Here is a 72,089-nt window from a genome sequence, read left to right on the forward strand (position 1 = left end):
ATTAAAACTAATTATATGTACAAAATTTTGATTACTATCTCTTGGTATTTAGTAGATGTCCAGTAAATATTTGTTGAATGAATATATCTAACCTTCAAGACTTTCCCCAGTAAAACCAAATTAGACTTCAAAAAAGCGTAGTTAAGTTTCTTGAAACCACTCCACATTCTAGATACAATAGTGTGGCTCACAATTAAGCCACCACTTGGAATACCCTTGGTCTGAAATTCACAGATCTGAAAATGCCCTGACAGTTCTATGTCAACTTGTAAAATGGCCATGTTTTCCTTAAAGCTATTTCTGATTTCCTTTATGAAATGTTACCTCTCCTGCCTTCCTTTAAACTCAGACAGAGCAATGTCCTGCAACACACTCTTCCTCATAGCGCAGGTGGCTGTGCTCCTGGCTTGAGAACACATTAGGTTTGTGGACTCTTTCAGGGTGGAGAATTATTCTCTATAGCGTTGGCAGTATCTGGTACAGAGCCCTGGACAAAGCCAATTCCCAACCACTGCTCTTCAAATTTAATATCCCAAGGAAATAAAGTCAAATCTCACTCAGTCACAGATCTAAAAACTAACTAATGAAGGTCATGATATAGAAGTCACAGCCTCAAGATTTGATTTATAACAAGCCATTGATTTTGAGTAGACCCGGTATCCCTCGTTTCCATTTCTTTTTCTTTTTCCTCGTGTTCTTTTAGAGTACAAACCACAATGGTGCAATTAAAACAGATACTCTATTTGAAGTGAGGGAAGTCTGAACTGGAATGTTAGTTGTGATCCTTCTCAGCTTTTACTGTGAATTCTCTCCATAGACTGTTCCAAACAGATACCTTAAATTCAATATCTCTTGCATTTGTAAAGCACTCTGAAGTTAACATTGTGCTTTCATTGACATTTGATGGATTCTCCCCTATATCCTATGAGGATGTTTTAAAAAGATAAAATCAGCTTTAGATCAAACACAGTTGCTTATACTTATTAACTTATTTTCTTCCAACTATTTCATTATGCCCCAGGCACCAAAGAAGAAAAATTAGTGTCCCATATCTAGTAAACACACAAGCCCTATAGATTGCTTCCACTTTTATTGCCACCCTACATAATTTTGGCCTTTACTCATTCAAACTTGGATTTATATAGTCTCAACCAAATAGTTATCCATGTTTCCTAGGAGAAAAATCTAGCCAGTCGGTTTAATTTCCTAAAACAGAAACTTCCATGGACCATTCCCAAATGAAAAGTTTTAGTGACTCTCCTCTGAGAAACTTCTAGAATCTGTGCTGTCTAATACAGCAGCCACTAGCCACATGTGGCTATTTAAATTTAAATTAATGAAAATTAAAATAAAAATTTTAGTTTTCAAGGGCTCAAAAGTCACGTTACGAGTATTTACCCTATTGGACAGAACATTTCCATCATAGCAGAATATTCTATTAGACAATAATATCCTTTGCCTGTATTCAAGACCTGCTACAATCTGGCCTGAACTTACTTTTTCAAACACATCACCTACTGTTTGAACACTTGTCTTCCCTATTTGAACAATTATCTCACTGAATCTTCCATTCAAGCTGGTTTCTCTACTCTCTACTCATCCTTATGCTTTCTTCCTATGACAAGAGAGCTCCTTCTCTTCCTACTCTCTACCCAAACCTAGTGCAGAGCCCACACTTAAGTGAACACCTCCTTACACATTGCCTACCTCTTCTACCTATTCAGCCCACGGTGATGATTTCTTACCTCTGAAGAGCTATAACATTTATTCTTGGTGCCTCTTTAAGCACGTGATGACCATGCATGGTCATTGGTCACTTTGGGGATGTCAGGGAGAAAGCATGGCATTCTCATGCAGAAAATAGGCTTTTTCATCCTTCTGTGCAAAAGTGTCTCTATTCCTTCCTTGGGCAAATCACTCTAAATTCCACATCTGTAAAATGAAGTTAGAAATAACACCAGCCTTATTTCCTTCACTGATTTTTTTTCTCTAAAACTTAAGTGCATATATCAGTGAATGCTGGAAATCCCAGTACAAATAGTGGCAGTGATAGAAGTCATACATGTTGCTGTTGTCACAATATGATATTTGTTTCTCATCATTTTTAATAAGACAACTTCAGATATACAGACCAGCTCTGACAGTGCTATGCACAAAGCAAGTTCTTAATATCACAAAAAATTTTTTCTCTTTTAATATTCTTAGATGGAAGGAAGGCATGAAGGAAGGGAGGGAGGGAGGGAGGAAAGAAGGAAGGCATAAATATTTTTTGAAAATGAACAAAGTATTTCTGAAAGAGAAAAATAATAAAAATCTGTATGTATAGATTAAAAACGTCTTTATTTTAATTTCTTCAGCTGAAATTAAGAATGTAAATATTCTAAGGGTAAACTAATGAGAAGCAAATATCTATATTTAGACTAACGGGTTTTTAATAAAATGTCAGATTTTTTCCCTCAGTGATGATTTTAAAAATGTACAAATAATTTATCCAGATAATTCTATCAATCCTTTGCTCCCAGTCCTTACTCCAAAATTTCTAATCTAACCAGATGTGAATAAAAACTGAGTCCAAAATAGTTTTTGTTGGAGTTAGTCAAATAATCAATTCCAGGTGTTTTTTTTTTAAAGATTTATTTATTTATTTTATTTCTCTCCCCTTCCCCCCAACCCCGGTTGTCTGTTCTCTGTGTCTATTTGCTGCGTCTTTGTCCGTTTCTGTTGTTGTCAGCGGCACGGGAATCTGTTTCTTTTTGTTGCATCATCTTGTGTCAGTTCTCCGTGTGTGCGGCACCATTCCTGGACAGGTTGCACTTTCTTTCGCGCTGGGCAGCTCTCCTTACTGGGCACACTCCTTGCACATGGGACTCCCCTACGCGGGGGACACCCCTGCGTGGCAGGGCACTCCTTGTGTGCATCAGCACTGCGCATGGGCCAGCTCCACACGGGTCAAGGAGGCCCGGGGTTTGAACCGCGGACCTCCCATGTGGTAGGCGGACGCCCTAACCACTGGGCCAAGTCTACCACCCCCAGGTGTTTTTAAGTTCATTTAGAACCCCTGTATTCATTAACCTGAAATGATAATGAATATTGAAGTTTTTCCTTCCTTTTCCTGAATTTTGAAAGTGAGATTTTAAATTGATGTTTAAAAGTTCCCTCAGCTTCCATATCCACCTGTTCTTTTTTCAGGTGTAAGGTTTTAGTGAGCCTGTACTAGTAAGAGTGTTAAAATCCTCCCCCAGGGTCATGGTGGAAGTGAACGTTGTGTGCAGTCAAGAGCTGTAGGAAATGTGACTTGATTTAAGGCAACTTAAACCCAAGAACACAAAAATCACAGGTGAATGTTTGCAATTGAGAGTGATATTCAGATTATTTAAGAAATAATTTCCAGTAAAAGATTAAGATTGAAACAAATTCTGAGAGAACTCTCGTGGGATTTGACACAAATTTGTTTCACATGTCCTTTTCTGATATTTTTAGGGTTAGAGGAAGCAAAAGCAGAAAGGTGTGTTTGTGATCTAGAGGGAAAAACAATCTATGCCATTGTTGCCCTGAACGTCAAAGTACTGCACTCTTCTCAGCATCAGCAATCCATTCACTATCCTATTTCTTGGCAGGAAACAACATTTTGAGACTATAAAAGTGAATTCAGATCCTAAGGGTTAATTTTTAGGCTAAAGTAGACATAATGGGCTGTAAGAATATGAAACCTCACCCTTTTTTGCCTTTTGACTTTAATTTCTCTTTGATGACTATTTCTTGATTTCATTATTGACTAAATACTGAACAGAAGAAGAGCTAGTTCATAAGAAGTTACTAGTCTATTGGTGTGCAGGTAGCCATCAGAACTCATTTGGTATATGTTTAATTTGCTAGAAGGTGCTAGGGGCAATATGTCAGAAATGGGTTGGCTTTTATAATGGAAATGTATTAGGTTAAAAGCTTACAGTTCTGAAGATGTGAAAATGCCCAAAGGAAAGCATCATCAAGATGCAGTCTCATCAAAGGAGGGCTGTGGTTGACCAAACACATGGCAATGTCATCTAAAGGTGTTTTCTCTGAGCTCAGCTATGGGCTATCAGGCGAGACATAGTGACAACTCTGCCCAAATCCAGGCATCAAGCAAAGCTCTCTTTCTGAGCTCAACTGTGGAAATCAGGCATGTGGCTGATGTCTCTCCTGTCCTCTAGGTCTCTCTTTCGGCTTCTCAGGAACCTCTTTCCATGTGTCTGTGCTCCAATGATTCCAACCTCTGGCCTCTGGGAACTCTTCCTCAGTCTCTCAGAGTTTCTATCTCTGTTGTTTTTTTCTAGGTGTCTGCTGCTTTCAGTCTCTGTTTGTAAAAGATCAAGACCCACCCTGGGTCATACCTTACTGAAGCAATCCAAAGGCCTTCTCCCCCTGGAAATGAATCCAAGTCGATCAAAGTGTCCCACACCCACAGGAATGGATTAGCTCCAAGAACATGATCTTTTCTGGGGTCTATAGAAAGCTTCAAACTGTCACAACATATAAAGGGTTATCTCTTGTGAAAGTAAATATTATCTGATTTTGTCTGAGATTATAGATATTCCTAAAAGAAGACTTCCTGTAAGAACTGAGATTTAGGGATGACCCTTGAAGGTGGGAGGAAGCAGCTTAAAAACTCTGGAGTTTTACATGAAGAGAGAAAATGTAAGTAAAATTCTTCCTGGAAATGGAGAGAAGAGATGACCTCATATTTCCCTGTTACTGAGGAAATCTATTTTATAATTCCTAAGAATAGGTGACACAAAACTGAAACAGAAGGGATGATTTTAAAAATCTCTCAGGATTGTTTGACATGTAAGTAAATTAATGACTGTGAAGCCAATTACCTGGAGAATGTAAATATGTCTGGTAGATTTTTCATCCATTTAGATCCAGGTAAACAAAACATGCAAAGATGGAGTTTAGAGGGTGATTTCTACAAACAATGGTTTGCAAATGCTTCCCATGTGAAAGGGGAAAACACCAAAAAATTTCCCTGGTAATTGTTCTTTAATTTGATTTCTTTGACCACACACAGAAATACACACACGCACCCACTTGCATAAAGGAACATATATACACATAGTGTGTGTATATAATAAGTACCTTTGTATTTTATATGGTATATATTTGAGTATATGCCTCATTTATAGATACACTATGCTATAAATAATGATTCCAAAGTCAGAGATTTGAATCACAGGTCATGTAAATGATAAAAATGCCCCTATACCTACTGATGATTTCTCAGGCTGGTTGAAAAACACTTAATACATGATGAATCTGAGTTATGACAATAGACTAAAATTTGGCCTCTTACCTGAGAAATGTACAAGCCCTGCACTAGAGAAATAAGTTAGAATATGAATATGAATTTAATTAAATAAGCTATAGATGTTATGTTATGTTTTGCTATGTTTTATGTTATATGGTATGGTAGGGTAGGGTAGGGTAGGGTATATTACCATTATGGCTAATAATGCTTGAGAGTTCATAACCTCAAAATTTCAACTTGGTACATCAGGAAGAGTTCTTCCCATAAAACAAGGAATTCTCCCCCAAATATCCTTTCCATTTACTCCCAGTTGATTTTTTTTTGTTTGTTTGTTTTGTTTTGCCTTCCTGGTTTCTGTTTCTCTAGTGGCAATATTCCCACTCTTAATTCATTTAATTTGAACTGATCATAATCCCAACTCCTGACAAGGTCACATGAGACAGCCTTAAACCAATTAGTATACTCCATGTCATTAACAAAAGTGATGGGTTCAAAGATGGGCACATGATTATATTCGGGAAAATGAGCTTCAAACTCTAGACTTTGGTCAAACTATTGATATCAGAGAATGATTCTTTGTGCCAGTCTTTAGCTATGATAATATAAACCTGGAGTTTCTGGCAGCCTTTGTACCTATTCAAGGCAAGGAACTTCCTATAAATGGCATCAGCATAAAAGAAAGCAGACCTGAGAGCTAGAGAGAGTAAGTGTGCATAGCCTTTAGAGAGTGTAGCTACAGATAGGTTACCAGAAAAGTCACACTCAGAAGTAGAAGCTTACCAAATAAATGCAACATGAATAAAGTGGTCCATCTATTTAAATGTAATTAGCTGCGAGGTGATTTAGAACTGTACTAGTAATCGTGCTGGGGTCAATCCAGTGCTATTAAATATTGGGCATAACAAAATCATGAGGTGATTGATATTTTGAAGGGAATAGGGAACAATTGATAATATTGTTAATTCTCTTTTACCCTTAAACCTTTCTCTTTATCCACAGTCAGGACCACAGTCAATGTCATGTAATGATGCTGTCAAAGAAATGGAAAGGTTCAGAAGGGATATTAAAGTTTCACCATTTTTCTTTCTCTCTAACCTGTAACATCACCTGAGAGCTTAGCCTTCTTTGAGGAGCCAGGGAAGGACTATAGAAGCCTCTTCTTGACCCTGGTCCTTTCCAATTATGGGTAGTATGAAAGGTGCTGTACTATCAGAGCTATCATTTGGAGTTTGGAGAGAGCATTTTGTTCCTGAGACAGACTGAGGGTCAGGGTAAAGTTACCATGGCGCTGGCAGCTTAGAGATAACTTTAGATTCAGGGCTTTAAAGAAAGGAAGTAAAAAGGATAGGAGATTTCCTTTCTGTTTTTTCAGCTCCATTTAGCAGGATATGAAATCACTCCAGGACTTAGGAGATGTATTATTTTTTATGTATATGGTTGCAAGTAATCAAAACATACTTTGGTTAACTTAAGCCACAAATGGTGATGTATTGGAAGCATGCTTTCATTGCCCATGGAACTCAAGCAAATACTGAACTCTCTGAAAGAATATTAACTAGGATAGCTCACAGGGTCTCAGCAATGGAAGTGTATATAAAACTTTCTCTAGAGAGTTGGTAGTAGGTGAATCAGTGTTGCCTTTCGACTCAAGATTCCAAATTCTTTGGAAAGAGAACTTGATTAGCAATGGAAGGGGGTCAGCATTGCCTTGGGCTCACTTTTGTACATCAGGTATTGTGGCATAGGTGAGAAATTGTGAACATGGCAAAAATGATTTAGACTGCAAAGATTTGATCAAGGATAAAGACTGTACATTTGGCCAGAACAATCCTATGTTATACCTGGGAAAGCTGAGTGGAGTGGTAGAAATGCGTATGGGAACAAAGCCAAAAGATAAGGAAGGAGCAACCCAGCCCTTCCCCACTGAAAGTGAAACTTAAAATACCCATGTATTGATCTTCAGGGGGGAAAATGAATGAGGAGATCCTGTGTTGACCCTAAGTCACTCTACAGGCATTCTTGAGAGGAGAAAGTCTACAAAGGATAGGATATTTTTTAAAGAGGAAAGGAAAGAAACTTTTGCCTTTTAGTGTAGTGGAAGTAAGAAACTAAAGGCACAGGATAATATCAGGTGTTTTGTATTAACCTCAGATTTAATAAATAGAAGGCTCATGATTCATTTATTATGCTGATTACAATAGCTGAGGCTATAGAGAAAACCACTGGGTTTTAATAGATCCTGGTTGAATCATCCCTCAAGATCATCTGGATTACTTTGTTCTATTCCTATATTTATCCAAAATCTTTAGATGTCAAATTCTGTCTCTTTTGAGACAATAGTAGAATGGAAACAATATGGACCTCTTCACACATACCAGCTAATTTCTGCTCTGTTCTGTATTAATTGTTTGATGATTTGATGAAATAGCACATGAAAAAAATCTGAGAACATTGTAGGATAGTAAGTTCGCAGCAAATATAATGTTTTCTTTCCTTGAATTTCCCCTTGATACTGTAAAGAGATGCCCAGGAGAGAAGATACTGGTATTCTGGTCTTTGAAAATGTTCATTGGCCATGGTACACAAGCAAAAAATTTGGGCAAGTTTGTAAATAAATCCCTCAAGAATCTTCTTACTGTGGGTCAGTCTTCCATAATAGCTAAGTATCTGAATGAACTAGGAGCATCTAGTTTTCGGATGCTTGGGAAAACGAAGATCCCTTGCCCATAAAGTAAGCAACAAGGGATTATCCTTCTTTAAACATCTTTTTTATCTTTATATATATGTTTTTTATTTATTTTAAAGAAACTTTAGAGTACATAAATGTCACATAAAATTAAATATCTTCTTAATGCAACATTGCCCATTTATTGAGAAGCATGTGTACTCTATCTGGATCATTTAGTCATTGCCATCATTGAGGAAATAATTTGACTTGTACTATCAAATGGTTAGTTGTTAACATTGGAGGGTTTCCTAGGTGCAAGAGACACCCGAACACACATATGTGTGTGCACTACACAGTATGCAACTGGTGTGCACCTAAATTTTTGCTAATAAATTTTAGGGTGGTATAAATCAAATCATTTGAAATGCACTGAAGAAGTGTGTCATTTGAAGCCACCCACAAATAAATTCCTTCATCAAGTGCACTTGTCAATATAGATTTTCACATGTTGGATTTGTTAAAATAGATAATTCATACTTTATGTGAATCTATAAAATCTAATGTCTGAGGGAGAGTGGCTAATGACCATCAGTATGCACACGCAAGCAAATCCCCAAAGACCCAAAATATGCATATATAATTAACTAACACACGGATTGAAAGCTCCAGCTTTGTGTGTTTGTGTGGCCACTGGTGAAAAAGCTTTGTTCTATTTCAAATAAGTATATCTACACTCTTGCCAGGGTTTGTACCAGCCAAACAGTAATAGCACTGTCTCTCAGCTATACACTCTGCCAAGGAAGACACAGTCCTTTGAGGCTTTAGGAGCAAACCAGAAGGAATTCTTCACCAAGCCCCAGAAAGCATCTTTGTTATGACAAATGGCAGTTTGTAGTCATCTATGCACAGTACTGGTGGGAAGGGAAACAAAGAGTTTGCACCACTGAAAATTAGAACTGGAATGTATTCCTAGGTTGTCTTGTTCAGTGGTTTTCGGATTTTGAATGTCATGGAATAGCAACATTCCAAAATATAACTAAAATTAGAAATAAAATAATTAGGGAGGAAGGCAGATGCTGACATCGAACTTTTCCATAATAATAAAAAAGTAAGTCAATTAAAAAATACCACAGCCTGTTTTAAGATGGCAGCTTAGATTTAACTTCCTTCTCTTTTTCCTTAGAAATCATCCACAGCAGCAAAGAGAAGAGGAAACAAAAATAAATACAATTTCAATAAAACCAGGAGATAGTTGGAGCCTCAAATCATAGAATAGGTGGGGAGCTTCCAAAAGCTGGAGGAAAGGAGCAGAAGTATGTCAATGTGCATGCAGCTTCAGATTTCAGAGTACCACATTATATCTTTCTGGAGTCACTTTTTGAAGAAAAAATATAAACTGCCTATTTGCAGCATATAAAATGAATATGTAAAGGAACAGCACAAACTCGCATAATTCCTGCTTTAAGAAGCAGAGGAAAGCTGAATGGCAAACCATAGTCAAAGGAAGTAGTCTGTTTCCCTGCCAACAAAAGAGGAGACATGTTTTTTAACTGTAAAACAAGCCACAGAGGCCTATCTCCACTGGCTGGAGAGGAGTATAGACTAAACAAATATTCACCCAAAATCTTGAATCTTAGGAAAATGTAGGCAAAATCTGATTTCTCTTCTTCATAGATCCCAGCAAATAAACGGTTCAAAGAATACACACTGCAAAAATAAATCCTCAAAAGATAACCTACACATAATTAATACAAACATGTTGCAAGACTCAAAAGAAAATAAGGAAAAGACAAAGATTAAACACACAAAGAAATTGTTTTCATGGAGTTTATTAAAATTGAGACCAGACATGTTGTTATCATTAAGAAAAACAAAAAACGAAGTATTTCTCCTTGTAAAATAAGAATACAAAGAGGATAAGTAATAGCTCAGGGAGGATATGTCAATACACATGGTGATATAGACCGTAAGTTATCAGAGCATAGAGACAAAGTGGAATTAAAAAACTAGAAAGAGAAATGATTAATTTGGAAGATCTGATATATACATTAATGGAAACCTGAAGGAAAAAAAATAACGGGGCAAAGGATGGTCAAAATTATTAGTTATCAGGGAAATATAAATAAAAACCTCAACCAGATACCACTGGACACATAGTAAAATGGCTGAAATTTAAAGACTGCTAACTTCTAATATTGGCAGGATGTGGGGTACCCAAAAGTCTCATACATTGTCGGAGAGAATGAGAAATGATACAACTATGGTGGAAAAGTTTTGGCAGTGTGTCACAAAGGTAAGCATACATGTACCTTAGACCAGAAACTTCACTCCTTTGTGTTTATCCAAGAGAAATGAAAACAAATGTTCACAAAAAGAATTTTTTATGAAAGAATATCTATGACAACTTTATACATAATAACCAAGAACTGGAAACAACACTTTGTTCATTCACAGAAGAAAGCAGAAACAAATTGTGGAATATTTATACTGTGGAATGATACTCAGCCATCAAAAGGAACAAATTATAACACATCCAATACCAAGAGTGAATATCACAGATAATATGCTAAGTGAAAGAATCTGGTTGTAAAAGAGCACATACTGTAACATTCCATTTTATATGAAGTTCAGAACTGGAAAATCTAATTATGTTTAGAAGAAATTGAAATAGTGGTTGCTTCTGGGATGGAAAACTGATTAGGAAAGGAGATGAGATAACTTTCTGGAGTGATAGAAATATTCTATATTCTGAATGGTTGTTGGTTAAAGAAATGTATCCATTTGTCAAAATTATACAGTTAAGATTTGTGAATTTAAGTATATGTATATTTAACTGAAAACAGACAACCAATAAAGGACAATGAAGTAGAAGTTGGGGAGTGAGTACATTTATAGATAAGAGAAAAATGACAGAATTTTGATAATTGATAAAGCTGAGTGATGGTTACATAGGGAGTCATTTAGTCATTCTGTTTTTATATAGATTTGAATTCTTTCAAAATAACACATTTTAAAAATTCTGAAATAAAAGATTTCATTCTACATAGAGAAATGACACAATGTTCCAAGAAAAACTGCTTTTGGGGCTTGAATTCTATCTTGTCTGCTATTAAGATCCTGACTCATGTTTTCTTTGTATTTGCATTTGCCTGTTATTTCTTTGCCAATCCTTTTCATTTTAACTAACCAAATTTCTTATTTTAAATGTTTCTCTTTGTAAAGAACTGAATTGATTTTGCTTTGTTGGTCAAACTGCAAGTATTTGCCTTTTACTATGTGTAATATGTACATTTACACTGTTGATACGACTAGTAGAATTAGTTTTAGTTCTACAATATCATTTCATTTTCATTTTTGTGATTTTATTTTTCTGTGGTTTTTCTATTTTTTTTATATTTGGAAGGAGTATATTTTTGTTTTAGTGGTTCCCTTTATATTATTAAATTTATACAACATTCTTAATTATCTATCTCTATTTAAACAGTTTTTACTATGAGCAATAGTGAAACTAGACAATATCTGCTTCTTTCCCTACTCTTCTTTTATCATTCCTCTGTCCCATTCTCCAGTGATATAACTATTTATTTATTTGTTTGTTATTAAAGAAGTTGTTTGTTTACAGAATGATCAAACAGAAAATAGAGTTGTTATACACCCCCCTCACGCACTCCGTTTTCCTTATATTAAAATTTTTAGTGAGTGTAATAACTTTGTTACAACTGATGAAGCAATGTTATTATAATTATACTCTTAACTATAGACTACAGTTTACTTTAGAGTTTGCTGTCTGGGTTGTATGGGCTGATTTTTTAATTTTTATTCTAGTAGCATATATACATTTAAAAAATAAACCATTTAACCTAATCTAAATAATAATTCAATGATTTTTTAGAATCACAATGTTATGGTAACATCACCACCATCCATTGCCAAAACTTTTCTATTACCTCAAACAGAAACTCTGTACCCATTTATGCATAAACTCCCCATTTCCTACCTCCACCCCAGCCTGTTGAAACCTGTATTTTAGTTTCCTACTTTATGAATTTGCTTTTTATAATTATCCCATGTCAATGAACTCGTACAATATTTGACCTCTTGTATCTGATTTATTTTATTTAACATGAAGTCTTCAACATTCAATCATGTTGTCAAGTGTATCTGAACTTCATTCCTTTGTATAGCTAAATAATATTCCATTGCACATATATACTAAATTTTGATTTGTTTATGGATACTTGGGTAGCTTCCATGTTTTGGCAATTGTGAATAATGCTGCTGTGAACATCAGTGTGCAAAATTTTGTTTCTATCACTGCTTTAAATTCATTTGGGTATATACCAAGAAGTATAATTGACAGGTCATATGGTAATTCTAGACTTAACTTTCTGAGGAAATGTTATACTGTTTTCCGTAGTGACTATGCCATTTTACATTCCCACCAACAAAGAATGAGTGTTCCTATTTCTCCACATCCTCTCCAACAGTTATTTTCCTTTTTTTTTTTTTTGAATAGTGGCCGTTCTAGTGGGTGCTAAATGTTATCTCCTTGTGATTTTGATTTGCATTGCTTTAACAGCTAATTATGTTAAGCAATTTTTCAGGTACTTCTTGGCCATTTGTATTTCTACTTTGGAGAGACATCTATTCAAGCCTTTTGCCTATTTTTAAATTTTGTCATTTTGTTTTTCAGTTGTAGAGTTTCTTTATATATTCTGGATATTACACTCATATTAGATATGTGGTTTCCAAATATTTTCTCCCAATCTGAAGGTTTGTCTTTTTACTTTCATGATAAAATCATCTGATGGAGAAAGTTTTTAATTTTGAGGGAACTCCATGCATCTACTTTTTCATTTATTGCACATGCTTTTGTATAAAGTCCAAGAAACTATTGTCTAACACAATATGCTGAAGACGCCTCCCTATGCTTTCTTTTGGAAGTTTTATAGTTTTGGTTTTTATATGTCTTTGATCCATTATGAATTAGTTTCTTGAATATGTGTAAGGTAGGGGTCTACCGCCCTTCAATCGCATGTGGATATCCAGTTTCCCAGCACTACTTGTGGCAAAGACTGTTCTATTCACATTGAGTGAACTTGGGAACCTTGATAAAAATCAATTGGCCATCGATGTGAGAATTTATTTCAGAATTCCCAATTGCATCCCATTGGTCTATAAATCTGTCCTTGTGCTAGTACCACACTACTTTGGTTCCTGTAGTTTTGTAAAAAGTTTTTAAATCAGAAAGTATGTCATCCAATGGCATTCTTTCTCAAGATGATTTTGACTTTAGTGACCCCTTATCCCTCTATATAAATTTGATGATTGGGTTCTCTATTTCTGAAAAGAAAGCTGTTAGAATTTTGATTGGAATTGCATTGAATCTGTACATTGCTGTGGGTAGACTTGACATCTTAATAATATTTAGTCTTTCAAAATATGAATACAGAATGTCATTGCATTTATTTAGGTTTTCTTTAATTTCTCTCAGCAATGTTTTATAGTTTTGTGTGTAAGTCCTTTATATCCTTGGTTAAATCTATTCCTGGATATTTGATTAATTTAGTTGCTATCGTCCACAGATTTTTTTTCTTGAATCCTCTTCAGATTGTTCATTAATAGTGTATAGAAACACTACTGATTTTTGCATGTTGATCTTGTACCTCATGATTTTGCTGAACTCATTCATTAGCTCTAATAGCTTTCTTGTGGATATTTCAGGAATTTCTATATATATAGGGTTGTTTCATATGTTATCAGGGTAAGGTCATTTTTTCCTTTGCAAGTTGACAGTGGTGACTGTGGGCATCCTGGTCTTATTCCTTATCTTACATAGAAAACTTTCAGACTTTCACTATTGAATATGATGTTAGCTATGGGTTTAGCATATATGCCCTTTATCATGTTGAGGAAGTTTTCTTCTGTCCTTAGTTTTGCGTTCCTATCAAGAAGGGGTGCTGAATTTTGTCAAATGCCTTGTCTGCTTCAGTTGAGATAATCTTGTGGATTTTTCCTTTGTTCTATTAATGTAGTACATTACATTAATTGATATTCTTATGTTGAACCACTCTTGCATACCTGGGAAATATTCCACTTGATCATGGTGTATAATTCTTCTAATGTGCTGTTGGATTTGCTGTAGTATTTTGTTGAGAATTTTTGCATTTTTCCTCTGTTGTTGATTTCTAGCTTCATTCCATTATGTTCAGAGAATATATATTGTATAATTTCAATATTTTTAAATGTATTGTGACTATTTTTGTGACCTAAGATATGGTCTAACCTGTAGAATGATCCAAGTGCACTTGAAAAGAATGTGCAGTCTGTTGTAGGATGACATGTTCTATATGTATCCATCAAGACTAGTTGGTTTAGAGTATCATTCAAGTTTTGTATTTCTTTTAAGTATCTTAAATAGGATGAATGAACTAAAGGAAATGTGCATAAATAAAGGAAAACAGGTAAACTTACAAACAAAATGAGAATTTAATGAGATAAAAATTACAAAGTGTAACCAAATGGAAGTTCTAAGATTTAAAAATTAATAACTAAAATGAAAAATCAGAGTTCAACAGCAGAGTAGGGCATGCAGAGAAAAGAACCACAAAACTGAAGATAAGACAATTGAATGGTTCAGTCTGAGGAGCAGAAATTTTAAAAAGAATGAAAAAAAAAATGATCTGAGCTTGAGGAAAACTGTGGGATACCATCAAGCTTAGCAATATAAGTATCATAAGAGAGAGAGGAGGGCAGAAAAACTATCTGAAGAAATAAAAGCTGAAAACTTCCAAAATGTGATGAAAGATATGACTATACCAATCCAAAAGCATCAAGGGACACCACACAAGATAAAATTCAAATGCATAAAATCAACGATAAACCTTTGTTTTGGGGGACATGATATTTAAAGGCACAAATTGTGACAACAGCGTAAAGGGAGGGATGCCAGATTATAGAAACAGAACTTCTTGTGTCATTGAAGTAAGTTGGTATCAACACAAACTACATTGTAATACATTTAAGGAGTTAAATGTAATCCTCATGGTAACCACAAAGGAAATATTTTAAAAATAATCTATAGAAGGGAAATGGAAGTGATTCAAAATGGTACTTTATAAAAAAAAATCATTAAAACAAAAAAGACAGTAATGGAGGAAAAGAAGCATGAGAAGCTGTAAGACACATAGAAACAATCAGCAAAATAAAAGAAGTAGTCCTGCATTATCATTAATTACCTTATATATAAATGAGTTAAACTCTCCTGATTGGCAGAATGAATAAAGAAGAATGATAATTATATAAAGTTTATAACAGACTCGTCTTACCTCTAAAGTCACAAATAGGTTGTAAGTCAAAGCATGGAAAAAATATATGAAAATAATAAACAAAAGATAGCTGGCATGACTATACTAGTATCAGACAAAATGGACTCTAAGGAAAAAAGTGTCAGAAGACACAAAAAACATTACATATTGATAAAAGGGTCAATTCAATAAGGAGATACAGCAATTATACATCTAAATACATATAATTACAGAGGTCCAAACTATACAAAGCAAACATTGACAGTACTGAAGGCAGAAATAGATATTTTTAAAATAATAATAGTTGAACATTTCAAAATACCACATTTAATATTGGATAGAACATCTAGACAGAAACTCAACAAGGAAATAAAGGACTTGAACAGCACTGTGAACCAACTAGATTTAACAGACATATATAGAGTACTTTGCCCAACTACAACAGAATATATAGTCTTATCAAGTCCACATGGATCATTCTCCAGGATAGACCATATGTTAGAGCACAAGACAAGTGTCAATAAATTTAAAAATATTGATATCATACAAGATATCTTTTCTAACCACAATGGAATGAAGCTGTAAATCAATAACAGAAGGAAAATTGGAAAATTTACAAATATGAGAAAATTAAATGACACATTCTTAAAGAACTAATGGATTACAAAAAACAGCGAGTATCTACAACTGCAAGCAAGGCAAGTCCATCCATTTGCCCTATGGAATCTAAGCCCCCCCTCAATCAGAAACAGAGTAGGCATCACCATCCCCAAATCCTCAAGATTGGGGAATGAATAGTGTACTAAACTAAACTTATTATTATTATTATTACATTATTTGAAAAAATATCAAGCCTTTATACATTTGGTCAAAACCTATAAAATTTTGCAGTGCAAAGTATAAACCATAATGTAAACAATAGACCATGGATAATAGCAGTGCTTCAAATTGCATTTATTAATTGTAACAAATGTACCAAACTAATGAAAGATGTTGCCAATGGGGGAAAGTGTGGAGTGTATGTGTGGGGGGCATATGGAAGTCCCCTATATTTCTGATGTAACATTTATGCAATCTAAAGCTTCTTTAAAAATAAAAATAAAAGCAAAACACTGATGAATTAAAGAAGAAACACAAGGGAAATAGGAAAATTCTTGGAAAATGAAAACACAACCTACCAAAATTTGCAGGAGGGGAACAGATGTAGCTCAAGTAGATGAGCACCTACTTCCATGTAGGAGATCCTGGGTTCAAACCCTGTACCTCCCAAAAACAAACAAGCAAACAAACAAACAAAAAATGCTTATGGGATGCGGCAAAGGCAGTGCTCACAGAGAAATAGATATTTATAGCTATTAATGCCTATAATAGAAAATAAGAACAATCTTAAATCAATAACCTAACTTCAAATCTTGAGGAACTAGAGAACAAAGAGAAAAGTAAACCCAAACTTGGTAAAGGAAGGAACTAATTAAAGTGGAGATAGAGGAAATAGAACAGAAAAACAATAGAGAGAATCAACAAAGCTAAAACGTGATTATTTGAAAAAGAAATAAAATTGTCAAAATTTTAGTTAGAGAACTTGTTTCGAGGTTCTAGCAGGTGAGCACAGCTACTTGTATACCCTGGACTGAAGAACAGTCCTCCTCTAGCAGGGAAGGTCGCCCTCTTCACCCAAGTACACAGCTTTGAGAGGGACGTACATGGAGCTGTGAGGGAGGAAGGGGACACTCAACTAGCTATCCAGATCAGTTGAATCTGGTCTATTTTATTTGTTATTTATTATTATTACTATTTTTATTTGTGTATTTTTTGGCTTTGTTTTTGGGGAGGCTTTGGATTGCAGTAGGGTCACAATTGTGGCATGGGATTACTGGTGCAGGATATCAGTGATGGTGGGGATGTGTGGGGAGGGGTGAACCTGGGGCATGCCTCCATGGCATATGCATATGTTCAAGTGGTCATGGGGTATTGTCTCAATGGGTGGAGACCCACACAATAACCAAAAGAATAGTAAATTCCCATCCTGAGAAGTCCTGCTACATTTTCTAATAGAGTGGCAAGACTCCCCCAAGTTCATGGGCAATGCCTAGCAAAGGAGGACAGACCACTATGCCTGGCCCTCGAATTGATGGCTGTACTCATGAACCTTGTTCTTGTGAAATTCAAACTTAGCCTAGTATTATATATTGCCTAAGAGTTACCTCCTGAAAGCTTCCTTATTGGTCAAATGTGGCCTCTCTCCAAGCCAAACTCAGCATATAAATATCCTACCATCTCCCCAGCATGGGACATGACTCCCGGGGATGAGCCTCCCTGATACCAAGGGATTATTACCAAGCTCCAGCTAATGATGAATTTGGAAAAAGACCTTGACCAAAAGGAGAAAATATTAAATACAAATGAGTCTTTATGGCTATGAGATTTCAAAGTAAGTGGGAGGTCATTCCAGAGGTTATGTTTATGCACATCTCAGCAAGATCTCATTGACTACCACAGTAAACACTGCTTCAAACAGTGGGGTTCCTGAGAGCTCTAGAGTTATCTAGACACTACAGGCAGGGCAGAAAATTTCGGGAATTTGACACCCTGTCAGTGGAAATTACTTTGGAATATTTGCTCCCCAATGTAACAGAGTTAAACTCATTTATAATTTCCCTACACATGGCTTTTCTGACCCTTTTATTTGAACATATAATTAGCACTATGCCCATTAAATATATGTTCCAGAGACTTAAATCTGCAGTCTGTTCTTTTGCCGGTTGAGGCCTGAATCTCAGGAGAGTTGTATCGAACACCTCCTCTCCAGTTCATCAGATTTGCTCAGGACAAGTAACAAAAGAATGATGATGGACAACACTCATCCCCCCAAAATAAACAGAGAGTATCTCCAACTGCGAGCAGGACAGTTCCACCTATTTTCCCCATGGGCTCTAAGCCCCCTTTCAATCAGAAACAGAGTGGTCATCTCCATCCACAAATTCTCAAGATTGAGGAAGGAGCAAACATAAGGAGGGAGTGCAACTATGGACTAAAGTAGACGTATTCCATTCTAGCAATGGAAGCACTTATATCATTGATATAAAGAAAGTGGCCACCAGAGGTTCTGAGGGGAGGGAAAGGGAGGAATAATTGTAACATGAGGCATTTTGGGGACATTGGAATTGTCATGCATGACATTGCAATGACAGATACAGGCCATTATACACTTTGTCAAAACCTATAAAATTATGTGGTACAATAATTGCAAACATAATGTAAACAATAGACCATGGTTAGTAGCAATGATTCAATATGTGCTCATCAAATGTAACAAATTTACCACACTAATGAAAGGTGTTGTTAATGGGGGAAAGTGTGTGTGTAGGGGGGTGGGGTATATGGGAATAACCTATATTTTTTATGTAACATTTATGTAATCTAAAACTTCTTTAAAAATAAAAAAATAAAATTTTAATCAGAATGATGAAAAAGAGAAAAAATGAAAATAACTAAAATCAGAAATGAAAATGGTGACATCACTACTGACTTTAAAGAATTAAAAAGCATTCTAAGAGAACACTATAAACAATTGTATGCCAACGAATTAGATAATCTAGACAAAATGGAAAAATTCTTAAAATTACAAATGAAAAATTGAAATAAAATTTAAAAAATAGAGTAGAGGTTCTTATGGGAAGGAGGGAATGGTTATAGAGTGTTTAGCTTAGTGGTTATATAGCATTTGTAGATAAAAATTAATAAAAAAAGAAATGAAGATACAGAAGAATAAGAACTTAGAATAAAGAATATTATTTTAAATAAAATATTTATCTTCATATAAAATTAAATGTGTTGCCCTAATAGTTCCCATTTTGTATGTGTAGTGACATTGGTCCCCAAACTAGAATTTAAGAAATGCTGATGGAGTCAAGTTTGCAGCCAGCAACCAAAATGTCCTGTGTAACTCCTTTTACAGGGAAATAACACTCTCTTTGATAAACTTTAGTAACAGTGAACTTTCCCATGAAATAACTCCCTCACAAAGCAGTCCACTCCATGCATAAAGGCAAGTTTTTGTGCCAGAATATCCAGGCTTACCTTGGGCTGAAATATGCTCCCCTTCCAGAGCTTGCCCTGTGGAGCCACATTGATAAGTGTAGTTGGTTTCTCTTTCATATGACAGCTCTTCAAGCATTCAAAATATTTCTGTTTCCATGTTAAACCTTCCATGATTCTCTATTTCTCTTTCAACAGGATTTCAAATCATTTGTCCATACAAGTGGGTAAGTCTTCTCTGGAACCACTTCAGTTTGTCATTGTTTATGATAGAATATTTTACCAGGGAAGACTGACCAGAAGAAAGTAGACAGGGATTATCACCTGCAGGTGTTAAATATCATCCTATTAACACTGACGAAAATAGATTACCTTTATGACAGGAAAATCATCCTGTTACCTTGTATTAATAGACAGGCATATACAACAATTAATTGTTTTTCATATTTGCAATCATAGATTTACCAACAACCATTACCAGAGAAAGAATGACAGAGAGAGAGAGAGAATGTTCCTTAAAGTGCAAGACTTTAATATTACACACAGAGTTAGCTTGTTGGAAAAAGAAGAGATTAAAGACTAGGAATCAATAAAGAGAATGTAGAGAGGAGTTAAAAAGGGAGAACAATTTTTTTAAAAATTAAAGATACACCATATGATTTGGGAAAGTGTTTTTCATTGAATGAAGTATCTATTGAGGTTCCAAGAATTTTTACTAAATATTTGAAATGTTTTGCTAGCATCTAAATATAATAAAATTATATCAGTAAGTTAGATAAATGACTAACATTTACTAAAGTGTACTATGTACCAGGAATTATTATAAGGGCTTTCAATGAAATAAACCATTTTATTTCACAGTAACCCTACGATATAAATTCTCTCCACTTTTAAAGATGAAGAAATTGAGGAGGTCTAAAAGTATTAACTAATTTGCCCAAGGTCCTGCAAATATTCAGTGAAACTGGTGTTTAAAGCCAAGAAGTTCAGTTGCAGAACAAATGACATATTGAGAAGTCTCTATATAATTATCCCATAGAGGACCATGCTTGAGTTTTTTTGTTTTTTGTAAGATTTATTTTGTTTATTACTGCCCACCCCCCACCCCTTTTTGTTTGCACTTGCTGTCTCTTTGAGGCACAGGAATAGAACCTGGGACCTCTCATGTGGGAGAGAGGCACTTAATCACTTGAGCCACCTTCACTTCCTGCTTTGTTGCCCCTCTGTCTTTCCTCTTTGTGTCTGTCTGTTGCATCATCTTGTGTCAGCTCACCAGGCTGGCCTTTCCTGTCAGCTCATCTTTTCCAGGAGGCCCCAGGAACCAAACCCAGGACCTCTTATGTAGTAGGTGGGGGCTCAATCACTTGAACCACATCCACTTCCCTCAAGTGTCTTCTTAAAACAAGTAAAAATATTGATATTCAGAAATATGCAAAATCAATAATGGCTATCAACCAGAGAAGAGTTTGGATAGCAATCGGTAGAAAGTCAATCATGGAAAGCATTTGCTTTCAGATCACTTGGATGGAGTCTGAATTTGAGTTCTGCCATTTATAAATACTGAGAATATGGGCAAGTGAGCTGACCTAGGTAAGCCCCTGTTTCCTCACTCAGAAAATGAGGTAATGATAGTTCTTTCAAAAGACTTTTACGAAGAAAAAACATGATAATGTATGCAAATCACTGCAGAGTCCTGGACACATAGTATGCACTTAATAAATTATGCCTATTATTTAATTATAGTCAAGTTTGAGTCATGACACTGGAGGGAGCTTATGCCTGGTAAATTCAATTTTCTCACTCTATGAAGTTGCTCATGCCCCTAACCTCCACTAGTGCCTAATTCAGGAATGTGTGCTCAATAATTAATCATAGATTATATTTTATTTCATGAGCTAATGCTGTTTTCCATTTTTAGGTGTTTCATACTTTCATGGGGGAATTTGTCATTTTTTCATTAACTGAAAGAAAATGTAAAATAAGAAATCTGAAGGATACTCTTTCTTCAATTTTGAAATTAAATGGTACTTTTCTTTCCATGGTAAAATATTTATCTTTTATTATAAAGTTTATCAAAATATCTCTAATAATGCCATTTCTGTGGCTAGGTACCAAGCAGAGTTTAGTATAAAAACTCAAATAAGTATGTAGCCAAGATCCTGAATCAGGCACAGGATTTTTGTCAATGCAGAATCATTATGTGTGGAAAAGAAATAATAATTTTAGCTAATAGTACTAACCTAACTTTTCACAATATTTGCGTCATTGTGTATGAAAACATTTTTAGGCACAATCCTCAGGATCTTTTCAAGTTTCTAAGGATTTTGATGCTCCCAAGTACTCTCTTCTATACTAATGACTAATGACTCTGGAAATAATCAATTTAACTTCTCTTTAACTTCTCTTTAAGATAGAAGATTGTTAAGATAATACTCAATATTTGGAAAATTTTCATATAACACAATGCAATTTTACCAGTAAAGATTATGTTAGCGGATAACATAGTTGAAACTGAAACCAGATTCTGTGACTTTGCTGCACTAAACAGGCTTTAAATTCTCACCAAATTTAGATTACAATCCACATTTCTTACCAAACTCTTTAAGGTGCATTGTGGGTCCATCCTCGCCTGTCTCTCTAACCAGTCTCTTAAGCATCCTCCCCTTGTGCAACCTACTCTAGCCATACCAGCCTTCCTTCAGTGTTCACAACATCCCTGCCTTTCTGTCTTTGCCAGAGCACTGCCTGCAAATCCCCTCTCCCCCAGATCATCACTTGAAGGGTCTTCTTGTCTTTCTAATCTCACTCCAAAGTTCTTCTCAGAGATCCCAACTTCGATCGTCCAGTCTAAACTGGATCACCCACCCCAGTCATGCCCTAGAAGTAGCTTTCCTTTATTTTATTCATGGAGATGAATATCTGAAATGGCCTTATTTAAATGGCCACACTAGTATGATTGTCCACTTCTTTTACATTCCGAAAACCCTGTTATTTTAAATGTTTTATCAGTAGATAAAGTAGAATTGTTAAGATTCTCCTGTCTAATGTATATGCTTCTCCCTATCATCAATTCATATTTGCTTCATTCTAGGGTTAGCAAATGCAGCTTATTAACCTATTTCTCTTTGCACCTGTCATATTCTAGAGCCACTCATGCATTTCATGGGTGTATCTTTTATTTTCCTACACAAACAATTCTTGTTGCTTCATTCATACCCCAAATATGTGAGTTTCTCTATACAACGATTTTGTGCTAGGAACTGGAGATATAATTCTAAGCTAGCTAGAAGGGTGGGCAAATATTAAACACATAAAAATTATAGAATTACAATTTGAGATAAGTTTTATGAAAGAAGTATATAGGCTGCTATGAAAATATATCATAGCAGAACCCAATTTAGATTTAGAGAGGAGATGCAGTCAGAGAAAGCATCCTGGAAGAAATAAAATGTGAATGGAAATTAAAGGCTAGGTTCAGGTTAGCCAGGCAGAAAGTTGAAGGCACCTAGGGACAGAAAACAAAGTTTGCAAGTCTCTGAGATGATAAGGAGATTGAAGAATGTAAAGGGAAAAGGAAAGCTTGGTAATTAGTGGGAAGAAGAGGGTTAGAGATAAAAGTTGTAAAGGTGGTTTTAGCAAGATCTTGTGCACCTTGCAGGCAACATGATAGATTGAATATTGTATCTCTCATGCAATGGTAAGCTATGTATATGTTATGTAGATGAGTGTCTAAACCATATTTGCATGTTTAACGGCTCACTTTGGCTGCAATGCAGAGAGGGATTGGAAGGGAAGCAGAAAAGGTTATCTCATTTATACAGAGTGGAAAATGGTGGCTTAAACCCAGGGAGAGATGGTAACAGAGATGGGTGAGCAGACTCGAACATTATTTGACATTTTGTCAGTCTTCAAGTATTAGAAGTTAGCATGAAGTCCCTTGAGTGCTGAAGCCATTTAATTAAGTATGATACTGAAAAAGCATCTAGGTAAATTCTTAAACCAGTCAATTCCCAGATATTTACTAAATGTTAGGTATGAAAAAGACAAAGGTAGCCTTGACTGTGTCCGGTAAAACAGCTGTAGAAAGTAGTCACATTAAGTAACTGATTTCTTTGAAAAAAAAGTTGTAACTTAAACTGAAACAATGTATTTTGACTGGTGAGTTTTCTTAGATATAAAATAAGGTTGTGTCTGAAATCTTTTTTTTTCCAATTTATAAATAAATAAATTGCCACCACTGTTATGTAAATTGAATGTGAATACTCCAGCTCTAAGAAACAGGATGACATTTCATTTCAACAAACATATACTCAACACTGACTATATGTCAGCTGCTGTAATACTCAGTGGCAATACAAAAATTAAATGTCTTTTCTCTACTAAGGAATACAGCAGACAGATCTTCATCCTGGCTCTGTAATGGTATATTATTTTAAACCAGAACTGCTTTTAGAAACAGCTAACTCTGCTAGCTGACTATTATCAGAGAGTCATTTTTATAGTGATTGTGCTAAAAATAAAATTGTATTTGCTGGATATTCTCCAACATTTATATGAACAAAACCAAGAATAAGCAGGTACTTAGATCAAATGTCATGGATTCCTTGAGGCTAAGTTTTGTGTCCGTTTTGTTTAATATTGTGGCCTCAAAATTTAACTCATTGTCTAGCACATGGAAAATATCCTTTAAATTAATGACTGACAGAATAAATTTATGCTCTTTTTCTGCAATCTTATTCTTAAAATCTATCAGCTTCTGGAAGGGTCCATCAGGATTCCTTGATATTTAAAATCAAATCTTTCACAGAGACTTATGAGTTGAGTTGTCCTTCATAGTTTTCCAGATAAAGCTGCTGTTTCTTCCTTTTCAGCCCAATGCTCTAGGGTCTTGCCTGAAAGTTATTGAAATGATTGACAAATATAGAACTTTTTTTGAAGGAAATGACCTGCTCAATGATTTTGCTAAGGTCAGCTTCTCTGTAGAAATTAACTCACTTTCTGTCTGGGAAAGAATTAAAAGAGTACTTAAACTTTCACAAAATTTCAGCTTCCCTAATTCTGGTATTCAATTCAATTCATTTGCAAAATTATCTATTTATATCTACTCTGTGCTGTATACTTGTTAGGTGTTGGGAAATAAAAAATGAATAAAACAAGGCCCGTACTCAAATATTTCAAAATTTCATTGGGGAGAAAGAGAAGTCCACAAACAATGATAATGCAGTATAAGAAATGCTAAAATACCCTGGCAACGAGGGACCACTATCAACTACCAACTGATGATGCAACTGGAAAATGACCTTATACGGAAGGTTCAATGCGGATCAGCAGAATATCCATGTCTACATAAAATACCGTGACTTTAAAATGCTGTTTGACCTAAAGTAAGGGGGAAATGGAAAGGAGAAATGAGTTTATATGGCTACGAGTTTCTAAAAAAGAGTCTGGAGGCTGGCAGAAGGATTGCCCTCATGCACAACTGAGCAGAGTCAGAGAGACAGATAAAGCAGATACAACCCCCAGATATTGGTTCCTTTGAGGGCTAAAGAGACCCATGGGAGTTATGGTCATGGCCGATGGGGTTAACTACCAGGGCAGATGGCCCCTCTTTGGAAATGGTGTTTATGTGTGATGAATCTGGACTTAGATGGGATCTCCCTTCATAAGACTTTCATGCTAATGTGCTGGAGGTGCAGTTAATGTTGGGGTTTAAGATATATTTAGGGGATTTGAATCTCTGGACTGACAATGTGATAGCCAGGTCCTGAGCCTCAACAGACTCCAGCACCTACAATCTGTTTTATTGGACTTACCACACTCAGCTAAGATGGAGTTGAAGAAGGACAACCACCACACCATGGAGCCTAGAGTGATTACAACTGAAAATGGGAGGATTGCATCCAGCATCCATGTGGAATCTGAGCCTCCTCTTGACATAGAGGTGCAATGGACACAACCAATCCAATGTCCACATAGAAGAGGTGGTATTGGACTGGGAAAAGTGGACATGGTGGACGATGGGTATGGGGAAAGGCAGGAAGAGATGAGAGGTGGAGGTGTCTTTGGGACATGGAGCTGCCCTGGATGGTGCTTCAGAGGTAATCACCGGACATTGTAAATCCTCACAGGGCCCACTGGATGGAATGGAGGAGAGTATGGGCCATGATGTGAACCATTGTCTATGAGGTGCAGAGGTGCCCAAAGATGTACTTACCAAATCCAATGGATGTGTCATGATGATGGGAACGAGTGTTGTAGGGGGGGGGGAGAGGGGGGGTGGGGGGGTGGGGTTGAATGGGACCTCACATATATATTTTTAATGTAATATTATTACAAAGTCAATAAAAAAAAAAAAAAAAAGAAATGCTAAAATAGAGTAGAATGGGGAGGAATCAGAGCCCAGGAGAGGCATCTAAGTCTGTGGGAAGGCAGAGAGGTTTCACGGAGAAACAGCAACTGGGTAGTAGTCAGGGAAATGGTCAAGACCTTCCAAGCAGTGTGAGTATGTATGAGGAAAGAAATTGCTGAGCATTGGTACCCTTTAAAATATAAAGCAGAAAGTAAGGAAAGTGTTGGGGTCTGGAGTTCTAAACATGGGAGACATCAGCACATTAGACTAAATGAGATCACCCAAGTAGTGAGTACAGAGAGAGAAGAGATCCAGTGATTAAGCTCTAGGGCAGCACTTCATCCCTTAGAGCTTGTTGAGATGAAGAGGCGCCCCTAAAAGATTCTTAGGAGCAGTGACCAGCGAAGTGAGGGGAGGAAATCCAGTCAAGTGTGTATCTCTCATGCCAAGTGAAGCCTGAGATTCAAGGAGGGAGTAATCAAGATTGTTAAATACTACTGAGAGGTCTCATAAGATTGGACTGAAATTAGCATTGTGGAGGTTGTTAGTAATTTGGACTAAAGCAGTTCACCTGTGGTGGTGGTATAAAGACCTGGTTGAAGTGGGCTCAAGAAAGAAAGGGATGAGCATTGGAGAGAGGAGATAAAGATAAAGCGCAAGGAGTTTGCTGTAAAGGGAAACAGGGGGGTAGATTATATAGGGCAGGCCCCGATGGAAATAGAGTCCTGCAAGAACCCCCAAAGGAGGGACCCACTCTAAAAACCACGCCCTGGTTTGCAAGTATATGTTTATATTTATGCGTAACACCACCTGGAGGAGGTTTGACTATAATAAAAACAAAAAAGATAAACTGAAAACAATTGAACAAACCCACATTTCGAAATGAGTTGCATAGAGTTTTCTAAACAACATTCTATAAAGCTTTATTAAGTTTCATCTGATAGAAAATTCCATATTTTTAGTGTTGGTTTTGATCTCCAATTTCTCCTCTAGAAAAACAATCAGTAAACTCCTTAGCTATATGAAGCTAGAGGAAGTATATTTGCTCTGAATCCATTAAAATCTACTTCTTTCATATTTGGAATCCATCATGTTCTCTTCATTTGTCTTTATCATTTATAACCCTTACCTTCTGATCTAGAATGGTCACTTTTTAAAGAAGTTACCTTTTTTTTTCCTTTTAATATTCACTCTGGAAAATTCTGATCACTCTGAGTAGCTGTGCAAAAGTTTAACTAAATACATCTTCACTTCTTTTCCATCTGTGTCATCTCTGCCAAATCAACAGTTTGCCAGGGATGGATTCCTTTGAACTATACATAATTTTTGCATCTTTATGAATTTCAGTTTTCTTCCCAAGGGTGGCAGGCCCATTGCATGGTGACCCCAATGATCCATACCCTTGTAGGACACCCTCGCCTTGAGTGTGAGCATGACCTAAGACTTGTTTTTATTTTATAGTCCATAGTTAAGTGATGGGAAGTCACTCCTGTGATTATTTTACTTTACAGGACAAAGGTGATAGAATGTTACATCTCTGATTACGTTACATCATAAAAGCCTCCCTCTTCACAGCCTGGAGAGAGAGAGTGCCTCCTGCTAGCCTTGAATAGGCAAACCACCATGCTGTGAACCGACGATGGAGTACCCGTGTGTCAGGGAAATGTGGTGGCTTGAGGAGGGCCTCCAGACAATGGTCAGTAAGAACCCAGTGCCCTCTGTCACACAGCTGCAAGGAAATGGATTCTGCCAACAACCTGAATGAGCTTGAAAGTCCCTTCTTCCCTAGTCAAGCTTTCAGGTGTGAGCACAATCATGACTGCAGCTTTGGAAGACTCTGATCAGAGGGCCCAAGAAAGCCAGGCATGGAGTCCTGACCCCAGAAACTGTGAGGTAATATGTGTCTGCTGTTTTAAGCCATGAAGTGTGTGATAAATATTTAATACTTATGAAGCAATAGAATACTAATACACTGTGTATTTTCTTAGGCATATGTCCTTTCTATACACACATCCCTGGATATCTATAAATCCCAATCTGGTAGTCTGTCATTAAAGAATAATTTCAACAAATTTAGATATATCTATAATTAAATTAAATAATTTATATTATCATACTTACTGTTCATTTATGATACTCTTTTATTTTTCTGCTAATTTCTGGTCTTTGATTGGATAGTTTGAGTTTCCTTCTGCTTGATTAAAAATTACACATTCTGGGACTAGGCCCAGTGGTTAGGGCGTCCGTCTACCACATGGGAGGTCCGCGGTTCAAACCCCGGGCCTCCCTGACCCGTGTGGAGCTGGCCCATGCGCAGTGCTGATGCACGCAAGGAGTGCCCTGCCATGCAGGGGTGTCCCAGCATAGGGGAGCCCCATGTGCAAGGAGTGCACCCCATAAGGAGTGTGCCCTGTAAGGAGAGCCGCCCAGCACAAAAGAAAGTGCAGCCTGCCCAGGAATGGTGCCACACACATGGAGAGCTGACGCAACAAGAAGATGCAACAAAAAGAAACACAGATTCCCATGCCGCTGACAACAACAGAAGCAGACAAAGAAGAACATGCAGCAAATAGACACAGAGAACAGACAAGGGGGGAGGGGAAGGGGAGAGAAATAAATAAATAAATAAATGAAAAAATAAATCAATAAAAATTACACATTCTAGTTTTGTTCTTTCAATGACTGCTGTTACTAACCATTCTTATAAATATTTAACCCTAATTTTCTCTTAAACATATTGATATCTATATTTGCTTCCTAACACAAGTCTTCTAGTATTCTACTATGTTGATTTGGTTTTTTCTCTGCAATTATATGGATATTAATTAGAATTTTAGTTAGGAATAAACTTTACCACCTCAACATCACATGCTTCTCTACAATGTCCTAAACTGTTTTCTTACCAAGAATTTCCTTTGAAAATGACTTCCTTTTGGGTGTTTGGAAAAGCCTCTGAGGCCTTATATGCCTGAGAATATTTTTATTGTGCCTTCACTTTGGAATGACAATTTTGTTGGATATAAATTTGTTAACAGTTTCTTTTCCTTCACATCTTAAAAATGTATTCTGGTATTCTTAAAATTGTCATTCTTATGTACCTATGTGTGCACTGTTCCCCTTGTCCTTCTACTTGGCACTCCCAGAACTTTCCTAATCTAAGGTCTTTAATCTCATACATTTTGGAAATTTATCTTCAGTGTTTCTTTAAATATTCACTGCTCTTTATTTTTATCTCCTTCCTAAAGTCCTATTATTCCAAGGCTAACACTTCAACTTCTACCCTCCATGTCTCTTTACTTTGTTTCTTCCCGTTATCTTCTGCTTCAGTCCTCTTATTGTCCAACTCACCTTTTCCTTCTGTAGTTAGATCCACTCTCTTTTGTTTTTAAACTTACCTACTGCTGTTTCCATTTCAGTTACTGTATTATTCATACCTAACCTATTATTTTCACTGGGTTCTTTTTTATGAATGTACTTATTTCAGGTTGTTAATATTATCTCTTATATACATTAATATAGTTGTCATGACTGGCTTTGAATTTTGGACCATCTGTTCCAATAGCTCTGCTTCAGATGGTATTATGCTAATTTTACTTTAGATAGTATATCTAGTTCAATTTGTTATCTATTTTTACTCTTTACATGTCAAATTATTTTGTCTCCTGGGCTCTTTTCAGATACCTTGTCTTAGGAAGAGACCTAAAACCAGGCCCTAATCTGTGACAACAGCAGTGTGTTTAGGGTGATGGGAAAGGGTGAAGCACAATGCAAAGAGTTCTAGCACCAAAGACCTACTCCCCAAGGAAATCTTCTAACTTTATCTTTAAACACTTTGAGAGAAGCAGCGAGGAAGATAACATTTCCCTCATTATAATCATTTGTCCTGAAGAGGAGGGAATGGAAGAATGAATACTCAGAGAAGTTGTTTATTCTGTACATGTTTTTACCAACTTTTTGCCCTCAGTAGGTTTTTTCACTGCCTTTTTACTATACCAAAGACATTGGCAACAACAGCCTGGTCCATGCGAATAGGGTTATAGGGCAATCAATGACTGTGTCAGACACCAATTGGGAAAAAGAACAGACCCTAAAAATCTTTCCTCCAATCAAAGTGTCCCTGGAACTTGCAAAAGTCCTCTCTTCCTCCACTCCACCATTGCTCTGACCCCTCCATACATCTTCAACAAGCATCGACTCAAGCAGCTTTCAGAGCTGGATTTTAGGGACAACCAGCAGCTCATGATAACTCATTACCTTCATTGCATTGTTCATCTCAATAAAGTGTCAGGTCAGTCCCTATGTCATCTCTGATCTTCAGCAGAGGAATGACTTTGGCAAGAGGGAAAAATCTCCTAGGGTAAATAAAACTGAGAAGTTCCACCACCTTCACTAAGCCCCAAGAACTCTGATATTTCTGGTATTATAGCATAAAAACCTTTTTTGGAGATGTAGCCACCTGGGAGGTTGTTGTTTAATCAGTGAATTCATTCCCATTTACTGCCAACAACATGTAAGAACCAGGAAATCCTAGAAAATGGTGGTGTGACTCATTCATTCAGTCAAAAACACTCATCAAGGGAAGTGGATGTGGCTCAACTGACAGAGCATCCGCCTACCATATAGGAGGTCCAGGGTTCAAACCCAGGACCTCCTAGCCTGTGTAGTGAGCTGGCCCACACGCAGTGGTGATGCACGCAAGGAGTGCCATGCCATGCAGGGGTGTCCCCTGTATAAGGGAGCCCCACATGCAAGGAGTGCACCCTTCAAGGAGAGCCACTCCGCCTAGGAGTGGCACCCCACACATGGAGAGCTGACACAGCAAGATGACGCAACAAAAAGCGACACAGATTCCTGGTGCCACTAAAAATACAAGTGGACACAGAAGAACATACAGTGAATGGATACAAGAGAGAAGATGAGGTGGGGGGAGAGAAATAAATAAAATAAATGTTAAAAAATAACATTCATTAAGCAAGTTGTACTTATCTTCAAGGGGATCTTCACTAAAAGAATTATAAGTGAGATAAACAGAGTCTTAAATTATTACAATAAATGAATTCATAAAGTTTATATATAGTTCAAAGGAGCATAGAGAGGGAAGCTCTTAATTTACCAAGGAAGGGTACAGAGATTTTTCAGAGACAAGTCACCTAAGAAGAAGGAAGGTAAAACAATATCAAGGCCACAGTATTGTTGACTCTCAGCAAACTCCCTGTTAACAAGGCCCATCCTCAACTAGTCCAATATCTTTACACAAAGACTCTGCCTGCCATCTCAGAAAAACAAAATCAAAACAAACTGGCCAGACTACTGTCACTGGGGCCCATAAACTGCTTGCCTAAATCAATTTGGTATATACTGGTTCTGGACTCTTGGGAGTGTGGTTGTAGGTTAAGCCAACACCTAACTATCCAGATGTGGGCTTGCATGTTTACCAAGGAGAGAGCACCTGTGCCTTTGAAACTATGACATCTGGTCATACGTATGTTCTGCATGAAGATGTGAAACCATGAGGAGCTTGTTCTCTGTTTTGTTACCATTTTGTTACCACTTACTTTGTATTATACTCTGTAGGACCACTGAGTAAATCAGCTCTGTGAGCAGAATTAGAAGTTAGATACCCCCTGAACCTCCACTATGTACTGTAATATCAAATCTATGTGAGTGCTGTAATGATGTAAAAAGGTATAGTCACTTATGTGTCATTTCTTACTAAGTCTACATGAAAAGATTTTGCAAATTAAATGAATTCAGTTATTTAATAAATATGCATTTGGTGCTACTGTTTTCCAGGTAATGGGGGTAAGTACTAGAAAAAAGAAATAACCAACAGTTACCTTCCCTACTTTCATGGAATTTAGTCTTATGAGGGAGACAGGCACTGACCACATGCAAGGAATGCTATAAAAGGGAAATGCAGGGCACTGTAGATGCATAGAAGTGGTACTTTAAAAAGTGACTTCCAAAAAATGACTATGGGAAATTAATATTTCATATTAAAATCAACAGAGCTGGAATTGTATGCTTCACCTTTTTAAAGGTCATATTGTGACGGGTGGCATTGCTTACAAGAAGCTACCCAAAGGAACAGCATAATGCATATTTCTGGGGCTTCAGTTTCACTTGAAGACTTGGGAAAACAAACATACTTTCATATTAAAACAAACCTGGATATATTATGGAGTAGAATGTATGCATTTTAAAGATAAAAGATGAAACTTCAAAGAAATTTCACACTTGCTGTGATTTCCTTTGAACTACAGCCCCAGACCCCCTAGGGCTGTATATTGTCTCTCCTCTGCTTTTAGGGTACTTTCATCAGGAAAGAAATAATGTTTAGTGAGCAGTAGAAAGAGCACGGACTCGGATTTGGATCTGGGGCCCAATACCACTCTAAATTGATGGGTAGCATTTGCTAAGCCAGGTAACCTCTCTGAGACTCAGTTTCCTTTGGTATAGCTTAGAGACAATGCCTATCTCTTGAAAATGCTGTTCAGATTAAATCATATAGCAAGTAGAAATTTTCCCAGCATGCAATTTGCTATGAAACAGGCACTCGGTAAATATGAGTTGCCTCTTCCCAATATCTGGGAGAAATAAATAGTTGTCTAGCAATCTTTTTTGTTTAAACTTAGACAGCTAGAACTACAGAAGGAACAACCAAAGGAAGCAGGTTTTGGAAAGCCCCGTGTTATGTTCCCATCTGTTTATTCATTAGTATAATAGCTACTGTAATAACAGCTAACAAATGTGAATATGTGTGTGGTGAATCTGAAAAGCTTGTAAACTGTAATTTAAGGAAACAAAACAAACAAACCTACCAATTTTCCATATGTTGATATATTTTTATTCTGTGTTGCTACTTTTAACCATTCCATATTGATTATGACAGAAAAAACAACCAGGACTGCATCCACTACTCTTATAAATGGAGGATAGAATTAAAGAGTGAAAAAGGTCTTGGGAAACTCTAAAGCAGTATACAGTTTGCAGAGTGTGATTATGACTATGATCATAAGGATATGCTAATAAAGAGCTCCATGATTCTCAATAGTAGGTACTCCCATATCTAGACAGCTTGTATATTCCTTTTTTTAAGCTTAGTTTTTACTAACTTCTTGTCTCCAATGTCCTAAGTCCCTATGTCCAATGTCCCTAAGCAAACTGAAAAGCTGAGCAGAATTAGATACGGATAGGAGAGGGAAAATATGATTAATTCTTTTCTTTATTTTTAAAGAAGATTTAAAGTGCGTAAATGTTATATTGAAAATATAGGGGATTCCAATATACCTCACCTCTCTCGCCCTCCTACACTTTCCCCCATTAACAACATCTTCTGTTGGAGTGGTACATTTGTTACAATTGATGAATACATTTTGAAGTATTGCTATTACCTATAGTCTATGGTTTACATTATGGTTTATACTTTGTACAGTACAATTTTATAGGGTTTGACAAAATGTATAATGGCCTGACATTTTTTTCAAATAAGAAGGTATATGTACAGATAGATAGATATATGATTCACTTTTGCCAAATGTTTACCTAAAATAAAATCAAGTGTTTTAATATTGTAAGTAATTAATTAAGGAGTTTCTATTTGTTTAACCTACTGAGACAAAGAAAAAAGAAAAATATAGCATGGTTGCTTTTTTTTTTAAAAAGATTTATTTATTTATTTATTTCTCTCCCCTACCCCCATCTCAGTTGCTTGTTCTCTGTGTCTATTTGCTGTGTGCTCTTTTGTCCACTTCTGTTGTTGTCAGCAGCATGGGAATCTGTGTCTCTTTTTGTTACATAATCTTGTTGCGTCAGCTCTCCATGTGTGTGGCGCCATTCCTGGGCAGGCTGCACTTTCTTTGGCGCTGGGTGGCTCTCCTTATGGGGCACACTCCTTATGGGGTGCACTCCTTGCACGTGGGGCTCCCCTACGCAGGAAAACCCCTGCATGGCAGGGCACTCCTTGCGCGCATCAGCACTGCACATGGGCCAGCTACACATGGGTCAAGGAAGCCCAGGGTTTGAACCGGACGAATGCCCTATCCACTGGGCCAAGTCTGCTTTCCAGCATGGTTGATTTTATTCTCAAATAGTTGTTACTTAAAATAAATTATTTTATATTAAAATACCATGATATGAAGTTGAGTTGCTGATTGAAAAATCACTTATGAGTGTCTGCAGTGAAGAAAATAGGCAAAGGTTCAGCAGAAACATGATGGTATACCAGACTCAGTTCACCAGGTATGTATCAGGCAGGTTCATGGCCTCAGTCAGAGAGGTGATTCCCAGGGAAGAAGAATGTGCATGGGCTCCTTGACTGCCTGGCAAGTTCTAAGTGGTACTGACAAAGGGCACTTCAGGTCTTAACAAGCCTCAAGATTGGACTGACAGTATAGAAAGAGTCAGGCATTCTAGTTGTCTTAAAGCAAGATAATAAGTAGCTGTCTTTGAACTACTATAAATGAGTGTTCGAAATTTTCTTTAGGGCTCTAATAGTGGCTGTCCCACATTCTTGCTTACATGTAGGACTGAAATACCCTTACCAACAATCAGGAGTGAAACAGAAATCATTATCTCCTTATCACATGCACGAATATATCAAATACATTAACTTATGAACCTGATTTAGCCAGTGCAAACAGGAGTTACTGTCAGAATCTCCCTCATTCCAATGTTTTATGGCCAGCCTCCTCTAATACTGCATTTCTTCTTTCCAGTCTTATGGAAAGTCGGCAACTCACCACATGCCCCACCAATTTTCCTGTTCTCAGAGGATTGTGCTGATCCCTGAAAAGCTCCTTACTCTGCTCTCAGGCCCCTAAGGAGAGGAAGAATTTCCTTTGATGAAAGTGAGAAGAAAGAAACTCTACACCTCAAGCTTCCAGGGCTGTTTTTTCTATCAATTGTTTTTCAAGGATACGGGAAGAACCAAGTTCTTTCACAGGACTTTTTGGGTTTCTAGTGGGCCTGAATTCACTTGACAGCTTCAAGAGTCTGAAATTATGGCTGGACAGCTTTCCATCTCTAAGACTGATCCCTTTATCTGTTACACAATGGGTATTAATATGTGCCTTTAGTAATGATGAGGTACTTGGTGGATGTGCCTTTCTTCTTTGAGAATAAAATTACCAAAAGACCTTAATCTTATCCTGTACCTCTGTGTATTTCTTATAGTATAATTGGTCTCCGTGGATAAGTATGTTCTAATTCTAAAGCGTAAATACTAAATCTACATTTTTCAGGAAGCCTTGGTATAAGACTAGTCATAGGGAAGCAGATTTGCTCAATGGATAGAGCGTCTGCCTACCATATGGGAGGTCCAGAGTTCAAACCCAGGGCCTCGTGACCCATGTGATGAGCTGGCCCAGTGCAGTGCTGATGCGCGCAAGGAGTGCCGTGCCATGCAGGGGTGCCCCCCGTGTAGGGGAGCCCCACACACCAGGAGTGGCCCTGCAAGAAGAGCTGCCCTGTGCAAAAAAAGCACAACCTGCCCGGGAGTGGCGCTACCTACACACGGAAAGCTGACGCAGCAAGATGATGCAACAAAAAGAGACCCAGATTCCCATGCTGCTGACAAGAATACAAGCGGACACAGAAGAACATGCAGCAAATGGACACAGAGAGCCGACAACTGGGGTGGGGGGCAGGGGAAGGGGAGAGAAATGAAAAAATAAATAATAAAAAAAAGAATAGTCATTGTTCTTTGATTGTAAACAGAAATTGACTGAAGCTAGCTTAAGTTGAAATGAACATTAGGGAGCTAACAAAATCAAAGAAAATAATAAACAACAAACCTTAGATATAAGGAGACAGGTAACTCATTGGGATCACCTGGATATATCAGTCTACCAATGGAATTTCCCTGAAGGAAATCAGCATGCTATTAGTATTAGGAAGCAAGAATGGATGTTAGGTTTGGTATATAAATATTTTGTTTTTCTCTGGATATTACAGTATCCTAGACAGATTGTATATGCCTGTCAAATTTATTTGCATCCTCAATGGTTCCACAAAATTGATACTGAATAAAGAGTTGCTGATGTTAATAGGGATCAGGATTTCTTAATTATTAACTCTTAACTGCTGTCTTTCACCAGAATTGGGACCTTTGGTGTCTATATTGTGTCCTATTGTTCTTGCTTTTGTGAAGTTCCTTCTTTCTTTACCAGAATAATATTTCCAATAAAAATTATTACAAAGAACACCAAGAGCCTTTTTTTTCTTACAACCACTGAATAGATCTAGGTTTTCATTTAAAGTCCCACTTTCTTTTATGGGAGTTCGTTTGATCAGTTTTTGATTCACCAATCAGGTAGCACCTAAACTGTATGTGAAAAGGAGCTCCACTGAGGGGATAGAGAGGAGAAGCTTTTATAGGATAAATGTAGAAACAAACAAGGGAATGTTTGATATAAGCCAAGGAAATCGGCTGATGTCACGTTTCCGTTTTATGTAGGAAAGTGTTACAAAGTTGGGAGCAGATAAACATTGATTAGTATGGTATGCCTGTCCATTCTGAAACTTATTTCTCCTGGACGGAAACTGGCTTCTCACAGGCACTTCTCATCTGGAATTCTGTAGGAGGTTTTCCATTGTTCCATTGTCTCAGAAAGCTCCTGAAGAGCAACTGCTTCTGTCTTCCGGAAAATTCTTTCTCAGAAATGCCTGAACGCAGCAACGCCCAAAGCACACAGTGGTTTTATTTTGTTTTAAAGTCCCCTCATTTGGTCATTTTCCCAATGATCTCATTGGAAACTTGACCAAAGCACTCGGGTCATCACCATTGATTTCACTGGGTGACTGTTCAGTTCCATTTAAGACCCGTGGGGTTACTCACTCGGTTGAACAGATTACAGGCAATGCCTGATCTGAGTCAGGGTGTCTATTATTTTTATTTATATATTTTAGTCTCAGTCCACTATAGAAAGTACAATTTTTATCTCATTTTCCATTTGATAAGCTATGTTAAGAGTAACCATCTAACTTGAGGGTGATAGGGAATTTGAACAGAATCTTGAAACTCAGTCTGTACAACCAGAAATAAAATAATTTAGATTGACAATCACAATTAAAAGCATACATCCAGAGTTGATTAGCTGCCCCCATATTCCGTTAAACTAAAATCCTAGGTCAGGAAATAGGTCTCGTTCATGGATATGTTTGAGCCTGACTGATATTATGAAACACCTTAACTTGGTCCTTTAAAATATTCAGGTTATTCATCACTGTGCCAGACTTACCTACATAAAAGCAACATTTTTCATGGACAGCCAGAGTATCTAGAGCTGTTTATTTTGCAAGAACACTGATGTTAAGTTGTCAGCTTCAGCCTGGAGGGTCTGAAGAACATTTTAAAGCTCTGTTTCATAACCTTAGATATATTTACAGCTGCTTATCCCCCATTTGTTCATTTGTTCCTAGGGAAGTTTTGATGGTGTGCATGAGAGAGCGGAACCCTGTATTATAGTAAGTCAAGATATTGGGGGTATTAGCACTCTTTGGTTGATTGAGACCCTTTGCCCTAAAGATCCTAAGTTAGTAAAGCCCAAGATTTTGATCACACAGAATGGCGAATTATATAAATGCCTACATGTGATGTTAATACATGAACTTAATATAAAGTTTCACAAAAGGCTTTTGAGGTGAATCACCTGCCACATGTGTAAATTCAATAGCTGCAGCAGCATCCTTCCTCTGTGTGGAATAGTTCTCTCTTCTTACACTGACTCATTTCTTGAATGCCTCTAGTCTCCAAGCTCTGACATTCTCCCAAAGTGATTGGCACATGCCTCAGTTTTCGATTACATTTGCTGTATGTCCCAGATGAAGGTTGTTCCTTTTCGCTTACATTTTCTCTTCATTTATTTTCTCATTCTGGGAAGGACCCTGGAGAAAAGCCCAACTGAAATTACGTCCAGTTAATTTACAGTTCTTGGGTTGTTCTCATTTTGCATTGGCAGTTTTAAATCAAGTCTTTTGTCCTGACATAGGGTTGTATCTTTAAGGCATGTGGAAAGTTAACTTCTTGTTAAGAGGGGTTGATAATGTACTGAGCCATATAGTTCAGTGTGAACATCAATTCAATGGCTTCTACTTACAGTGGAGAAATTATTGAGACGAAGAGTCATTGATTGGAATGAATCTACAAATTGTGTCAAGAGTCCTGGGTTTAATCATGTATGATTATAGAAAAATAATTTTACAGCTCTGAAATTCCAGTGATGATGCCATTCATCTTTCAAACTAGTTGTGTAAATTGTATTACACAATCTAGCTCATTCATTCAGCAAATTTTATTTGCACTCCTTCTATGTAGCAGCCACTGAGCTAGGCATTGGGGACACAGAAGAAAACAGACAAGGACTCTGCTTCATTAAGCTTCAATTCTGTTGGGGGAAGAAAGATATTTAAACATATATATATACATCCTATATATAGGATAATCTCAGAAATTAATGGTTAATTTGAAGAAAATAAAAGTGTAATGGAATGAGGGGATGATGGTAGCCAATTTAATTAGGATTGTGCTCTAGGACTGTTGTAACAAAATACCACAGACTATAATAGTACTATTTCAATATTCTTTAATCAGTTGAAACAAAGGTATCATATTAATGCAAAGTGTCAACAATAGGGGGTATATGGGAACACTGTATTTTTACATGAATTTTCTGTAAAGTTGTGACTTCTTTAGTTAAAAAATAATAATTTTAAAACATTATGCTAAGTGAAAGAAACCAGACACAAAGTATTATTATTGTATGATTCTATTTATATAAAATGTAAATTTAAATAAATCTATAGAGACAAAAATAGATTAATGGTTACATAGGGCTGTGGGAGGATAGAGATATTGAGAGATGACTGCTAAGGGGTATGGGGTTTTTCTTTTTGGAGTAATGAAAATGTTCTGAAATTGATTATGGTAATGAATGCACAACTCTGTGATTACACTAAAAGCCATTGATTGTACACTTTGGATGGATTGAATGGTATGTGATTATAGCTCAATAAAACTGCTTTTAAAAAGAATAGCACAGACTAGTTGACTTAAACGATGGAAATTGATTGTCTCTACAGTACTAGAAGCTAGAAGTCCAAAATCAAGGTGTCAGCAAGGCCACATTTCCTCTTAAAAGAAACAATCCATTCCATACTGTTCTCATAGTTTCTGGTGGGCAACCACCAATCCATGGTTTTCCTTGGCTATCAGCAACATAACTCAATCTCTATCTCTGTCATGCAGCCGTCTGGATTAGGACTCACACTAATCCAGTTTGGCCTCGACTTAACTAATAACACCTTCAATGATCCTATTTACAAATGAATTCACATCTATAGTACTGGAGGTTAGGACTTGAGCATATCTTTTTGGAAAATACAATTCAATAATAGATGGCTAAATGAAAACCTCTCTGATAAGAGAGGTGAGTAATGAAAAGAAACTGACAATGAAAAAGGCCAACAGAACTGCTTTCTGAGTAGAAAACAGCTAGTGTAAAAGTACAGGAGAATGACTTTGGCATAGTAAGGCAATGAGCAGTAAGAGAGAACCCAGGAAAGGCAAGCGGGGACTAGATATTAGAAAACCCTTTAAATCATAATAAGAAACTTGGATTTCATTCTAATTGCAGCAGGAAACCACTGCTGAGTTTCAATCAGAAGAATAATAAGATTTTATATATTAATATTTTATTTTCTATTGTCTTAGAATTAGATGTAAAAGGGGAGAGTAGAAACTGAGAAACCAATTAAGATGTTGAATATAGGAGATAAATTGTCCAGGGACTTGAAAAAAATGGTCAAAAAAAAGAATGAGAAGTGATGAAATTCAGGATATATTTCGGAATTTTAGCCAACAGTGTTCATTTATATATTGGATGTAAAGAGGTGGTGCTGGGCAACAGAACAGAGGAATCCTGGATGACACCTCATTGTTTACACAGGTGAACAGTAGTGGTAATGGCAATAAAGGACATGTGAAGTACAGGGGAAGAAGTAGCTTTTGAGAGTAGTGGGAGTGGAAGGATACAATGAGTAGGGTGAGAAATTAGCTTTTTGGTCATGCTAAGTTTATGATGTCTGTTAACTATCCAAGTGGAAATCATTACTAGACAATTGAGTATATGAACCTGGAGCTCAGGGGAAGAAGTGAGAATTGAAGATATAATAAATATCATCCTTATATATATGATGAGTGCTTAATCCATTCATTCATCTAAGCATCCATCCATTCTCCCATCAGTCTGTAATATTTTTCTAAGTATTGTTTACTTACTACATATCTATTTAGTTATTATCATAGTTGTTCAATAAATGAGAGTGGGATCTGAATCATAAAATTTTATGAAACACAAATTTCACCATGTCTCTTACATGTAATCCTGCTTTGTGAAATCTGCAATGGACAAATAAGGTACAATTTCATATTCATGAATACTTAATTTGGTGAAAGACGTCATCTAGTGTTACATAAGCTTTTTAAAAAAATCTAATGGTTCTACCTGACCTCAAAAGATTTAATTAATATTTCCAAGAGAATATTTATATAAACAACAGCAGAAAAATTGTCATAAGCAAGGAAGTCATTAACTGGACTTCACTTTTTAAAAAACAAAACCATTTATTTCCTCTGTAGAATATGCAAGTTTGGTGGATTTTATCCTTAGTTTAATTTTTTTTCCTACAAAGCTTTCTTTAAGTTTTGGAATTATTTTGAAAATAATAAGAAATTGGAAACTAGCTTAGGCAAGGAGAGAAAATTTTATAATAGCCACATTTGCAAGAAGAAAAGACTATGCTTGAAAAACTTAAAGACTTGCCAGAAGGTACACATTATAGATATACTGAAGAATAAGAAAATTGATGGCATGATACAATAAGCAGTTTACAATCAGTTTTTTTTTTTTTTTTTAAAGATTTATTTATTTACTTAATTCCCCCCCTCCCCTGGTTGTCTGTTCTTGGTGTCTATTTGCTGCGTCTTGTTTCTTTGTCCGCTTCTGTTGTCGTCCGCGGCACGGGAAGTGTGGGCGGCGCCATTCCTGGGCAGGCTGCTCTTTCTTTTCACGCTGGGCGGGTTTCCTCACGGGCGCACTCCTTGCGCGTGGGGCTCCCCCACACCGGGGACACCCTTGCATGGCACGGCACTCCTTGCGCGCATCAGCGCTGCGCATGGCCAGCTCCACACGGGTCAAGGAGGCCCGGGGTTTGAACCGCGGACCTCCCATATGGTAGACGGACGCCCTAACCACTGGGCCAAAGTCCGTTTCCCTACAATCAGTTTTGAAATAACTTTTATTTCTGACATAGAGAACTGGAACCTGAGAAAATAACAAGTGTGAAACTGAGAAGTCAGCAGAAGCCTATAACTATAAAAGAATAATGCAATTCTATACTGATAAGCTTGGTAGATTTTTGTTAACACAATATATAGTACTGGTGGGATTGTATGCACCTGAAAAATTTCAGGCTTCTTGAATTCAAAGACTCTAGTACGTGCTAATCATTTGAACCATAAAATAATTTAAAAAAGGGCTGTATGATTTCACCGGAAAAGAAAATGTTTTAAAATTTTCCATTAGAAATTGACTGCTTATATTTAAAACTATCTGACACATTCTAAATTTTGAATATAGAATCAACACTGGGCAAAGGATGTCGGGCCATTTGCTACAATGTTTTTCTTTTGGAATTGGATTGTTGAATGTTAGGAATCTAGATTTTTGTTGTAATTCCCTTCCTTCACGCTAGGGCAGGAGTCTAAATCATTGGAAGTAATGGAATCAGAAATAATCTTTCACACTTTGTTCGCAGCTTGAGACCCACAGGCAGTGATTATTTCTCTGCTGCTTGCACAGTATTTCCCAGGCTGACTATCAGACTGTGAAAAGCCTTTACAGAGGAGAGAACATGAGTGGAGGGCATCATGGGATGAGAGCACATAGGACAGGGCACTGCAAGGACGAAAGAAGATATGAACGTTTAGCCAAATGAACAAAGAATGGATGGTTAGAAGGAGCCAGAGTCATTACACTCAGGCAGTGATTCTGAGAAACAAAGCCATGCTGATAGGCAGTGAATAGCAAAGGATAAAAGCTCAAGCTCTGCAACTTGGCAATTTGGCTGCCCCATCACCCCTCCACTCCTGTTCCCCCATGGGTGTGATAAAGACAATAGCACCAACTTCAAAAGGTACGGTGAGAATTACATGAATTAGTATATTTAATACCTTGAGAGCAGTAAAGGCAAGTAGTAAGTCCTTGGTAAAGATATAGCTTTTATTTCCAAACCTTAGACAAGCTTCAGAGTGACTTCAAACTTTATGTGAGCTGAAGTTTGGATGACTATTTATAATTAATATTCCATCCTTAGCAAAGAATATTTTTAGTAGGAAAATGCTCACCTGTGCACACACACAAACATATACAGTCCAGCCAATCATGGCACAGAGGTGAGACTGGTAAGGGATAAATTTAGGAAGTATCTTAGTGTGCTTCAACCTAAAAATAATAACCAGAGATTAAAGAACTCTCGGAAGGCTACAAACGGGGGGAAAAAGTAGAAAATTCTTCAGGTCATGTTATTGGCATTTTATGAGAATTTGATAAGGTGGTGCTAAATTTGTGCAGGGTAAGAAGGACTTCAGAAGGTAATAAGAATCTTGGCCCATGTGCACATAAGGTGCTGTAAGAGGCTTAGTAATTACCTGAATGAAAGGACATTGCCATTTCCATAATCACAATTCAGATCCAGGGGTCGCTTATGGTTGCTACTGTTATAGCTGCCTTTCATCTTCTGTAGCACAAGAAGCTTTTAGTGTGATGCAGTTCCCTGTATTTTGCTCATCTCACCAGAATTTCCATGAGATATTCAGCCTGTTTTACAAAACATTTTAAATACTACAGCCTTCTTACGAAAAAGCTTTATGGTCTGAATATAATAGCAAAAATATGAATAAGAGCAACACATAAAGTCTAATGGACTTAAGGTAGTGATATTTTTACTTTCACCTTCCAGGAATGATCACATGCAAGATTAATGATACCTAATCACACCTCCATCTTCGTCAGGTAAGTCTGGCAAATTTAAGGTATATAGAGGGGGGATGTGTTTATGTCAGAAATTGTCCTAAATAATCTCCACCAAAATTACATGACAAGGTCATTCTGTTCATAAATTATTGTATTGATAATCCATGCCCTTTGAAACTAACAAAGGTGTTAGCAAGGTAAGAGTCCCCAATAATCTACTGTGTTGGGCATCCCAAATGCCACTCCCAAATTTGATAATTCACTAGGAGCACTCATAGGGCTCAGCATTTGGTCATACTCAGGGCAAAGATTTATTTCAGCAAAAGGATACAAAGCAAAGTCAGCAGAAGGAAAGGGTGCATGGGATGAAGTCCAGAAGAAACCAGGTACAACTTTCCAAGATTCCTCTCTCTGTGAAGTTCCACAGGGAACATGCTTAATTCCTCCAGCCAATGATTTGTAACAACACATGCAAATGTTATCTATTAGAGAAGTGTGTTAAAGCCTCAGCACCCTAGGTTTTTACTAGGGACTTGTCAAATACATACCTTCTACTCAACATGAACCAAAATTCCAAGCTTTCAAAAGGAAAACAGGTGTTCAGTATAAACTATATTGTCTGTACAAATGACTGGGGACCAGTGAATCACTCTTATCATTTAGGGAAAGTTCTGTAACAGTATTGGGAACTATTTATCAGTGTAGCTTCCAGAGGCTTGCCAAGGGCTAGTCTTGCAAGCAGGCCTTTCCAAGGAACAGCAGTATCAGGCCTGCTTTGTTAATTCTTTTTTGCATGTACCAAGATGGATGTGGGACCAGTTTCTAAGACTGAGGATAAGGGAGCTTAAACTTTCAGACAACCCTGACGCTGACTTACCTGATGAAATGGTCAGAAATGGTAGCATGGGTCTATGAAATGGGTCACTGCCAAGTGACAAGTGAATAGGCTCTGTTAATGTATTTTTATCTCTGCCATCCAATCATTGCTCTTCCAATTTTTTTCTCTAAGGAGCCATCAGCTCCTATTTTAAAGAAAAGAACCTAATGTAGCACTTAGATAAGAATCTCATCTACTAAAATTATGATTGACTAATTCTCCTAAAGGACATCATCACACATATCAAAAAATAGAGGCAAATTCCTGTGTCAGATATTCAAGAATCTTGAAGAAGTATAGTTAACATTTGTTTTTCTTTAAAATTACAAGTTCCAAAAAAAGGACATGCAGAACCCAGGAGTCATTTTTGACCCCTCCCTCTTTCTCATCTTTTATATGTAGTCAATTATTATACTGTGTCAAAGTTAGTTCCTAAAATATTTCTCAAATCTATCTACCTTCTCTCCATGTCCAAGCTACCATTATTGCTTTATGATATACTAGAATAGACTCCTAACTGGACTGCTTGCACTCCATTTGATCCTACCTATCCATTCTCTATCTTGTAGTCAAAGTGCTCTTAAAAAAACACTGATCACATAAGGTTACCCTTCAATGTCTTTCTGCATGTTGCTGACAAAAAAAAAACAACCAAATTATTAACAGGTCTTACGGACCCTTCCCATTTGGCTCATGGCAAACTTGGTAGCCTCAGAGCATCCCCCTATACCTCTTGCTTTCTGAGCTCCCACTATAGATGGCTTATTCAACCTCCGGGTCTGTCCACCAGCTGTTTCTCACCGCTCCGTCTTTTCTCATCCTCATAGGCTAATTTCTACTCACCTTATCAGTCTTGATTTGAAATGTCATCATTTTGGAGAAGGCCTTCCTAACTGACCCTTTCTCCCCAAGTTATGCATGCACACACACACACACACAAACACACATACTCTTGGTCACAGTCCCCTGTTGAGTGTTCGCCTAGCATCTTGCAGTTCTCCTTTGAAGATACATCAGAGCTATAATTCGTTATCTTCATAGTAAGTTGTATGTTGCATTACCTCTATTATCTCTTGAATATAAGTTACCCGAGGGCAGGAACTTCTTTTGTCTTGTTCACTGCTCTATCTTGAGTATCTAAAATAGTGACTTGCATATCCTGAGAATAAGTATAAATTAAATGAATGAACCAATCAGTATCTTTTAATTTCCTGTGTTCACAGCCCTTAGCATGGTACCAAGCACCATCAAAACAAATCCTTTCCAAAATATATGTGGATTGGTTGCTACATAAATGGTTGCAGTCTCATGACATTTCAAAATTTTTCCTAAGAATGAAGTATTTCATTAATATATTTGTTGTTATTGTGGGTTTTTTTTTTTTGCATTTTAGTATTGATAAAGATAGAGTTCTCAGAAATAGTTAAAAGAAGTAATAAAATATAATGATTAGAGGTAAAAAATAAAGCAAAGGCCATTTTCATCACTCAAGTCCTCCCATATGTGAAGCCTAAAAGATGTCTAAAGATGCATTTTCACACATTTTCTACCAGATAGTTAGATATGTTTCATCTATCTTCTTTAGTGAGTCATTTCTGCCACCTGAATCATGTACTTTCTATTATGCACCTATGGATCTTTCTCGGTGCCCAACTAAAAAGACTTAAAAGAAACAACTCTTGCCTTTGATTATCAATCACAATTTCATTTCATTTAGGACTTACTCATAGGCGTTGAACTTACAATACTGTCCTTATTTTCCTGTCTGATTCATCTTCCTGCTTATTCTTTCTTAAGACCATGGCTTTCAGAAATTCTATCCCTGTTGGACTGGGTAGTGCTGCATTAAAAGTTTAGTTTATGGTGAGCAGATGTGGCTCAATCAATTTGGGCACACACCTCATACATGGAAGGTCCTGGGTTTGGTTCCTGGTACTTCCTAAAGAGGATGAGCTGACATATGAGGAAGCCATCTGGGGGGAGGGGGACAGGGGGATAAAAAATAATTTTAGCTTTTGTACATATGTAATTCAAAAATTGAAACATTACTAAATATAAACCAAAATTTCTTCATAGGTGTTGAAATTAAAATAGCTTCTTCCTTGACTTTTTAGTTGCAAAAGTATAGATAAAATTTCCCTTCCTCCCTCTTAAGTATGAGCTATCACTTCATTAGTTTGAGTAATTTAGTACAGGATATAGCCCTGAAAATCTGCCACACCTGTTTCCCTAACTACACTTTCCAGAAGTCCTTGCTTGCATCCAACCATAGTACCACATTGACACAGCATTTTGAAAGGTTTTCCTCAGGGTTTTAGTTTTCATTTCATGTGTACAACAATTAATAAAGACCTTTACCACTTGCCCTTCATGCCTGGAAAACTTTTGATGAATTAAGTGATATAACTGACCTCTGTACCAACTGTAAGAACACTTGACTGATAGAAAATACTGGCAACACCAAAGCAATATCTCTAGATTGTTTTGTGCTTTGCTGCCATGGTTAAGCCTGGAGAATTTACTTAAATCATTAAATACACATTGTTTTTTTGGCATTATTATAAAGCGGTATCTTTGCCTTGGAAATTCCCCTATATATCTAAAATAAAAACAGAAAAAGCAACAACCTATGTAGCTAGTATAAATATGGATATGGAAAGCACATATTAAGAACCAATGAATGAAAACTTTCTTGGTAAGACAAATTAGGAAATGTAACAGCCACAGGATGCCACACAAAGAAATCCGTATCATGTAGCTTGTTCTATTGTATACTTTTATGCATTATCAATTAGTCAGACATGTCATGGTAGAGATTTCTACATGTCATTTTTTTCTATTTGTATCATAATAGTTCTTGGACAAAATCCATTAATTATTTATATCTAGTAGTACTTTCACCCCAACTTTTGTTATATTCATCCCTATATTCAATCTCTTAACACATGTTCCTGCCTTCACAGGATACATAGAGCTCTTTATTATTTCATGACTTTGCATGCTTTTCCTTCTTCCTGGAATAATTGTCTTCTCCACTTTTGGTCATGTTAATACCTACTCATCTTTAAGATTTAAATTAAGTTACATTTAAATTATATTATATGTTCTAGCTTGTTCTTTTACTTCATTAGATTCATTATAATTTCTAAGGATGTTCTTATTTGTTTATATAATTTGTGTATGCATATGTGATATATTATAAATATAGTATATGTATATTTGTTTATATATATACACACTTGACTAAGTTCTCGTCTGTTTTATTCTCCATCATATTTTAACTGTGATCTCTGCAAATTGCATTTATAGATATAAGATATTTGCTCTTATACCTAATGGACTGGGAAGCTATGCATTTGTTTCTCCCCAGAAGTGACATAATGAATGGAACAGCCAGAAACTGTTTGCAGAGAAGGAAGAAGAGAAGAATTTGGTGACCTATACATTCTCTGGAGCAAGAAGACTAGAAAACCAGCAGTAAGTAGAACTTGACTGAGACAGAAAAAGTATGTCAAAGGAGATTCAGGGCAAGAGATTTGTGAGCAAGCAGCAAACGGCTCAATGTGAGGCAACTGCTTGGGTAGATTAGACAAGGCTCTTTCCCTAGGTCTGAGGCTACAGAGAAGAATCCAACTGCTTTGGACACAAATTTAGCTAACACTATAGATCACATTTCTGAGTTTTGCCAGAACAAACTAAAATCTTTTACATAATATATGTTCTTTCCTTTACCACTTACTAAAGTTTGTGTCCCAAGATTAATCATACAAAAGCCCTTTAAAAAAAAAAACAACTAATTTGTATCTTCTTTCAATTTCTTGATGGTCTCAAACCCATTACCAACCAAGAAATAGCACATGCTCTTCCTTATGTCTGGTTAATTTTTTTTTTTAAGATTTATTTTATTTATTTCTCCCCCCACCCCACTCATTGTTTATGCTTGCTGTCTACTATCTGCTCTCTGTCCATTCATTGTGTGCTCTCTGTATATGCTTATGTTCTTTTTAGGAGGCACTGGGACCTGAACCTGGGACCTCCCATGTGGGAGAGGTGAGCTCAATCGCTTGAGCTGTCTCCACTCCCTGCTTTGTTGTGTCTCTCATTGTGTTTCCTTCTTGTGTCTCCTTGTTGAGTCATCTTTGCTGCGTCAGCTCGCTGCACCAGCCTGTCATACCAGCCTGTCACACCAGTCTGTCACACCAGCCCATTTGGGTCAGCTTGATCTCTTGCTCGTCTTCCCTAGGAGGCACTGGGAACTGAACCCAGGACCTCCCATGTGGTAGGCAGGTGCCCAAATGCTCACAGCCACTTCCCTGGTTAATTCTTATTTATCCTTTCTACCCCACATCCAATGTACCTTTTTAAAACGGCTGTCTCCATCCTACCTAATTTAGGCAGTAACTACTGACCATAGTATGTTAAGTCCCAATTACACATACATAAATTATTCATATGTAAATTCATGACAATTTATATATATCTTTGTGTTTTTTTTAGTTATTAGGAAAGATGTAGTTTAAAGAACAATCATGCATAAAATATAGGGTCCCCATATACCACCCTATTATTATCACCTTGCATAGGTGTGGTACATTTGCTACAATTGATGGAAGCACATTTTTGTAATTGTACAATTAACTGCAGTCCATGGTTTAACATAGGATTCACTGTGTTGTGCAGTTCCATGAACTTTTTAAAAAAATGTATTCTAGTACATTTACTTACATAAAACCTAAAATTTCCCCCTTTAACAACATTCAAATATATAATTCAGTGTTGTTAATCACAATGTTGTGCTACCATCATTATCATCCATTACCAAAACTTTTTCATTGTCCCAAGTAGACACTATGTACATTCTTGTTTTTCTTTATTTATTTTTTGGAACCACCGTCTCTTCCCAACTAGACACTTAAGTTTAGAGTTTATAGTATAGAGTTCCTATGTCTGTTTTGCCAATACTGTATTTCTTATTCTTTGCACATTGCCTGGTAAGGGGACTAATAATCAATAATTGAATGAATTAGTGAATTAACAAAAGCTGTGAGCCCAAGGTCTCAAACCCACATGGAAAATCTGAAGTGATAAGGCAGGTAGTTAAGCATACTACCCTCCTGTTGTGGGTCACTTTTTACTATAACTTACCCATGGTTTGTTTTCTTTGAGACATAATCATATTTTTCAGGGCTGCAGGCTGTGGCTTCATGTTAATTGGGCTGGTAATATATTATGTCATTTTTAAAGTGCGCCATTCAAGAGAGTCTGGTGGAAATGAAGTAAAATTAATTAATCCCAATAAACAAAATCAGATGATACAGAAAAAGCCATATTTTGAAGGAAGTTTCATTTATAATGAATAAATAGATAGCCATACAAACATCCACTTTTAGAAATAATTAGAAGAAAAGAACATATGTGTGATACTAAGTTAGGTTATTTCTGTGATTCGATTTTAATCATTTTTTCCAAAAAAAATGGGCCAAATTTGTGAAATAACCTTGATCCTTTCATTCACTTTTTCCTCGAATAACCATATGCCAATTATCTGACTTTGGTACCCTACTGCCATAAGGGCCCCATTAAGTCCTCTCAACATTGGTAAACAGCCCATAGTGGGTGGGACTAATGGTGTCCTACCTTCAGTAATTAGTGATGCCATCTAGATTTAATTGTTACTGCTTTAGATTAGTTCTTAACCGAAATCACTTATATATGACTGCTACTGTTAATGAGAAAAGATATTAAATATGGATTACATCTCTCATAGTCTAGCTAGCTGGGCATCTTGGACTTAATTCCCCCCCATCTGTGACCCTTTACAAAACATTAAGCACACCTTTTCAGCAGCAGTCCTATTACAGTTAATCATGCTAAGGAAAAGACTGCACTGAACCTATTATCAAGACACTGACATTAACCAAATGCTAGTCAGATGCGTCAGGGAACAAAGAGCTAAATCTAGCCTCTGTGTTTTCAATGGACTTTGAGCTTTTATGTCAATGTTATCTGAGTCTTTCCATCCATCAGTATGAGTATGGGGACTGCTGGCCTCTTTGATTACACTGACAAGTGGCCACATGTATTGTTACTAAAATTATAATAGTCAGCTCAACTACTTGTTTAGGAATTTTAGGTGCAAATTTTCTATTTATTTCTCTGTAATATGCATTCTTTCAGTAGAAACTAAATTGCAGTAAATACATGGGGTTCCATGAGAGAACACCAGGTTTTTAAATTCTGCAGGAGAGAAAAAATCATGTCAGATAGTAAATACAAAAATAATCTTATCAACATAAGAAATTCACTATAATGGCATTTTTCATTATGGAAATACCAACTATTGCCTAATGCAAAAATTATAGAGATAGCATAGCCTTATAGTATGAAAAAAATTTCAGTGTTAACAGGAGATAACAAACCTCCGGGGGAATATGCTTCTGAGAGCCTTGAAACAGAGGGAGAAGAGACTAAGTAACTGCACAGGAACCATGAAACCCAGCCATGCATGAATCAGAGATGCTTGTTGAGCTGAATTGTTCTTGCTCAGCCTTGCAAGGGAAAAGATGAAAGGTCTGAAGGACAGAGATGACGGGCAGGACTGCCTTCCATCAGGGTGAGCCAGAAGTTCAAGAATGAGCTTTTAACAAAGAGGAAATATTCCTGTTTTCCATATGAAGCATAGGACAGAGTGAACAGGGAAGTTGAAAAGGAAATTACAGATCTGGTGCTATATAGAAATAAGATAGCACCGAAAAGACACTAAACTAATCACACATAGTTTAGGGATTACCTATATGTTACTAGTAATCTATACATAATCTACTCTATAGAGTAGCTTTAGTTCTTTTCTGGGACTCCTTTACTATATTTTTAGTATATTGAATTTTAAAAATACATTCCAATTTTGCTTCAGGTATTGAAAGTCTTAGTATTTACATAAACTTTGACTCAGTAATTCCACAATGGGGAATTATTATTTTTTAAATCATGAATTATTACTTAACAAATAAAGGATATTTACCATGAGTTAGGTATGGTCTACACACGTAGTACACATCTAAAAACTCATTAATTCACACAGAAACGGTATGAGATAGATGCAATTACATTCCATAGGCAACAAAACTGAGACACAGGGAGTTTAAGTACCTTACCTAATATAACACGGCAATTGGGGCACAAGACTATGGACCCAAAAGTTTTGGTCCCTAGGAATTGTGCTCTTAGCCACTGCAGAATACTGCTGCTCATGAGAATGAGAATATCAGCCACTTGGCTGCAATTTTAACTAATTAAAACTGTGAAACCATCTTAAATGCAATAACTGGGGATTTGTTAAGGATGTTACAGTGTATCTACATAAAAGAGACCATCAAATATCTTTTTATGATACAAGAAAATGATCATATTGTATTGATTAATCAGAAAAGTGGCTTTGGTCATGGAGTATGGACACTGTGGAGCAGAAGACCCGGCAGACAAGCAAGGGACATACAGCAAGAATAAGAAACCTGTGTCATTTTGAGTTATTGAGATTGTGAGTTATATGTTACTGCAGCATAACATAGCCCATCCTAATTTATACAATTAATACATTGCTCTAAATACAAAGAATCTGTAGAAACAATCTAACCATATATTGGTAAAGATTAATTCTGTTACATCAGAATAAAGGAGAATATAAAAGCTCTTCAATTCAGTTATCATGACTTTTGGAGTTAGATGCATCTATTTTCTTTTTCTTTTTTTAATTTTTAATTTATTTTTAAATGTATTTATATGTATTTTTAATTAATTAATTAATTTTAATATTACATTAAAAAAATGTGAGGTCCCCATATACCCCCACTCCCCTCACCCCACTCCTCCCATAACCACAACCTCCTCCATCATCATGGGACATTCACTGCACTTGGTGAATACAACTCTCAGCACTGCTGCACCACATGGTCAATGGTCCACATTACAGTTTACACTCTCCCCCAGTCCACCCAGTGGGCCATGGGAGGACATACAATGTCCAGTAACTGTCCCTGCAGTACCACCCAGGACACTTCAAGTCCTGAAAATGCCCCCACATCACATCTCTTCTTCCCATTCCCACCCTCAGCAGTTACCATGTCCACTTTCTCCATCTCAGTGCTACATTTACTTCCACTACTAATCACATTAGTTCCAGAATAGAGTATCAGTAAGTCCACTCTAATCTATACTCTATTCCTCCATTCTGTGGACCTTGGGATAGTTATGTCCACTCTACCCCTCTTTCGAGAGGGTGCCTCGACTCCACCTGGACGATGGATGCAATTCTCCTGTTTGCAGTTGTAGGCACTCTTGGCTCCCTGGTGTGATGGTTGACCTTCACCTCCCTGTTAGCTGGCTGGGTAAGTCCAATAAACCAGAGGGTAGGAGTTGCAAGTCTGTTGAGGCTCAGGGCCTGGTTATCACATGGACAGTCCAGAGATTCAGGTCCCCCAAGTATACACTAAACCCCAGCGCCAACCACAGGTCTGGTAAAAGTGACAGGAGAGGTTTGTGAAGAAAGATCACATCTGAGTCCAACTCCATCACACTCAGGAACATAAACTCCAAAGTAGGGCCAACTGACATGGCACTGAAGTCCATCTGCCATGACCATAGAAGCTGTGGGTCTCTGTAGCCCTCAGAAGAACCAATACCTGGGGTTGTATCTACTTAAGCTATTTCTGGATCTCTGCTCAGGTGTGCATAAGGGCAACCCCTCTGATGACCTCCCAGCTCTTTTTTGGAGACTCATAGCCATATAAACTCATTTGTCCTTTCCATTTCCCCTTTTGTTCAGGGTTAAAAAGCATTTTTAACTCCTGATATTACACATAGGCTGAGATATTCTGCTGGTCTGAGTTGACCCTTTTATTCAAGGTCGTTCTCCAGCCACGTCATCAGCTGGTACTTGGTAGTAATCCCTCTATTTTTCAATCCCATCTTTTACCTGTTACCGATACTTAAGCCTATGTCTCCTTATTTGAAAATGTGAATAATTTTCTGTGATAATGCAATAAAACAACAAATGTAAGGCAGCAAAAAGTCTAGCACATAATAATAATTCAAACCATAGTAACTCTAATTAATTTTATAGTACCCGTGTTAGCAAAAGGATAGGGCATTAGAGCTAGAGTGTCTTTGAATGGAAAGCAAATATCTACTGTCACAGATTCACCTGCCTTACCTTTTAGGCATATTTATATGCTGGCCAGGATGGTGAGAGATGGGAGTGGAACAGGAGTAGCAGGTGGAAGGCGGCACGACCCCACATCACCACAGACCATATGTTACTTATGGTAAAATGACTGTAGCCTTTCACATAATCCACAGTTCACAAAGAAACTAAAGCTGCTTAAACAAAGGTAAAGGACAGTAACCCAGGACTTCTAATTCTGTTAAACATTCACACTGTGAGCCATTTTTATTTGGCACCTGATCTCTTCAACCCAGAGGAATAGAAAGGATGACAACATGCTTGAGAGGAGGGTGCCTGTAAGACCTCCCTTAAAAATCATGGCACAATGAACATTCTCCAGGGAGGGGCCTCAGTAGTTTTGACAATCGAGAGAGCTGATGTTGAAGAATAACTTATCCTTTTTCATTGGACACTCCCATAATATGTGTGCAATGTAAAATGAGATTATGTTTAGTCTGAACAACGATGGATTCTTGAATTCTTGTCAACGTCAATATTCATAACTAAACAAGAAACAAATAAACAAACAAACAAAAAAACACCCTAAGTTAACTTTCAAATAACTGGGCAACCCAAGAATGCATAAATGTATATAATGAATGCAGTGACAAATAGATGGGAACCAATTTTAATAACAAGCGCAAATGAGTACCATAATATTACAATACAATCTCTACTAATAAATTTAATAATTCTTAACTTACTTGACCTCTGAATAACTAGATGAAAATGTCTTTGAAAGGTGTATGGCAAGGAACAAAATCTTGTCAAAGTCTGCTTTTTCCAAGGTTTGTATTACCATCCTTTCTCATGAAAAACATTTTATCTTAAGTGTTCATTTCCTACTGAATATTAATAGGATGGGCACATCTTTTGTCGTACAATTTTTCAGATAGATTTTCCCTCGAAGTATTTAGACAAATTACTTATATATATTTGGGAGAAGTAATGGATTGATATAACACGTTCCCATCTATTAAAAAATGTGTGTTCTTCTCTTATAACTGTTGTTTTTAAGCTTAGTAGTTTGAGTCCTGTAAAACAGAAGTACTTGAGATTTGAAGAGACTATTACTCTTACCTTGTTTGTTAATAAAATAGATTTCAGATATTCCTAATGTCTTTTTTAAAAGTTTATTTGCAAACAAATAAATTTGTTATAAAAATAAATAAAATTAAAATTCTTGTGAAAGTTGACAAATGTAAGATGCCTTCCTTGTGTTTATTTATACTGAAATTGAATTACTTTTATTTAGAATTTCTGTATTATTATAGAACAATTTCTTATTTATTAAAGAAATTATAGCAGAAATCTCATGAGCAATATATTTAGATTTTATTGGCATATTTGAAAACACAGATTTCTCTCTGATTACCCAGAATTTTTAATAATCTGATATTTTCCTATATCTGCAAATTCCATACTATGTTCCCTGAAGTCCTTGAGTTTCAAGGAAATTTCCTGAAAAGGGGATGTATTATACATTGTATCACCCAGTTGTCATTGTTTTTTATCTCCTTTATGTTATTTCCTTAGTTTCTCAGGCTGCTCCAAGAAAATACCATGAAATGTGTTAGTTAAACAGTGGGAATTTATTAGCTTACAGTTACAGTTTTGAGACTGTGAGAATGTACAGACTATGGCATCATCCCAAAGACAGGCTGCCAACGATATCTGGCTCCTCTTTCACATAGCAAGGCACATGGTGGTGTCTGCTGGTCTCTTCATTCTCTTTCAGGTTTCATTGATTTCATTTTCTTCCTTTTGTGGCTTTTTCTATATATATATATATTCATTCTGTTTATAAAAGACTCCCATAATAGGATTGAGACCCATCCTGATTAAAGTGAGCCACTCATTAACTTAAGTAGCATCATCAAAAGATCTTACTTGATATCCATATCCAAAAGAATGAGAGAGAAACACCATCTCCCACCTTATACAAAAATTAACTCAAGATGGATCAAAGAGCTAAATATAAGAGCCAAGACCATAAAGACCTTGGAAGATAATGTAGGGAAGTATCTACAGGATCCTGTAGAGGAACTTGAACCCAAAGCATGAGCAGTGAAAGAAAAAATAGATAGATGGGACCTTCTCAAAATTCAAACATATGCACCTCAAAAGAGTTTGTCAAGAAGTGAAAAGGCAGCCTACTCAATGGGAGAAACTATTTGGTAACCACATATCTGATAGGGACATAATAGCCTGCATATAAAAAGAAATCCTGCACCTTGAAAATAAAAAGACAACTCATTTTAAAAATGGATAAGTGATTTGAACAGACACTTCTCCAAAGAAGAAATACAAATGGCCAAAAGGCACATGAAAAATGCTCAATGTCACTAGCTATTAGGGAAATGCAAATCAAAATTACAATGAGATATCATCTTATATCCATTGGACTGGGAGCTATTAAAAAAACAGAGAACTACAAGGGTTGGCAAGGATGTGGAGGAATGGGAACTCTCATCTACTGCTGATGGGAAGGTAGGCTGGTGCAGCCATTGTGGAGGACAGTTTGGCAGTTCCTCAGAAAACTAACCATAGAACTGCCATATGACCCAGCAATTCCACTGCTGGTACATACCCAGAAGAATTGAAAACAGGGACACAAACAGATATATGCACACCCATGTTCACAGCAGCATATTTATTATTGTCAAAAGTTGGAATCAACCCAAATGCCCTTCAACAGATGAATTGATAAACAAATTGTGATATCTACAAACAATGGAATATTATCAGCTGTAAGAAGAAATACAGTATTAACACACGGGATAACATGGATGAATCTTGAGGGCCTTATGTTGAGTGAAGCAATCCAGGCACTGAAGGGCAAATATTATATAACCTCATTGTTATGAATTAAGCAAATTGAGCAGACTCACAGAGCTAGAGTCTGGAAGATAGGGTTTACAGGAGACAGAAAGGAAGAAGAAGGCTGTGAGCCAACATTCCAATGGGCCAAATTTATGATAAGGTGGAAGTGTGGTGGTTTGGACAGGGCTGGTCTATCAGGGGATAAGTTGGGAAGGGTGGGTTGGACTGTCCATGGAACTGGGGGTAGAGTTGGGGGAGGGAGCAGGTGAACACCAGGGATTGGCCAGCATATGGTTGAAACTACAATGTTGAGAATGCTCTGTTGGCAATATGGCAAGTGAGGGTTGCTGGTTTGGGGTGTTGGATGTGGGGGCATTTGGAACAAGGTGCACCTGGGGCAGGTTTCTAGAGAGTGTGTGAGTGTTCATCTTGCCATAGTGTGCTATCTCAGTGGGTGGAGACCCACATAATGAGCAACAAGGTGGTGGAGTCTTATCGGGGGAGGCCTTCTCTATTCTCAAATAGAGGAGTGAGAGTCTCTCAAGAGCATGGGCAGTGCCTAAAAGGGGAGGACAGACCAGTATGTCAAGTCCTCAGTGTTGTTGCAAGTAACTATGAATCTTGTCCTTCAAGGAGTGAAGACTGGTAGTTGCCGAGGGGTCCTGAGAATAGATGGAACAGAGGACATTTTGGGGGCAATGGAAGTGTTCTACATGACCTGGCTATGATGGATACAGGCCATGTTAAATTACATCAACATTTATAAAAGTGTATGGTCCAAAATGTAAACCATAATGTAAACTATTGACCATGGTTAGTAGCAATGTTTCAATATTTGTACATCAGTTAGAACAAATGTACCATCCACATATAAAATGTTATTAATAGGGAAGGGGGAAAAGGGGGAGGATGTTGGGTATGTGGGAGTCCCCTGTACTTGGTGTGTAACTTTTCTGTAATCTAAAACTTCTTTGAAGACAAAATGAAAAAAGTAAGACATTGAGGGAATAATTGGAAGAAAATGTTATTATACATATAGGACAATAGATCTCACAGTGATGAAAGACAAAATATCAAAAAATTTTTAATATTTTTTCATTAGTTTCTATTACCTATTTTTTTATTTTTTCTTAATTTTTTTATATTTTATCTATTATTTTTAAAACTATTATTATTTCATTTCCATATTAATTGAATTTGTCTATTTTATTGGCTTCATTTTTTAAGAAGTTTTGGATCACGGAAGAGTTACAACTGTAGCAAGGGAGGATCATTGGGGTGTCAGTGATGGAGATACATGGGAGGAAGCTCAACTGGCTATACATACAAGGCATATAAATGTGTTCACATGTTCATGGGGCATTGTCACAGTGGATGGAGAGTCACATAATAACCAAAGGAATATCAAATTTCCATCTTGGGGAGCTCTGCCACATTCTCTAATAGAATACTAAGAATCCCCCAAGTACATGGGCAATGACTAGAGAAGGAGGATGGTCCATTGACAGGCCCTTACTATTGATAAGTGTGCATATGAATCTTTACTCTTGAAATGGAAACTTAGCTTAGTATTATAGGGTACCTGAGAGTTGCCTCCAGGGAGCCTCTTTTTTGCTCAAATATGGCCTCTCTCTAAGCCAAACTCAGCATATAAATACATTATTTTCCCCCCACCCAGTGTGGGACATGACCCCTGCAGATAAGCCTCCTTGGCACTGAGGGATTACTACCAAGCTCCAACAGCAATGAAACCGAAAAAAGACTTTGACCAAAAGGCAGAAAAGGTAAAGACAAATGAGTTTATATGGCTAAGAGACTTCAAAATGAGTTGGGAGGTCATTCCAGAGGTTATGCTTATGCATGTCTCAGCAGGATCTCATTGATTGCCAAAGTAGATATTATCCCAAATAGCTGGGCTCCTGAGGACTCTGGAGATATCCAGACACTGTAGTCTGGGCAGATAGCTCAGGAGTTTGGTGCTTAGCCAATCGATCTTACTTTGGAATTTATGCTCCCTAGGGTGAGAGTTGGACTCAGTTGTATTTTCCCTACACATAGCTCTTCTGTTCTTCTATTTGAACCTACGATTAGTATTAGAATTGGTAGGTGTACATCCAAGAGACTTAGATATTCAGGTTGTCCATGTGCCAGCTGGGCCCCAAATCTCAATGGAGTTGTGACACCTATGCTCCAGTTTATTTGCCTCACCCAGGACAACTAACAAGGAGGTGATGACAGACAGCTACCATAGCAAGGAACCTAGGGAGTCTACAACTGTAAGCAAGAAAGTCCCATCCATTGGCCCTATTGGATCTCAGAACCCCTCTCAATTAGAGGTAGAGTGGACATTACCATCCCAGAATCCTCAGGATTGGGGAATGAACTATGGAATAAAGTAGGTCTACTGGTATTCTACTATAGACTAATTATGATTCTAGCAATGGAAGAAATTATATAATGATATGGAGGCAGTGGCCACAGGAGATTCTGAGGGCAGGGAGAGGGAAACATAGGTGCAATACAGAGGCATTTTCAGGACTTGGAAATTGTCCTGAATGACACTGCAATGACAGATTCAGGCCATTATATATCTGGCCATAACCTACAGAACTGGGTGGGACAGAGTGTTAACTACAGTGTAAACTTTAATCCATGCCTAGTGGCAATGCTCCAAAATGTGTTCATCAATTGCAATGAATATACCACACTAATGAAGGATGTTGTTAATGTGGGAAAATATGGGAGGTGTAGGGAGAAAGGCATATGGGAATCCCCTACATTTTTTTTGTAATATTTATGTAATCTAAGTATCTTTAAAAAAACAACAACATGCAAATAAAAAAAAAAGAGGTCCTACTTGAAATGGGTTCTCACCCACAGGAATGAATGATAAAGAACATGATTTTCTGCAGTATATACAATTCCAAATTACCAGAGCTATAGAGGTAATTTTTTTCCTATGGGATTTGAAAAGATTTCCTGAGGAAAAAGAAAATTAAACCATTTTTTAAAACTAATGATCCTTAATTTGAACAACCTATTATTTAGGGGAATATATTTATAGATATTTATATTTTTATAATATATATATATGCCCGTATATGCACACACATATGTATAAAATACAACTGTGGTTATTCTATTGAAAACAGTATTTTTAGGAAGTAGGAGAAAAATCAAGAAATCGGCCCAAAATAGTGCTTATTTTTGCATCCCATTATTTTCTAGTCTTTGAGAATGCTTCATATTTAAGGATCTAATTCTATCAGATCTATACATATTTGCAATATCACCAAGCTTGCTTTCAATTTCTACCTAAGATATGATGTAATGTAGATTTTTTTTAATTCTATGAGATTAGCTAAAAATATATTGTTTAGAAGGAAGCAATAAAAGTCCAGCTTTTATTTTACTCATACATCATTTCAAAAAGATTATGAATCAATTATTTAATAGAACTTGCAAAACTTAGGAGTTCACAGATTATATTGTAAACCACTTATTTTAATAAAATGGTTCATATTTTCTCAGATAGAAAATTTCTTCTGGCACTGTGGAAATGATAATGATTGGTATGCAGTCTTAAAAGTTTATTTGCGACAGAAAACACAAATGTACATGAATGCACACCACATAAAAACATAAGAGTTCCGTGAAGTAAATGTTTCCAAATCAGCAATTATCCTGTGTTGTTTTTTATCACATGCCTTATTATGTAGAAATAAGAAAAGTAAAGAAAACACAAAATGGAAGTACATTCACATAGCTAATATATATATAATTATAGTCTGAAAAATTTTCTTCAATTAGGTAGCAATATGTTGGATGCTAAATAGAAGAAGAGTAAAACTACTTCCAAGATGGCCTCCTTCCAAGGGATTTGTTGAGAATTTTAAGTTTGCATTCCCTTGGTCTGGAACAATTTTTAAAGTAGCTACATCTGTGTCACTGTATTCTCCTTTCTCTGTTCCAATAGGGTGATGTGTACATTCCTCTTTTTGACTCTTATGCAGTTTTGCTCTTACTTATTCATATATCCCTGTCTTATAGTATTGCAAACTCCTTAAGCTCCAAAATACAATTTAATTGAATTTTTACTCAGTGACATACCTAGTATATTCAATACTGGAGCAGATCACTTTTTAGAACCCTCCTCCTCTATTTGAAAAAATTACTTCCAGTAATAATCATAAAAAATGAAACAAAAATACTTGATCTGTGAACTGATATTTCAGCTGGCCAGCCAAAAATATTGCACCTAACAGCTTGCATTCTATTTCACTGTTTAAATTTTAAGGACAAATAAAAATTACAAGTGGTGACATAAAATAATAAGACTGTGGTAACTCAAGTTATGTTTTTTTCATCTTTACAATGCATAATCTTCATTTATTTTAGAAACAGGCATTTAAATGTAGGGCTATATAGCACCACAGGTGTTGGAGACACCAATGGGTGGCTGCCTGTATAACTTGGAATTTTCCAAATTAACTTCCATTTGGATTAGTGTGTTGATTAAAGGATAATTAATACAATTTTGCTAATTTGAATCATACATATATATACATATATATTAAGAAATATTCAGAGGAGTGGAATATATAATCACTGACTTTGATTATAATTACCAGTATTTGGTGACAACAAAAAGAAGACCAACTATTAATTGGATTAATAATTGTTTTTAAACTCTCTATGGATAATATAGTCTCTAATTGCCTGCATCTGAGGCAGGCCACACTTATATCCTGCCCTTGGCGCACTACTGGTTTTTTATTTTCAGCACCTAGACAGTGTATTTTATCATATATTGTAGATAATTTTTGATGACTGAGCTATTACATTGAAGTAAGTTAAACTTAATGTTATGTTTTTGCAGTGTTTTTGACAATACCATCAGGCTCAGAAATAAACTGGTTCTGGTTTACTTGTTTCCTGTTATAACTAAAAGCTACTAAGTTCTTATAGTACATGAGAATCTACAGTCATCTGACACCATAGGTGGACCACTATTATTGTAGCTTATGCAGCAGTTTTCTGTATCCCAAATAATATTTTCAAAATGAGAATAAGTGAGAAAATACTATTATACATTTGGCAGAGTGTCTGAAATACAGCACAACGGAATGTGTGCCAATTCCTTCCTCCTTTTTTTTTCCTGCTGGATTTATGAATGCTAAGAATTTGGAAGGTGGGGAAGAAGAGTGAGAGTTTAAAGGAGGTGAGAAATCACCAAAATTACTATTGCTAAGTTTACAGTATAGAATAAATTAGTTCTTATTCATGTCATTGGATTAGTAGGCACATAAAAAATTATTTTCCTTATCTGTATTCTCATTTTAACTGCTGAAAAATATTAGGAAAACACAACTATTTACTGTCAAGTTGTTAACATAATATTTTTCAACTGTGAATTTCTTCATGTCTGTTTTACAATATAAAAGCAAACTGCTGGTTTGAGCCTCCCCAAACTAGTTTGAAAATTTTATATCCCTTCTATTTTTAAGTTATAATCAAGAAAAAGAGATAGAGTCCTAAATTCTTTAGTATCTGTAAAAAATATTGACAAGTATGCTTTGCTTTTTTTCCTTTCCAAGAATACCCTCCTTCAATTTGATTTACATATTATGGAGTATAGAAGGGAAAAAAAGAGATTACTGACAAAAGGCAATGCTATAGAATTTTTAAAAATAAATATTAAGATGGCCATAATTATTCACTATTTTTAACAAATACCTTTTTTTCACTTTGCTAAGGAATGCTAAGGTACTGATTAACTTTAATAAGCACACCATGTACACATGTATATTTCTGGCAGTTTGTTGTGTAAAATAGCTATGATCATTTCCTTTCCTTCATCTAACACCTTGGGTGTGTAGCCTTTTCCCACATGGACATTGGGCTTGACCATGTGACTAGCTTTGGTCAATGAGATAACAGACTATGTAACACAAGACACAAGCACATTAAAAATAAAACTGATTTCTTTTTGCATTGGTGATTACCTTCTCTATTTGTTTTGTTGAGAGTGCAATCACCACTATGTCAAGAAGCCCAGGCAAGCCTGCTGGATGATGAGAGATCAAGACCTTGTCACCCCAGGTACTTCTGCCATCCTGGTCAATAGCCTGCCAAATACTAGATGTACAAGCCAGCTGGCTCTCCACCTGGACGCAGGTGCATGAGAGCCTAGCAGAGATGAACCAGAATAACTGCTCAGCCAACCCATAGAACAGTGGGCAAAATAAAATGATTATTGTATTGTGTCACGAAGTTTTGTAGTCGTTTGTTATACTGTAAAAGAGAACCAATACAATATTTTTAGAAACTTTGCAATCATCCAGCTGATATTGGTACAGCTATCAATTTCAATAGAAGAGGAAGTTTTCTGAAACTTAAAAATACTGACCATCTAGGCTCAGGTTATGATGTACCACCACTCGTAACTGCTGAACTTTTTTCTAATAGAACTGGAGAAATCATACCCTGTTTGGTATGATGAATGCAATGATGGTCAAACCATAATAGGCATGTTTGGGAAAGTGAGAAGCATGACACATGGTAACATTTATTGAATATTTGTTAAGTTCTGGCCATTGAGCTAAATACTTCACATGTATTATTTCACTTGCCCTTCAAAAATTGCTGTATTTTTTACTCTAATTTTACAGGCAAAAAAAAAAAAAGTGAGAGACTGAATTACTAGCCCTAAACTATCTAACACTTTAAATCTAAATGCATGTTTATCTGACTTGAATATTATTCAAATATCTCCCAGCCCATAAAACATCCTATAGGTTTTTTTAAGAGTCCAAGAGCTTAAACAGATTTTAGAAATATCTAATTAACTAGAATCAGTTTTAAAGATGGAGAAATAGAGGTCTACAGAAGATAAATTGAGGGTCATACAGCAAGACAGTAGCATAGTGGAACTAAAAAGCTCTGTTATAGGGGATAATCTGTACCCTCAATTCTAACATGATCCAATGTAATTTCTAGATATTGTGTACTGTAGTTCGCAGCCTTTGTGTAACAAGGATTGAGGGTGATAACAGGTGAAATGCAGGAGGGAGTGGCAAGGATTAGAAAATACCCCATAAAACTTCTGAGGTTGACAAGTGCCAATTTCCCTGCTAAAATTCCAGCCAAAACTAGGTCACTGCATATCTATGGAAATCTCAAATTTCTTGGTTTTCTAACTTAAGGAATTTTCAAGGAAACAATTAAATGAGCAGTTCCCTAAATCGAGCAATGTGCTTTCTCACATTTCCTTACATAGCATGAAAACACAATGGGTATTTTGACTTGCAAGGTTAAAGCAAATTCAAACAAGATTCTCTTTAATCAATTCAATAGGCACTAGAGCCAGAATTAACTGTTAAAAAAAAAAACATCTGAAAAGGCTCCTTTAGTGTTAAGTAAAATAAAATGCAGTAACTGTGTTTTGGCACCAGCATGTCTCCCATTAAAGAGCAAATGCAAGCTGTTTCTTATCTTTCAATCACCTATCCAAGATTTCTAGATTACTTGTTATTATGTATTCTTAAAAAAATTTATATCATTATATGGTACCTATTTGAAATATTATGTTTGATAAAGTAATTCAATTCAGGGAGGTAGAATTTCACGATTTAGAAAAATCCAATATTTAGAAGAGAAAGTTCTTCCTGATCTTATCTACAATTTACATTATTTTATAATGCTGTGTTTTAAATAGCCTGTGGCTGAGGCAATGTTGTAATCAAAAGGTTGCATGGTCTTTGGAATCATAACTCTCTGATGAACCCATCTTATGTGCAGGCATTAGGAGTCAAGTGTCAATCAAGTACATTTATTCAGGCTTTGGCCTCATAGCCTTGTCAGTCCCTTTAACAGGGAGGACTTCCATGATGTAAAGTAACATGCTTTGTACTACCCTTTGCCACATTCTCTATTCTTTAACCTTTTTCCATTTTTCTCTGTAGCCCTTATCACTATCTGAAATGCCAATATATTTACTTGTTTATTTGTTAATTGCCATCTCATATAAATTCCATGAAGTCGGGGATAATATTTGTATGTCACTGGTTTCCCCAATGCTTAAAATAGTGTCTGACAGATAGTAAGTGCTCAGTAAATGCTTTTGAAAGGGTAAATTAATACCCTTTCTCATTTATAAAATCTTGCAAACTTTCTTAACCTTTTAAAACTTCAGGTTTTGGCATAACAGATTAGATGTGTAAACTGTTTCCCAGCTATATTGTAAAAATCTAGCGAAGGTGCTCTCTTCTAACCCTTTGCTCCCCACCTGTACTCTGCTTACCTCTGGAGTTTGTCATGATATATCTTATATGCTTATGAATAAGTCTACTGCATGCTATCTTTTAGTCTCTCTCCCATCCGCATGCTTCTAGATGCTATTTATTCACGACTTTTTCTTTAGTATCCACGAATGAGCTGCTCCCACGAAGTATTGCTATCTTACTCTAGGCCCTATATAACCTTAGGATGTCCCCACAGTCTCCAACACACATAACTACAATTATGTATCTGGGTATTTAGGATAACTTCCCTTCTAGTCTCCTAATTTAACAATTTCAATAGAATTCTAGCAGCCTTGGTATATCTTTTTGTCAAACATCTTTGAATCTAAGTGAGGATACAATTTAGGCTGACCACCTCCCACTGCAATTTTCTGAAACTCTAAGGAGACAGTAGGCAGCAAATAAATTCAAGTTTCTGCCTAGGATCTAGAATGGAATTATAGCATTTTTTTAAACTTTAGACCTAAAAGAGATCTGAAGATTATTCATTCTTATTTCCTAATATAATATATAAAGAGGCCAAAGGACATGCCTGAGTGGAAGAAGCAATGATCTTTGAGACTAAATAGGACTATACGTGTGTGGAGGGATATTGGTTTTGAAATATCCATCAATGTTTGTGCATGTATGTATTTTATTTTCTTGGCATTTCCTTCTACCCCCTGGCTCATCCCTCTTTTCAGTCAGGAACACATTCAACAATTACATGACACAGGGAAGAATTCACATAGCTGGAAAAAACAAAAAGAATAAATGTGTGACTTCTGTGATTTAGAAGCTAGGTGAATGGGAAAGACTCACAGAGTGCTGAGAGGAAAGACTTGGGAAACTGTATGATGACTTAGATAACATATCACCTCTCCTGAGACTAGCAAGGAGGGTTTGATTTCACAGGAAGAGAGAGAGACAATGGAGAATGGTCCTCACAAGAGAGAAAGAGGAAAAGAGAGGTAGCAGGGGAAGAAAGAGAGAGAAGAAGAGGTCAGTGGCCCAGGATGAGGGAGCAGGGCCTGGTGGGTCCACATGAAGAGGAGTCGAACCAGTATCCAGAGATGAAGCTTGTGCCATCTATCTCACATACCCCAGCAGCTGCATGAGAGCCAATGCCTGAAACTCCCAAGGGGCACCAAAAGTGTTTGAGCTTGAGGCCCACTTTGGCCATCCATCCTATTGGCATCCAGATTCAGCATCCAGACATTGACTATTGACTGTTAAGAGTGATACCCATCTTAGATTTTCCTATTTCCCTCAAATCTATGTACAACCTTTTGGCAAAAGTATCAACTCTGCCTCCCAAGCTCACCCCACATCTGTCCCCTGCTCTCCATTTTATACTGTGATTATTTCCGTATAGTCACTCTCATATCTCACTTAAAATTCTATAATAGCCTCCTAGTTTCCAAGCCATCTGTTTTTCTTTCTCTTTTTTCAGATAAAATCCAGGCTTTCCATAGCAGCCCAGGTGATCAAACTTTTAAAAAAGTAAATCAGATCATTTCACTCCCTCACTTACATACTCCAAGGATTTCTCCTGTCATTCACAGTAATGTCTAACTGTCCTTCCCTGGCTTATCAAGCTCTATTTCATCAGGAAGTGTCTCCCACCTCCTTCTTTAAACTTATTTCCTACCACAATCCTCCGTGCCCCCATCCCTCTGTCATACTGACCCTCTTTAAGTTCTGCAAAAATTCTAAGCCCTTCCCTCTTGAATCATTTTCTCTAGTTCTTCTCTCTCCTTGGAATATACTTCCCTGTCACCTTCCCAGAGCAAATTCTTTCTGGTCATTCAGATCTCAACCTAATATTGAGGAGACTTTCTTGATAACTAGATTTAAAGTAACCACCCAGTCATTCTCTATCACACAAAATCTAGCTCTTCAGACTACCAGGTATTTATTGGTTTATTTGCTTGTCTGTTGTTGTCTTCTCTGTAAACTCCATGAGAGCAGAGAACCTTTTTTGTCTTTTTCAGTCCTGTCTCCTTGTGCCTGAAACAATATCTGGCAAATACTAGACACTCAATTTGATAATGAATGAATGGATGGATGGATAAATGCATCTTTGCCTTAGGACCTTGCTTAGATCCTATCTGGATTACCAGTTTCAGTGTCCTTAGATGCTGTAAGTTCTTGTGAAAATGGTGGAATCTTCGTTGTTGGAAGGATAGTGGAGATGACATCAACCCCCTTCCCTGACCTACACATGTCTGTATTAAGTGAGCCTGAAAGAAACCAGCTGGAGATCTGCTCCAGTGTGGCTAAAGGTGAAACACAGTCCTGGTACAGGGTAGAGACTGCTATAGAGCATGGAGGGTGCTCAAAAAATGGTAGCTATCTTTATAAATTTGTTTTTGAATCATTTGCTTACATTGACACGCAGAAACATGGAATAACTTACCCTTTGGAGTTGGACAGACAGCTTTGTCCTACCTTCCAATATTGATCAGATGAACTTGGGCAATTTATATATTTTTCTAGGCTTTGCATGATCAATCATCTGTATAAGAAGAAGAAAAGAATCAGAGTTAAGAAGACTTTTATAAGATTAGAAGAGAAAATGCTTAAAAAGTGATAAATTATCATGTGTTATTATTAGTTATAGGTTTTTATGTATAATAGCTATCACTAATAATAAAGTTAATAGTAATAGCTATAGTTATCAATATTACATTAATTCTAAACTTATCATTAATGCTGATAGTTGTAGCAAATTATAACAATTGTAAGTAATAATAATAATTATAGTTATCATAATTAACACTAATAACAGTTATCATTTATTAGGTACTTAAGATATGCTAGACAATGTTCAAAATACTGTTCTTATATTAACTCACGTATTACCTCCTCACAACAACTGTAAGGGGTTAGCATATATATCCACTATATAGATAAGGAAACTAAAGTCCAGAAAGCTAAAGTAACTTCTATAAAGTCATAACAACCAGTAATTTGCCAGAGTTGGAATTTGGATCCATGAACCAAGATATTCTGTCTCCAGTCTGTGCTCCTAACAGAAAGCCTGCTATATAATAAACACCTAATTGGTTTTAGAAACTATTTTATCTTTTGGATCATTTTCTTGTTTGTACAAGCTCTTTATATAGCTTTTGTCATATTTGTTACCAGGCAAGATCTTTTCAATATCACAACAAAATGTAAGTGTGAAATTGCAGCTTATTTTAAAGAGAAATATTTTATGTACCTTAATTATTTAAAACTAAAAAGAAGCAATAATTTTGGGGGAAAGTTTAAATCCAAACTCTCAATACTCAGGTGAACAAGTTAACACACGGGTACGAAGGCCCCCACCCCCACCTCCGGGTACTTCTGCTTTCTGCCATCTACACACAAAGTCACATGCCATTCAAAGTTCTCAAACGGTCATTTTGAATTTGGTATATAATTTTTGATCCCTGCATTGGTATCTCCTATATTCGAGCAGCCTAACAATTCAGAAGTGGAAGAAGCTAAGCTGTAGCTTTAGCATCTGACCAAATTAATTCCTTTCCACAATCTTAGACTCAGTGGCCTCAGTCAAAACCACGTTTTGTCCAGTCTTTGTCTCATTATCTTCAAATTGTACTTTAGAAAACACATCTGGGGGTGATGCAGCTCCTGCGAAGGGAAGAAAATATAATTTGCTGGGCTGATGGGACACAGTGGTAAGACAGGCTGTAGTCTCTACCAGTTTCAAAGGACAATAGCAATAAAGCTTTTTATGAGCTTCAGTTATGCCGCCCTGAAATGATCTTCTTCTATTCCAGTAAAGAATATCACTGCACATGGTTCCAATCAAAAATAAGAACTAGAGACAGTTCAAGGTCAGGGTGGGGACTGGGTTTACAGAAGAGATGTCTTTCTGAATTTAATTGATAACAGTCGAAATTTAAACCTTAAAAAGAAAAATCTAAGATTTTTTTCTTATTCTTTATCCAGGAATATAAATAGGCATATGGAGCCTTCATGAACCTCAGGATTATGGCTGATTTTCCAGGGTACCCTGGTTTCAAATGGACAAGTATTATCTCCAATTGTCTCCATTCATTTTAAACACACCTTGATTTTCCTTTTGTTCTGAAACTGTGGCTGCATAATGTGTACACACATTTCTAAAATTTAAGAAATACTTGATTTGTGCTCACCACCATTCTGTTTTCAATTGAAAGACCAAACATTATTATGTAGAAATATCCCTAACTTTGTAATGTGAAAATGAGAAATCAGAATGTGAGTATTTCCCTACTTAAATACTGTTCTTTAAAAACAGAGACAGGACTCTTCAGACACTGGACAGTGAAGGGATAATGTCAATTCCACTGGAAATGCATTGGGAAAATAAGTAAAAAAACAATTCTTAAATTATGTAAAATTTATATTAATATAATGAGAGCTTACATATAATTCTCAGAATTTAACAAAACAAGAAGTAATGTTGACATTTTTTGTCATGGCTGTTTCTTTAAAGACATGCACATATATATATAATTAATTACATTAAACTACACTTTATTTCTCTCTATAATGAATTTGCTATGTAATTATCTACTTACCTTTGGTTTTCAAACATCAATAATGACTTGGGGAATTAGTTTAAAATGCTTATTTCTGGGTCTCTCATCTAGAGTATCTAATCTACCAGGTCTCCAAAAGGCCTTAGGAATCTCCCTCTTTTAGCTCATATCTTTGGACCATACTTAGGGAAACAATTCCCATACCTGTGAAAAGAAATTACACTTTACTTGAATGCCTACTGTGTGGCACTTTTATGAATATTTTATTTCTTTACCCTTTACACCAATCTTTTGAGTTAATATTTTTATGGGTATTTATTGACAAGTTAACTGGAGTGGAATGAATAAAATTTCCTGATGATCATACAACTAAAAAAGAGTGAAGTCAAAACGCAAACTGAAATTGGTTAGTCCAGAGGCTGCTCTTTCCTATTTACTCCCTGACTGTCATGATAAGGGCACATTTATGATCAGTACTATTAATAAAATTAAGGTTTTCTTTTTCTATTTTGGAGAGAAAATCATCAGATGAAGGATAAAATGAAGTGAAATGAAGTGAAATGAAATGAAATGAAATATCAGGAGAATGGGAATTTTTAAATATCTTCTAAATTCTCATCAGAAAACAATAAATTTTTGGTTAGAAAAGATAAAATAAGCTTTGGAATCCAATGGTAGGTTAAAATGAAAAACTAAATTACATTTTCTAATTGAAGATTAATTATGAAGACACATGCCCATAAACTTTTGGTCAAATTCTGGTCAAATGCGTTCATGAGTTCCTCAAAGTTGACACCAAAAAATTTAAATATGGGACAATATGTATATATATCATTGGATAAAAACAAATAAAATAGCAAATAAATGGTTCTTGGCATAAATTAATTAAATACTCCTTTATTTTCTTCATTTTTACAAGTTCAGAAATTTATTCCAGAGATGGAGTGTATCACTTTATGAATTCAGAATTTATTGTGTGTGGCTGCCAGAATTCTAAGTTGTCCCCCAAGATTATTGCTCTCTGGTATGTACATCCTGCTTAAGCCCCTCCCCTTGAGTAGGTGTGGGTGGGTCTGATATACAGACTTAATTAGGCCAATACTTTTAAAAGGGGCTGGTGAGAAGATACAGAAGAAATCAGGGAGACTCGAAGAATGAGAGGGTCTTTGGAGGGCACCACATGGCAAGGAACTGTGAGAGGACTCAGAAGCTGAGAACACCCTGTCAACAGCCAGCAAGTAAAGAGGGACCTCAGTCCTACAACCACTAGGAACTGAATTTTGCAAATAACCATACAAACTCAAAAGAAGATTTAAAGCTTCATAAGCACAGTCTAACTGATACAGGGATTTCAGTCCTTTGAAAACATGAGATAATGAATATGTATTGATTTAATCTTTTTTTAAAGATTTATTTATTTATTTATTTCTCTCCCCTCCCTTCTCCCCCCCATCCTGGTTGTCTGTTCTCTGTGTCTATTTGTTACGTCATCTTCTTTGTCCACTTCTGTTGCTGTCAGCGGCACGGGAATCTCTGTCTCTTTTTGTTGTGTCATCTTGTGTCAGCTCTCCGTGTGGGCGGTGCCATTCTTAGGCAGGCTGAACTTTCTTTCACACTGGGCAGCTCTCCTTATGGTGCGCACTCCTTATGTGTGAGGCTCCCCTACATGAAGGACACCCCTGCGTGGCACGGCACTCCTTGCGCGCATCAGCGTTGCACATGGGCCAGCTCCACACAGGTCAAGGAGGCCTGGGGATTGAACCGCGGATCTTCCATGTGGTGGACAGAAGCCCTAACCACTGGGCCAAGTCTGCTTCCCCTGATTTAATCTTCTAAATTTGTCACACAGCAATAAAAAATGAACACATGTACCTACAGTATTCCAGTGTTGATCTAGGCACAAAAAATGTTTGTCCTCATGGACCAATGTTTGTAATGGGGTAAAACTGACAATATGCATATAAATTAGAATAATACATATATAGATTTTTTAAAAAGTGAAAAGTTCTACTTGAAAGTAAAATAGGATGAGTTAGAAATTGGCTGTACGGGATATATATGATAAAACCACAAGGTGGTCCTGAAGAACTATCTAAATTGATGATGGTTGTACCAAGGCCAAAACGAGGAAAAGCAAACTAGGATTTAGACCTTATTTTAAACTTTTTAAAAAGTTATATACATTTCTATACATCAAATGTGTTCATTTGAGATACATTTTGAGAAGATGTCTCTGAAGGGAGAATGGACTGATGAGGAATGCCTTAGTTTCCCACGCTGCTAAAACATATACCACATAATGGGCCACCTTCAGAATAGGAATTTAATGGCTTATGGTTTTGGAGGACTAAAAATCCAAAATCAAGATATCAACAGTACTATGCTTTCTATCTGAAGTCTATAGTGTTCTGATGCTGACCTGCTGCAATCCTTAGGGTTGCTTGGCTTGCATCTCTACCTCCTATCACATGGTGATCTCTCTCATTTGCTTTTATGGTTTTCCACTGATTTACAGTATCTAACTCACATCAGTGGTAAAGTTTCTGACTTTTCTTTATTAGGTCTCCAGAAATATAGAGCTAATGCCCACTCTGTTTTAGTTGGTCACACCTTAACTAAAAGGGACATCTTCAAAATGTCCTTTTTATAATTAATTCACAACCAGAGGAGCATGGATTAAGGGTAAGAAATATCTAGAGGAGGGGTCAAGATGGTGGCAGAGTAAGGAGCTCTAAGAGTCAGCTCATCCTACTGTGCAGTTAGTAATCACCTAGAGCTATTTAAATCACCTTTGGGGGATCCAGGGGACAAGAAGAGCATCCTGCAACATCTTTGAAAGAATGGAAGGAGGACACTGCCCATCTAATAGTGAAGATTCATGAGTAGAGCACTCCAGACCATGGAGGCTGGAGCCCATCCCCCATTGGTGGCACACACTGCCTTGGGAGGTATTTCCAGGCTGGAAGCTCCATTTCCCAAAAACAAGAGAGAAAGAGATGATCAGGTAATAATTTCAGCTACTGATTAGTAAGGTCATCTGGCTAAAGTCCAGTCCTAAGAACAACTAAAGTTTGAACCTGTCCAAGTCAGAAAGAGATTGGTAGTCTCCATTCTAACTCCATCCCTGGCACAAGGGGAAGCAGGGCTGACTGAAAATTACAGTGAAGGTAGGGACCAGCTTCTTTCCACCCAGGTTGGATTGCAGCCCTAGCCTAGGCTCCAGCCCCACCTCCAGGAGGGAGGAAGCTGATGGAGGGACCTGCATCAGCACCTCTGGGTAACTATAGGCACTTTTGGCCTACAGGAACTGGATTGTTAGACACCTATGTCTCCATACCCACCCCTGACAGGACAGGAGGGGGGCAGTGATTTTCCTGTCTCTCAGGGCAACTGGAGGCACTTTTAAGTCATACAGACTAGATTGATGGATGCATCTGTGGTTCCATCCCTTTCCCTAACAGGACAGGAGGAGGGATAGTGTGCTCTCAGCCTCTCTGGGCAACTGCATTCACTTTCAGCCTACATGGACTAGATTATTGGACACATCTGTGTCTTCATCCTAATCCCTAACAAAGCAAGAGGAGGGGCAGTCCTCCCTTACCCTCTCTGGATAACTGCAGTAGCTTTTGGCCTGCATAGACTAGATTGCTGAGAACACTGGAGACTACGTTCC

The 72,089-nt window shown here is 36.7% G+C and overlaps 1 long non-coding RNA gene across 1 annotated transcript; it reads left to right on the plus strand.

Annotated features, from left to right (window-relative positions):
• Positions 1 to 27,189: 27,189 nt before the first annotated feature.
• LOC131280628 (uncharacterized) lies at positions 27,190 to 51,075 on the plus strand. Its single transcript, XR_009188296.1, has 4 exons — positions 27,190 to 27,539; positions 42,666 to 42,718; positions 46,927 to 47,033; positions 50,982 to 51,075. It is a non-coding gene; the product is annotated as an uncharacterized lncRNA (long non-coding RNA).
• The last annotated feature ends 21,014 nt before the right edge of the window (positions 51,076 to 72,089 follow it).

The sequence above is a fragment of the Dasypus novemcinctus genome, chromosome 12 (genome assembly GCF_030445035.2).
Source record: "Dasypus novemcinctus isolate mDasNov1 chromosome 12, mDasNov1.1.hap2, whole genome shotgun sequence".
Classification (NCBI taxonomy): domain Eukaryota; kingdom Metazoa; phylum Chordata; class Mammalia; order Cingulata; family Dasypodidae; genus Dasypus; species Dasypus novemcinctus.